The following is a 72,089-nucleotide window of genomic DNA, read 5'->3' as shown; positions in this document are numbered from 1 at the left end:
GATATCAGCCATAAAGGCAAAAGAGAAATTATTACACACGGAAACCAGGTTACTGAAGGATAGATGGTGTATATATACAATGGCTAATGGCAACTGCAAGATGAAACTTAGCTTATATAAAGACAACTCTCTTTATTGATGTTTAGAAAATCTCTCAAAACTAAACACAAGCTCTAATCTTGCTCATATGATCAACCACAACTTTGGTGATCATATATATATATAGAACTATGAATTCCTTTTCCTAGTCCTATTACCTTATTACATGTCTTTCCTTTTCTTAGAACTAGATGACTTCTAATTCCCTTAGGATTACATCAATTTCTTAATCTTTTCCTAACCAGCTTGTTAGTGACTTCTATGTTGAAGTTAATCCAACATTCTCCCCGTTAAGCTTCAACCTTAACCGTGACATATCTTGTACTCCAATCAGTTGTCTCATTTCTTCAAACTTGATCCGAGCTAATGCCTTTGTCAATATATCTGCTTTCTGCTCAGTTCCTGGTATGTGTTCAACGCTGATGATCTCCTTCTCGATACATTATCATATGAAATGATACCTTTTGTGAATGTGTTTCGTCTTCCCATGAAACCCTGGATTATTAGTGAGTGCAATTGCAGACTTATTATCAATCTTGATGAGAACTTTTCAGGTTCTCTTCCTTTGATTTCACCCAACAGTTCTTGAAGCCATGTTGATTGTTTAGCTGCTTCTGTTGCAGCCATAAACTCAGCTTCACAGGATGACAGAGCTACTGTGTCTTGCTTCTGTGAACACCATGTAATAGGTGCTTCTCCTAGATAAAATATATGACCAGTTGTACCTTTTCCATCATCTTGGTCAATATTATGATTGTTGTCACTATACCCAACAATTCCTTTTGATCCTCCTCGACCATACTTCAATCCACAGCTGATTGTTCCTCTTAGATATCTTAATATCTGCTTTATTACATCACCATGAGACTTGCGTGGACTCTGCATATAACGGCTTGCTACTCCCACAGAGAAATCCAAATCTGGTCTTGTGTGTAATAAGTATCTAAGGCATCCAACATTTCTTATATAACTCGTTGAATCAATCTCTGCTTCTTCTTGTGCCTTTGAAACTTTAAGTACAAACTCCATTGGTATCTTCGTTGGATTACAAGTTTCAAGTCCTGCTTCTTTCAGAATTTTCCTTGCATAAGCTTCTTGTTTAATCTGAATCCCATCTACTCCTTGATGGACTTCTATGCCAAGGTAATAAGTGAGTTTTCCGAGGTCTGACATCTCAAACTTTAATGACATTTTTCTCTTGAACTCATTGATCACCTTAAGGGAGTTGCCAGTCAAAAATAGATCATCTACATAGACTGCAATCACAAGAAGCGTTCCCTTTTCTTCTCTTCTGTATACTGATGTTTCTTTAGAGCACTTAACAAATCTGATTTCTCTTAAGATTTGATCTAACTTTGTATTCCAGGCTCGAGGAGCTTCTCTTAGACCATATAGAGCTTTTGATAACTTATAAACCTTATGCTCTTGTCCTTTTACTTCAAAACCTTCTGGTTGTTCAACATACACATCTTCTCGCAATTCACCATGTAAGAATGTTGTCTTAACGTCTAAGTGGTGAATTTCCCATGAGTTTGATGCAGCTTCTACTATTAAGAGACGAATTGTCTCTAGTCTAGCAACTGGTGCAAAAAATTCATCAAAGTCTATGCCTGATTCTTGAATGTATCCCTTAGCTACAAGTCTTGCATTATATTTGTTAATAGTTCCATCGGCATTTCTTTTAACCTTGAAGATCCACTTAAGACCAATCACTTTTACCCCACCTGGATTATCAACTAGAAACCAAGTCTTTTTTTTTTTGATTGAAATAATTTCTTCTCTACATGCTTGTGTCCATTTAGTCGAGACCTTTGCTTCCTGAAAATTCCTTGGTTCATCATTAATAGAAAGTAGCATAATCTCACATTCTTCTGCAACTTGAAGAACATAATCCTTCAGATACTGTGGCTTTTGTATCTGTCTTGTTGATTTTCGCAGTGGAATGGGTTGAGTTATTTCATCGATCTCTTCTTCTTCTTCTTCTACTTCTTCGTTATTCTCAGTGTTTTCATTATTCTCTTCTTCTTCTTGATTAACATCATTGTTTCCATTGGTATTGATGATTATGGGTCCTTCTCCTTCATCAATTACTTGACCCCATCTCATGTGAAACATTCCTGGATCCCTACTTGGTTCATCATTAGTTTCTTTCCAGTTCCAGTTTGCTTTTTCATCGAATACCACATCTCGACTCACTATCACTCTTTTCGTTGTTGGATTGAATAATCTGTAAGCTTTGGATCCAGGCTCAATTCCTAGATTCACAAGAGTCTGAGATCGATCATCCAGTTTCTTAAGAGTTGCAGAATCAACTTTTGCGTATGCTTTGTAACCAAACACTCTTAAATGATCTATGTTTGGTTTTCTCTTTCGCAAAGTTTCATATGGAGTCATGTCTTTCAGAGCTTTCGTAGGTATCCTGTTTATTAGGTATGTGGAGTGTCGTACAGCTTCTCCCCATAGATAATTAGGTACCTGCATAGCCTTTAAAGAACTTCTTGTCATCTCCATTAGAGTCCTGTTTCTCCTCTCCACCACTCCGTTTTGTTGTGGTATCCCTCGAACCATCTTGTTCTGAGACATAGTTTTTAAGGTTCTGAAACTTATGTGTCCTAATATTGCATGCCACTTCCATGTCTGATCTTCCAGTCTCATGTTCAGACATAATGGCCTTCCAATCATGAGACTTATCTTGTAGAGTCTATTCTGTGAGCGTGAGACTCTAACTAAAAGTCTTCCACTTGGGTCATGAACTGTTAGATAATCTTGTCACATTCTAACATCACATCCAACTTCTGTAGCTTGTCCTAAACTTAGAATGTTGCTTTGTAAGTTTGGGATGAAGTAGATGTTTGTGACAAGCTTTTGTTCTCCGGTATTGCTCTGAAATAGAATTGATCCTTTCCCTTCAATTTCTACAGAAGATCCATCCCCAAACTTCACTTGTCCTTTGATTTTCTCATTGAGTTCAGAAAAGTAGTGCCTCTTACCAGTCATGTGATTGCTGGCTCCATTATATAAATACCAGATTCCTTCTTCTCCATCCTTTAATTCGTAGTTCTTCGGTATTAGTTTCCCTTCGTTTAAGAATACAACTTCGTGCATGAAAAGAGCTGCATATGCTTCCCTTGTTTCATTCTTGTTGGCTTCTTCCATCTTTTGTATTCTTTCAGGGCATACAGAGGAGAAGTGTCCTGGTTTATCACATCTGTAACAAATAATGTTTGATCTATCCTTCTTTTCTTTCCCTAGGTTTTGATCATTCTGACTTGTTGTTCTATCTTGTGAGTTAAACCTTCCTCCCCTTCCTCGGCCTCTGTTTACTCTACCACCTCTTCCACGACCTCTTCCTCTTGTCGCAGAGTTTTGTTGGTAAGAGTTTGTGTACAAGAGTTTTCCTTGAGTTTCTCCATTGTTTTCTTCATCAAGGATTCTCTATTCATATGCTTTCAATCTTCCAATTATTTCTTCATAGCTAGTCTTCTTTAAATCTAAGACTTGTTCGAGAGAAGCTATGATATGAATATACTTGGATCTTGGTAAACTATTGAGAAACTTCTTTACCAGTTTATCTTCATCAATGGATTGTCCAAGTGACGCAGCTTTTGAGGCTATCTCTGATAGCTTTCCTGCAAAGCTATCAATAGTATCAGTGTCTTTCATCTTCATTCTTTCAAATTCAGACATTAAGGTTTGCAGACGGGCTTCTTTAACTCGATCAACTCCGAGATTACGTGCCTTTATTGCATCCCAAATTTTCTTTGAAGTTTCCTGTTCACCAACTTGTAGAACAAGACATTCTGGTATTGCTTGAAAGAGTAATCCAATGGCAACATTGTTTTTGTCTGGGTCCAATGTACCAGGATCAATTGTTTCCCAAACTTTGTAGATTTTCATCAGTACCTTCATTCTCATTGCCCATACTGTGTAGTTTGTGGCGTTGAGGATTGAAACTTGTATTGATGGTGGCGTGAACTGTTTTGCACCCACAATGGTGGTTTCGTTTTCCATGGCTCAGAAACAAGCTCTGATACCAATTAATGGAAACTGCAAGATGAAACTTAGCTTATATAAAGACAACTCTCTTTATTGATGTTTAGAAAATCTCTCAAAACTAAACACAAGCTCTAATCTTGCTCATATGATCAACCACAACTTTGGTGATCATATATATATAGAACTATGAATTCCTTTTCCTAGTCCTATTACCTTATTACATGTCTTTCCTTTTCTTATAACTAGATGACTTCTAATTCCCTTAGGATTACATCAATTTCCTAATCTTGTCCTAACCAGGTTGTTAGTGACTTCTATGTTGAAGTTAATCCAAAAATGGCTATAGGGACAGTGGAGTGAAGAATAGCCACGGATGTGAACAGCAGCGAACAAGCATGTTCCTGAACATCCGTGAAAACAACACATATATATCTCATGAAAGGAAATCAGAGTTCCCGGAACCAACAAACCTATAAGCAGTTAAAACTGTTTATACTGGAACATTACCGTGGGAGTGACAAAATTGCCCAAGGCATGTGAAGTGCGTACAATGGAAAACGGAAAACGATAACTTGGGGATAGCCGAGAGGTAACTTGGATTAGATATACTACTGGTCCACGACTCTAGCTCCTAGTGAAAATGTTGTATGGGAGGGGCTTGAACAGTTTTATACACGGGAAGCCTTGACATTAATTTAGTATGTAAAATTTGGGCCCAATAAAAGTAGGTAGAAAAATACCTTGTTGGGATTTTAGGGGAGCTTCAGCCAACAGGAAGCCTGGTTTTGCTTCACTCCTGCCTAGGTGTTACTGTCCAAGTCAGTGAAGCGCAGTGATCGCGCGTTATTGAAGTCAGTAGCCTGGCCAAAGAAGATACATTGTCCGACGATGAAGCGCAATGATGGCCGAGACAAGAAAGGCTACTTGACACATGCAAGATTATGTGATAGTGTTGCATATCCTTGATTCATAGTTAGGCCATCTCAAGGAAGGAAATAGGGATGCAATGCAAGTCAATGAATGAATTAGGCCCTGGGCGAAGCATTGGTCAAGGCTTGGACAATGTATATGGAACAGTGGCGTTTCCAAATGCAACATTGTTGTCTATTGCTCAGCAAAAAATAATGCAAGTGATGTACTTAAAGTATGAAGTTGAGCCAAGCAGCAGATCAAGGCATGATTGGCATGACTTTACTCGGGTGTTGGCATCAATATGAGTAAAGTGCACGACCAGGATAATTATAACGCTACGATTGATGCACATTGGATCAAGCCAAGTTGAGTACTATAGCTCCATGATAGATATGCATTGGCTCAGGCCAAAACGTGTACAGCGCTACGATAGTCGGATGTTGGCTCATGCTGTCAGTTACAAGATGTGTGCGCATCACATGCATGCCGGAGCAAAGATTTGGTTTGAGATGGTTATAAAGTGGTTTTATAACCGAGTTTGGCATTCCTTAACCACCGAGGACAAGGGAAGCATCAATTGGCTTGACAACACAAAAGTTAGCAGTTAAAAAACATTGCAGGCTTTAAGGAAACTACCCCTTGGACACTTGGTTTTCCAAGGATTGTGTATTCGGTTATGCACGGTTTGGGCTATGTAACTACTGTATAAACAGTGTGAGATGCATTATAAATCAGTTGGGGGGTGAAATTTTGTCAAAGGTTATGCCTTGAGAGAGTTAAGTCCTCGGTGGTTAGGAAATTGTAGTCAAGTATGGACAAGTTTTGTTTATCTTCCTTTGATGCAATAAAATATGTTTATTGAATTATATCTTTTTTTCATTGTGTCGCTGATTTTGTTGAGATTATTTAAGTACATTGATGCATGGCAAACCTCTTATGTTTATTGGGCATAAATAGTTAGAGAGAAAAGAAAAAATACTTGTGTTGCATAATTCCTTAAGAGTGAAGGCATATGCATACTTTGATGCAAGTGAGCAAGGCTGAATACTTATGGGTAAAGTTGATTTACTGAACCACAAAGTATTACCAGTCATGTCCCAGAAAAATGAAAGCCACAAAATGGACATGTGACACTAGGGGTAAGCATGGGGGTCCTAACTTGCCAATCCAACCCAGTACAATCGCAATTTGGCAGGTGGACACCCAACTTGTTTATGGGTGGATTGGACATGGATCCGTTCTTGAAAATCCATGAAATATTGGATGGGGTGCGGATGCATGTCTAGAAATTCATTGGGCACCTGCATCCGCTAGGTCAAGGTATTATTTTTACAAGTTGATAATAGAGAGGCGGAGAGGTTTAGTCAAACATATAAGGATGATTTAAGATGCTATAAATGATTACCTAAATTATATATTTATAAGTTATGATTTCATATTTCTTAGGTAGAATTTTAATATAAATCCGCAAATTTACCCATATTCAATTATCCACACACCCATCCACAGATTTTAGACCCGTGGGCGATGAATCAGGCGCGAATAAAAATATAGCCCCTACCATTTAGATGGATCGGATGTGGATGGAACCAAACCACACATTTTACCTATTGCTCACCCTTACCCCTGCTAACTCCACCCAAAACTACCGATCGGCATATGCCACAAACAATAAATAAAAAACTCTTATTTTCTACTTTTACCTACATATCCTAATTTTTTTAATAACAAAAATGATTTTATAAAACTTATGCTTAAGCCCAACCTAGAAAAATTATCAAGCCTTTCCCACTTGATTCCCAACTAGCTTATCGTGCTTCTCCCACTCGATTCCTGGTCCGTTTTTTCCCAAAAAGTTTTAGATGGTTCAAACTGTTATAACTAGTGACAGAATTAAAAAGACGAGAGTATCCAAATACACAATTTTTCGAATATCAACCTATAAGTCTTTTACCAAGTGTGATCGTCTATGGACAAAGTCGAGAAAATACAACAACTTCGGTACACACTTCGTGTGATCGTCTATGGATACGAGATCGAGATAACACAACAACAAGATCACTTGCATGATTGACTATGGATTCAATATAGAGACGATACAGCAACAAAGTGTTCACTTGATAATAGATTCGCTAATGACCCGAAACTCTATGGGATCAATATCAAGTTACTAAGATTAACGTACGTATGTAATTTACTTAATTATAATAAGACAATTATAATGCGGAATATAAAGTAAATGACACAACAATATTTTGTTAACGAGGAAACTGAAAATGAAGAAAAACCTCGGGACCTTGTCCAGTTTTGAATACTCTCAAAATTAAGCCGTTATACAAATTTAATACCAACTTTTTATAATTGAGACCAAGTAGACTACCCCTAGATACTTAGTTTCCTCATTATCCTTGCACCTTCGACTTCTAGAGTCACGCACGTGAATAGCAAGTCCTTTGGATCGTATTCCAAACAACAAAGGAAGAATACGTTTGGTAACCACTCTAATCAATCTTGCTAGAAGATATGTGATTTGTTCAAAAGGCTCTTCCGCTTAAACTAATAAACTCCTTTGGTTGGTTAAATTAGTCTAAACTTTGATTACCAAAATAATCAATTTTTAGATTCACATTCAATCAATATAAAAATCAAAGAGTAACTATAAGGCGATGCCAATCTTACACAACTAATCAAGTCTATCAAAGATAAACACGATTATAGTTGGATTCCATCTGATCAAGGTTTATGCACTAAATCCACAAGATACGAAAACTAATAAGAAATATTTGTCGCCTTCAAATCTTTATTCGCCTTCAATAACCTATTGCTTGTTTGTTTTCTCTTGTTCCATCTCTTGTTTTTCCTTTTTGACTTGTGATGAAGAGTGTTATTATCACAACGTTCACTAGTACAGGAGATTTCAGGCATGATGTCTTTCTTTAGTCTTTCGAGAATACTCTTGTAATTATTGTCACCAATAATTAACAGCTGAGAGTCATTCTTGTGACTAAATTTTGGTCCCTTCTTGGATATGGAGGACTTCGGGACCCGTATAGAGTTGGATTTCGCAGAAGCAGCTTTCTCCTTCATATCATTAGGATGATTGTCCTTTTGAATACTTTGCGAAACATCCTTTGTCCAATTTGGAACGTCATATCTTGTTTTTGCATTTAAAAAGTCATCTCTCTTTATATGATCGGGTGTTTTACGAGATGACCTTGTCGAGCGATACACAAAATTTGAACTATCATTATAATAATTATTTTGCCTAAACTTTGGAAAATATTGATCTGAGTTCCTTTGGGGAGTAATCTTAGCCAATTAATTTGATACAAAGGAAAGTGTGTCTTTTAATTTATGAATATTGCATTTATTACCACAATAACTACAATGCTTAGTAACATACGAAGTGTGAGTTTTAATGTTACCTTTTTGTGGATCCTCTTGCACTGGAGCTCGACGATTTTTATTCCTCCTCTTCTTATTCTTATCTTTGTTCAACTTTTTTGCTTCCTTGATATTAGCAGAAGTGCTCTCTTTGATTGTCGTACTTGAAGAAAATAATTGAACATGATTTTTAGGCTTGGCTAGTTTTACTTCTTTACAAGAAATACGAGCATCTTTTACATCAGTGGAAGCCTCTGGTTTAGGAGAATTTTAGCTTTAACAAATTTTACCTCTTTTCTAATATTTGAAGCATTTATTCCCTTATAGCCCAATCCTCGTGTATCACGATGATTTCTACTTGCTTCTAACATTGAGGTTAAATTGTTTGAGCTAGCATTGAACTTTTTAAGGTCCAAATTTTCTTCTTCTAACGTCTTGATTTTATCAAAAGGACTAGCTAGATCAGTCTCAAGACGTATTTCTCGTGAGAGATATTCTCCTTCTTTCTCTTCAAAGTTCTTTTGTTGAGAGTTAATCCTTGCATCAGATTAAACAAGTTTCTCTTCCAACAAACGTACTTTTTCAAGAACCGTATTACGATCTTTCTCATCTTGAGAAAGACTAGCACATACTTTGTCATTAAGACTCTATATTTGTTGTGAAAATTTTTCTTTCAACAACTTATGCTCTTTATCGAGATTTTCATACTTTAAAGCTAAATCTCGTTCTCTTTCAAGTGCTGAAAGAAGTTCATTAGAACAAGTAAGAAATTGTTTGCTCAATTCCTTTAGTTCAGAAGTTTTTACACTTGATCTTTCATCATAAATATCAAGCATATAACTCAAAAAATTCTCTTCATCAAAAAGAGATTTTTCAAAATCTTAATCATTGATTGCGAATACATGGCTTAACTTAATCTCCTCTAGAGAACCTTCAGACGTATTCTCAGAAGAGCAAGTAGAACTTGATGAAGAAGCCCCTTTTAAGCATTTATAAAATCAAAACTTCAAATGTATTGTGATATGTTAACTGAGTTTTTCTTTAGTTTTCGCTCTCGCTTAACTTTCTTTTGACTCATGTCTTATAGGTTGGATCGCATCAAACACATATTGTTAGATCTTTTCGTGTTTGCCTGCTCTGATACCAATTCAAAAGACGAGGGTACCCAAATATACCTCAATCTAAAACTTTTCCACCTATAAGTTCTTTCTCTTAAAGTGATTGTCTATGGACTGAGTCGAGACAATACAACAAATCGGTTCACACTTCGTGTGATTGTCTATGGATACGAGATTGAGACAATACAACAACGAAGTATGTTTACTTGATAAAAGGTTCGGACTTAACCAAACAAAATAGGATTTCTTATCAAGTAAATAGGAATTTACGTTTGTGTAATTTACTTTAAATTATAATAACAACAATTATAATATTGGAAAATAAAAGTAAATGACACAACAAGATTTTGTTAACGAGGAAACCGCAAATGCAGAAAAACCCGGGACCTTGTCAAGAATTGAATACTCTCAGGATTAAGCCGCTATACGAAATCAAACCAACTTCGTATAGTTGAGACCAAGCAACTAAACCTATAGTTCACCTAGTTCCGTATGTATTCCCACGCCTCTGACCTGTAATAATTCACGTACTTTGAACAATTCCTTTGGTTCGTATTCCAAACAGTAAAGGAATAACAAATCTGTTTGGTATCAACTCTCTTCAACCAAGTGATGTGAGTTCGACAAAGGCTCTTCTGTTTATCTCAATAAACTCCTTCGTCGGGTTCTTAGATCTATCTTATTATCAACTACCGAAGTAATTGTTAATATTTTGCAATCAATACTCTTAATCACAAAGAATTGTGTTAATACCGGTCTACAAAACTAATCAATCTAATCTACCACAAGAATAAACCGATTATATTTGGATCCTCTTTTACCGAAACAAGTATTTTTCACACCAAAGATTATGAATCCCAAATCAGAAATCTTCAAAGTCTTCTTTGTCTTCAAATCTTCTTAGATCTTCAATAAACACCTGCACACAATCAACTTGAATCTATTGTAATCAATCACACATAGAATAGAGTCTGTTAATAATGGATTATCACAAGACGTCTTTAGATCTATCAACAGTCTAAAGATCCCCGTCGAAACTTCGATCTAGTTTGAGTGGATCTTATATCAGAAGAGAAGATTCTCAAGCATAAACAAATCAATCGAAAACAAAAGATAAACTCAATTATCTAGTTTCCCACCAACGGTACTAATAGAGCTTCTCAATCCCAAAGAAGACTTTAAATTAAGCGGTCGTAAGATATTTCTCCTAATTAGGTTACTCTCCTCTCCCAATAGGCGGCTTCACCAGTAGCAGCACAACTAAGATAGTTCTTGCTCTACGAGGATTAGTTTGCTCGAAATGAAAACTTTCATATTTATAAACCAAGGAAGTTTGGACACCAAGGAATTTCCAAAAACGAAAATATTCTCAAGATATACAATATATTCCAGATTCGGTTACCATAATTCTTGGAAATGCTTTGTCCAAATAATGACCGAAAATCTCTTGGAAAATCTCCAACTAGTAAATGCACATTACTAATTTTCATTTTCCTAAAATAAAATTAAAAACCTTAAATAAAAGATTCTCAATTTATTTTATTCGATTTTGGAATTTCTTCCTTTAGCTAATAAGGGATAACTTTGAACAATTAAAGATAAGCGTTACTGCACATGTTCAAAGTATGTCGACATCCTTACTTTGTAAGTCCTCTTTCATACTTACAATCTTGAAACCGATTTTCCAAATTTCCAAACAAGTTTAGAATTTGTTCATATGAATTTCAAGAACTATGTGATTGATCAAGAACACTCAATCACAAATCATGGGTTTAACGGTTCTACCAAAACAAGTTTCGGTTCTACCTTCATGTGAGTATTGTGCATAGTCACACTAGCTTTCCAAAATTCGATTGACTAGGTATTAGGATCGATTCCCCACATATATATGGTATCTAACTTGTACTTGTTGCACATGTCCATAGGATCGGTTCCCCTTTTCCTAAAAACGTGTTGCACATGTCTGTAGGATCGGTTCCCATTTTTACTAAAAACTTGATGCACCACATACAAGGATCGATTCCCCTTTGTTATAGGTTTCATCTCTTACTAGGATCGGTTCCTCTTTACCCAGAGTCGGTCATACCTATAACACAAAATTGATCATACCATCTCAGGTGACTGCTTAAGATCGGTTTCACTAATAAAAATCATACCAATACAAAATTCAGGCCTTTGTGAATAGTTTTACCAAGAACATAAACAAGTCATGAGCGGTTATACTAATCACACATATTGGTAGTTCAAAATATATGCAATGAATAACAATAGCAATAATGCCTGGCGATTTCTCTTTCGATTCATAAAACAAGTTCATGAATTTACTTCCTTAAAAAAATGTAAAACATTGTTTCCTAGGATGAAAGCTTCACCTTATACCCATACATAATCACAATAGTATTCAAACGATTATGTTGATGTCTTATATACAAAGTTTAATGGTTAAGCAATAAACCTCATATTGTATTCCTTAATACTATGTCTAACTAGAGTATAATCATTCATGCTTCACAGTTTTGTTCTCAATATGCACGACTTGAAAGATACGTTATGGAATGAAATAGTTCAAGTGAAATATCACTAACCTCAAGTGGAAGGATGATGTTGTTGTCGTAGCTCCTTGCTGCTTCACTTTTTCAAGTCTTCGGAATACTTGTAATGTCTCATATCCTAATACTTTCAAGCTAACCTATACGAAGTTGACTCTAGAACATAATCAAGCGACTCTTAAATGAGTTTTGGCTCACTAAAATATGAGAACCAAACTTGACATACCAACGCTTGCTGGGTTCAACTGATCTATGCTTTAACAAACACTCCTAGAAGAATAGTTGGATGAAATTTCTGATGAAGGTGATTCAGATATTGATAGAGAAATTGATGAGGAAGTCTCAGAGTATGTTAAGGTTTTGAATTCGTTGGAAAAGAAGAAGATGACAACTTCTCATGTTACACCTCTTCTGACTCCTCTCTGTCGGAAAAAAAAGCAGTTGAGAAGATGTTACGCAGGTGTTTATGTTTCGAATAGTTCTAACGAATCGATCCTCAAGGATTCTGAGGAAAAACTACGTATGAACTCACTTGAATGTGATAATCTTTATCAAAAGTACTTTTCGTTGGAAGAGAAACTTGCAGAATCTAAAGCAAGGATTAACTCTCAACAAGTTAGTTTTGATGACAGAGAAAGCGCTTTTCTCGCTCGAGAAAAACTTCTTGAGGATGATTTAGCTGCTGCTCTTGATAAAATCAAGATTTTGGAATATGACTTGACAAATTTCAATACTAGTTCAAGCAAGTTAACCACTATGCTAGGAGAAAGTAAAAATCATCGTGATACACGAGGATTGGGCTATAAGGGAATAAAATGCTCCAAGTATTAGCAAAGAGGTAAAATTTGTCAAGGCTAGTGATTCTTCTCAACAAAAGGTTTCCTCTGATGACAAAAGTGAAATACCTTCACCTGCAGTTAAGGTTCGAAAGAGCAATGTATATCAACCTCCAAAGTCGGCACACACAGATCGAGGTAAGAACATTCTGTATGTTTGCCACTATTGAGGAAACAAAGGTCACCTGGAAAGGAGATGTCGTTTCCGTATAAGGAATGAGAAACTTCATGATGTTCTTGTTTGGTCATCACAAGAAGTTGTGAAACCAAGATCATACGTTAAGACTAATCCTCTTAACATTACAGGTTGTAACTTTCCAACCTTTAGGCAAAGGAATCATTGTTGTGATAAACCTAGTTTTTCCTATAAATGTCATACGAATCCCTTTCACAATCGTAATGGTTATCAAAAGGATAACTTCGTAAAGACGAAGACAAGATCCGATGCTCCCAATTGGAGAAAAACTAACTTGCAAAAGAATAGTCAATCCAATTCTCTTTCGAGAAATATCAAAGGGAGTAACGGGAAGAAGGTTCCGGTTGTTTCTAAAAGCACTCATAAGTGGGTTCCAAATAAAGTCAATGACACTTTGAGTGTGAAAAGTAATGATCTCCTAGAAAATTCCATGACTATGGAGAAGGCAGTATCCATGATGTTGGAACTTAAAGAGTTCTTTGGAAAGATGGACTTGGATGTGAAAGGCTCTAAAACCAATCTCTTTCATGATAATCCAAAAGTCACTTGTGGTGAGAAATATATTGTTCACCTCAGCACAACTTGAGTGTGTTGTAAGTGTATCCTCACCAAGGAATGTCATGTTATGTATATGGTGACGGAAGCACGAAAATTGGGGTGCAAAGATTATGTTCGGTAAGGCTGTAGAATTCAACTAGATTATTCTAAAAAGGTATGTCTATAAACTTGAGAAAGATTTGTGTTTTTATTTGCTTAGAGAACTTATAATGATCCACGTACCTTTCTTATCGTTCATTTCTACCTAACTTGATATGTGTTTAAGGTTCTTAAATGTTTAGGTTTGAAAATAATAGTTAGGAATGTTTGGACTACATAGTACTCATACCATGCATGCATAACATCATTGAAAATCAAAATCCATGGGTTTAAGTACGCATACCCGTTTGCATACTGCTCCAGGATACGGAAATTCGTTTGCAAACCCGTATGCATACTTGACATCGATATTCGGTAAATTTGTTTTGGTCGTAACTTCCTCGTACGAACTCAGAATGACCTCATTATTTTTTAATTATTTTTTTCTTTGAATTATCTTCAAAATGGTGATGAGAAATTTTAAATTTTAAGGGGTTGAGGTTGGTCTTTGTCCCGTATCTTGTTTTTGAGTAATTTGCTCCGTTTTGTCGCACTTGTTCTACTTCTGTTGGACTTGGGCACTTGGATTCTTGGAGTAATTCTCTTATAAGATCATTTGTAGATTTTACAAGAACGATGTTGGTGAATCACAAAGAAGGAAGTTCAAGAATAGGCAGTAGTACGCACTGCTATGGGATTCTTGAATGTTGACAATTGTCTCATGTGAACTATGGTGCATGGATGTTAATGACTTTGTATATTCTTGTTTGTTAAGAAAATATTTTTATACTCCTTTGGTAAATATTGTTGTTGTAAATCCGTGCGAAAAAGATTGATTCTACCTTACAAGACAAATCATCTTGTATGTGCATTACGAGTTTGTCTTGATTTTGTCTAGGAAACTTCTTATGAGAATTTATTTCTTGTGTTTTTAGAAGGATTACTAGGGTTTGGAATAGCCATTATTGTGAGTACACATAGCTATGTCAAACGATTTTCATCTTCAGTGTTTTTAGATTTATTTATTTGAATTTTTATTTGGAAGATGATTTTTGTAATTTTAATCTTTATGATTTTATGTATTGCAAATTGTTACGGGATATGTTGTTTAAGTCCGTGAACCTGTGACTGTCCCATACTTGTTCAAAAGTTATCACTATTATGTCAGTATGAAAGTATTGATAAAAGATATAATGAACTTTTGACATTACAAAAGTTAAAGCCTTTTATGTCATTGTTTTGGTGGAAGAAAGGATAAACTTTTATTTACAAGAATTAAGTCTATTGTATGTCATTGTGCAAATAGTGATGGAAAATAGAATGAATCCTTGTTTATTCTGCAGTATTGGTCGATCCCCGATCCACATATTTATGCACATATTGTGTTGCTCCGTAAGGTTCCTTATGTTTGAGCATGACCAAATAAATTGATCATTCTCTTTTGGTTATTTTAGTTGTTGCTCCGTAAGTTCTCTTATGTCGAGCATGACAAATTGAATTGATCACTTTTTGTGGTTAATTTAGTTGTGTAATTCTGACTGAATTAATTATGAGTTTTCTTGTGATTAATTTAATTGTGCACTTCGATTGGATTAATCATGAATTCTTTTGTGAATAATTCAATCGAATACTTTGGATTCAAATTCATGATTTCATGTGATTTGGTTATGTCCAAAGAAATACTTCATTTCTTGTGAAAGTAAGTTCGTCTTTGTTGTTTTTTCGGAAATGACATTTTATGGGGGAGAGTTCATTTTGAACTTGTGCTTAATTGCCTAATCTTTGTGGAGAGTGCGGCTGTGGAATATTATGGGCTATCTTGTATCTTTATAAACTCCTTGATGAATGCATTTATCTTCGGCTTTATGATGGCATCTAAATAATTTGATATGGTATTCTCTATTGGTCATGAACTCTCTGTGAAAATTTCATGAGGATCCCACTAGTTTTCGTACCTTTGCCAATTTATATTGACAAAAAGGGGAGAATTAATGTGTAGTGTGATACTACAAATACATATGGTTTACGGATCATTATGCAAGGGTGAGTGGTTTTCATGTTGATATGAAGTATTGACTAAGGGGGAGTGATACATATCACCATAGTATTGTTGTCAAAGTTGTGATACAATTGAACTTTGATGCTGTGTAATAATACTATGACACCGTATAAAAATGATTGAGAGCACTTTGTTTTCTCATTGTTATCGCTACGGATCTTTAACAAATGTGATGCTGAACTTACAACCTTTAGGATCATGGAGTACTTGGAAGTGACGAAGATTTCGAGTCGCGTTGAAGATGCCAAGGAGATCAAGCATTTGGATGAGAAGCTACAATTTCTATATATTTTGTAATCCATATGTATTGATAGTTTTGTCACTAAAATTGACAAAGAGGGAGATTGTTAGAGCACTGCTCGGTCGAACTCGCATGCGTTGCTATCTCAAGCATCTTTGTCAATGTTAGTGATCAAAACTATAAGTATTGATTTCTAGCCTATTTATAGATGTCTCGGACTAGGACATAGATAGTGTAGTTGAGCATAGATTTCACAGAGTTCACCATTTGAAGACGAAGAACTACTAAGGGGAGCTTGTGGAACTTCTTAGAAAAAAGGTATGTGGAGACTTGAACTCATATATCACTTGGAAAGTCTATTTATACTATCTCCTATATTAATACATAAGTCATGTTAAGATATAGTTTTCTCTATACACATTTTAGATTTCGAGCTGAGTATATCTCGCTTACATATTTCTCGAAATGTGTGTTGGTAAGCTTTCGATTTGACCAAGTTCATCTTATATCATGAGAAAATTTCCGAGTAACATCTTACATGGTTTGTGTGATACAATCATTTGATGTAGGCTTGAAATGTTTCGATAATGATTATTTCAATATGTTGGAAATTGCTTTTATGCTAATAGTGTGTGAAAACGGATATTGTCATTATAGAAGAATGTTTCAATGATTGAAATAAAGAGTTGAGAAAGTAACCATGTTTGTATATAAGCATATATAGTGTGTTCGCACATTATTGTATAAATCCACAAACCGGGAACCAAGTGTATGCATATTTGTGTATACCAAATTGGTGAAGGAGACAAGATAAGTATGCGTACCCGTACGCATACTGGCGGAAGTTTTCGAAAATATCTGTTGGGTTTGGAAATTACAAACTCCTAAACTAGTCACCTTAAGTATGCGTACCCGTACGCATACTGGCAGAAGTTTTCGAACCGAGAATTTTTGCTGAGTTTGGAAACTTAACAAACTCAAATCTGGTTGCTTAAGTACGCATAACCGTACGCATACTTAAGATGGTTACTTTGTCAAATCGGTCAGTTCATGAACTTAAACATTTAACTCATAAGGAATGCAATCTTTGCAAACCGTGGCTATAATGTTCATGATTGATTCAAGTGAATCAAACTGATTTGATTTCAATTGTGTTTTCCATAACAATTGAACAACTCTTTAAATAGTTTCATTTAAGTCATTTGAACTAGTTATGGTTGAGATGAACAAGGTTGATATGAGAGTAATCATATGGCTAACCTCGGTTAACTATTTGTGAACCAACATGGTGTAAACGTTTAGGTACGGTTACATAAACCTAAATGAGGGTACATTTCATTTGTGTGTAACAAGCTAAGTTCGATCTAACGATCGAAAGATATTAGCTTGGTTGAATCAAGTTTTTCATCTAACGGTGATTATTGAATGATTTGTTACCAAGGTAACTTGGATTGCAAACCCTGATTTGAAAACTATATAAAGGAGAACTCTGTCAACTGGGAAACGTAATCCCCACACCTCATGTGTGTTACTAGTTGCATAACTAGAGTCGATTCTCCTTTAACCTTAGGTTTTTTCTCGAGACCCTGTAGGTTAACGACTTGAAGTCTTCATTGGGATTGTGAAGCCAGACCGATACAACTTCTCTTATAGTTGTGTGATCTTATCTTGCTTTTTCTATCGTGTAGAGTACAATTGAAATAATTGGCTCGAGATTTTCTGTGTGAGACAGATTTGTTTATCAAGTCTTCGACTTTGGTTCGCAGCAACTCTTAGTTGTGGGTGAGATCAGCTAAGGGAATCAAATGCGCAGTATCCTGCTGGGATCAGAGACGTAAGGAGCGCAACTGTACGTTGAATCAGTGTGAGATTGATTAGGGTTCAACTACAGTCCAGTCCAAAGTTAATTGGTAGTAGGATAGTATCTGTAGCGGCTTAATATAGTATGGTGTTCAAACTAGACTAGGTCCCGGGGTTTTTCTGCATTTGCGGTTTCCTCGTTAACAAAATTCTGGTGTCTGTGTTATTTCTTTTCCGCGTTATATTTTGTTATATAATTGAAATATCACAGGTTGTGCGTTAAGATCAATCAAATAGAATATCCAACCTTTGGTTGTTGATTTACGTTGATTGACACTTGAACATTGGTCTTTGGTACCGTTCAAGTAATTCTTCTTATATTCAATCAGGCTCGTAGATTTCTATTTGTTGATTGCGTATTGAATTAAGAGTTAGAGATATTAATCTCTTTGATATACTTTATTCTAGATTGAGTCTGACTGTCTAGTTGATTATCTAGAAAGTGTATTGGAGTAAGTCCTCTCAGATTGCCAAACAAATTGTTGGGTGTGCTTGTTCGACCCCCGCATTTTCAAGAGAACTGCTCGGTCGAACTCGCAAGCATTGTTATCTCAAGCTTGTTTGTCAAGTTTAGTTGTCAAAACTATAATTCTTTATTTCTAGCCTACTTATAGCTAAGTCTCGGGTTAGGATAGTAAGTGTAGTTGAGCTTTAGACTTCATGGCATTCATCGAATGAAGACGAAGAACTACTCAAGGAAACTTGTGGAACTTCAACAACAAAAGGTATATGGAGACTTGAACTCATCTATCACTCAAAAGTCGTATTGCTATATAGACTTCAATTATACACATTTGGTATTTCTGGCCGAGTTTATCTCGCTTATCTATTTCTCGAAATATGTGTTGGTAAGCTTTCGCTTTAACCAAGTTCATCTTTTATTCTTGACGAAAGTCAAAATCTGATCATGTGAAAATCGCCTTGTGACATCTTACATGATTTGTGTGAGACGGTCATTTGATGTCGACTCTGAATGTTTCATATTGATCATTCGATCACTTGAAAATTTCTTTGAAGCTAATAGTTTGTGTAAGACAGCTATTGTCGTCTTCCAAGAATGTTTCAATGATTTAAATGAGGGTTTAGAACATGTAACCATGATTGGATATAAATATAATGTGTATTCATATTTGTGTAAAGCCCAAAACCGGTAACCATGGTATGCTTACCCGTACGCGTCTGGCGGAATTTCAAGTTCCGTGAATTTCTGCTGGAGTTTGGAAGTGTAATTTGGTATGCGTACCCATACGCGTACTGGCGTAACCAAACTCAGTCCGCCTACTTAGGTATGCGTACCCGTTTACATACTTAAGTAGCTTATGTTCTAAGATCGGTTTTTTCATGAACTAATACATGTATATATATATATATATATAATAAGGAATGCAATCTTTTGCAAACCGTGGCTATAATGTTCATGAAATGATTCGAGTGAATCAAAATCGATTTTGCTTCAATTGTGTCTTATATACTTCTATGAGAATATAAACAATTGAACAACTCTCTAACTAGTTTCATTTGAGTCATTTGAAATAGTTGTCATAAAGATGAATAAGGTTGATATGAAAATTCTCATATGGTTAACTATTGTTGAACCAACTAAGTGTACACGTTTAGGTACATTTCCTTTATCTAAATGATGGTACATTTCATTTGTGTATAACAATCTCAGTTCGATCTAACGGTTGAAAGATATTAGATTGAATCTAATCAGGTTTTCATCTAATGGTGAATATTCAAATCTTTGTTACCAAGGAAACATTGTTTGCAAACCCTGATTTGAAGACTATATAAAGGAGAACTTTAGAAACTGAGAAACCTAATCCCCACACCTCCTGTGTGATATTAGTTGCGACTAAAGTCGATTCTCCTTTAACCTTAGGTTTTTCAGAAACCCCATAGGTTAACGACTTAAAGACTTCATTGGGATTGTGAAGCCAGAACCAAATATTTTCTCTGTAGTTGCATGTTCTGATCTTGCTGTTTTCTATTGTGATTGAGTACTATCTTCTTTAAGATTTGATCGAGATTTATTCTCCGACAGGCAAAATTGAAAAGTAGTCACAAACATCTTCGTCTCATCGTTTGTGATTCCACAATATCTTGTTTCATTAATCGATTAAGATTATTGTGAGGTGATTGATAATAATAGGTTGTTTTTCGGGAATATAAGTTCAGTTTATCAATTGGTTCTTGTTCACCTTGATTTATCAAAATACGGAACAAAACTCGTAGGTATATATGTGAGAGACATATTTATCTATTCACTAGACTTTTCTGTGTGAGACAGATTTGTTTATCAAGTCTTCGACTTTGGGTCGTAGAAACTCTTAGTTGTGGGTGAGATCATATAAGGGAATCAAGTGCGCAGAATCCGGCATGGTTCAAGAGGCGTAAGGAACGCAAATGTACCTTGATTAGTGTGAGATTGGTTAGGGCTCAACTACACTCCTGTCTGAAGTTAATTGGTAGTAGGCTAGTGTCTGTAGCGTCTTAATACAGTGTGGTGTTCAAATCTGGACTAGGTCCCGGGGTTTTTCTGCATTTGTGGTTTCCTCGTTAACAAAATTTCTGGTATCTATGATAGTTCTTTTCCGCATTATATTTGTTTATATAATTGAAATATCACAGGTTGTGCGTAAGTTCAATCAATTGTGAATCCAACCTTTGGTTGTTGATTAAATTTGATTGACACTTGGATATTGGTTTTTGATACCGTCCAAGTTATTTCTTATATTCAATCGGGCTCGCAAATTCCTATTTGTTTGATTGAGGATTTAACTGAGATATAACTCTTTGATATACTTTTATTAAGATTGAGTCTGACTGTCTAGTTAATTCTCTTGAATGTATATTGGAGTCGGTCCATACATATTTCTAAGAGAAATATTGGGTGTGGTTGTTAGACCCTCGCTTTTTCACCTTACTTCCTAAGTTAGCTTGTGATAGGTTAAACCTTGCTTCCCAAAGTAGCTTGTGACCGGTTACAACTAACTCCTCAATGTAGCTTGTGACCGGTTACACCTTTCTTCACAAAGTATCTTGTGACCGATTACAATATGCTACACATCATAGGTACTTATGACCGATTATACCTCTAATCTCAACATAAGTTAAGATAAGTTCTACCTTGTCATCTTTCATTAGTCATCCAAAAGATATTCATTAAAGAACCGGACCAATCATGATTTCCCTTTCTATTATGAAACAATTTCATATATATCTACTTCCTTAAACCAATGTAATAATACAAGGTTTCCTATGATGAAATCAACACCTATTTATCATACATAATCAAGTAACTAAATACACAGATTATGTCGATGTCGTATGTACGAATTCTAATCATTAGAGTATTATATACGTATATGTATCTTGGCATGTTATGTTTTTAATATAGTGCGACCTGAAAGATACGTTAGAATTGGAAACAAGATCAAGTCAATATTACTAACCTCAACTGGAAGGATGGTGTCCTCGTTGTATTCGTTACTTCTTCTCATTCTTCAGGTCTTCAGAGTAATACTTGTATGTCTCAACATTCCTAGACTTTCTAGTCTAACCTAAACAAAGTTGACTCTAGTATTTAATCAAGCGACTCTAGATGAGTTTCGATACTAAGATATGACAACAAAACTTGACATACGAAAGCTTGGTGAATTCAATCGAGCTATGCTCTAACAAGAATCAGGTGAATTTTTTATTTAAGTCTTTTGAAGAACAGTTGAAGTATATTTTTTAAGAACTTGTCATTTGGACTATGTCTATCCATCCTTCCCAAGCCTATTACTTAAAGAGTGATTAATGTAGTTAAATATGTATTTCCAGAGATAGTAGAAGTAACTGGTGAGCAACGAGTAGAATGAACATAATAAAGATGCAATGAGAAAAGGGAGCATCAAGGCGAACCAATACGATGGAGAGGACGGAGACAACAAGGTGTCAAGTCGTAACAAATTTTATGGGCTCTAGCGAAAATACCAAAAATAGGAGCCCAAAATATTCTTTCTAGTTTCATTGGAATCGTAACACATATAATAATATATATTAATCAATAAAAAATGACTTTCATGTCTTTCTTGATGTAAATTTATCAACTATTGCATCGTCATCAATGTTATTTATCATATTAACCTCGATTTATAGATAATATTGAACGATCATTCAATATTTCTGATGACATTTTCGACCGACTGTTAGACTTGATCAACTTTAACTTTGAGAAATTAAGAACCACAATCATAAAATCAGGTGCGAGTTGTTAAAAGGATTATCTTTAAAGACTCCCGGGATTAGCTTTTTCAGCTCGTTGAGACTTGAACATTCACTTAGTCAATGCCTTCTTTAATTTTACAACTAAAGTGTATATTAAACTAAGGAGCTCTACTATAAACATCGAGCATAAAGGCGTTGATTCAATGTGCTTAGTGAGATACACAAAGGTGGTAGAAATGGGTGTCTCAAGGCAAGATCGTGAATCTGGTTTTCAAATTTTTTATATATCGAAACATATATGCTTACAATACCCCAGAGATTTGCATGTCTCTAGTTACTAATATTAAAATATTTGAAAGTATGCTAGCTATTATTAGTTGTCAACTATGAGTGGCATTGGTTTATTAGCTGGAATACATTTGGTATTTTTAAATTTAGAAACAATTTTATTTGTATATATTTAGGAATTTTTGGAATTGATTATACCTTGTTTTCCAAACAAACCTTTGTCATAATACTATGAATAGTGGAGCTTATATTCTTACTAAATCATCCATTGGATACACTACTTGAATAATTGTATGGGAAGCCAGCTCGTCGATAGAGGAGAGTAATCCAATTAGGTGAAATCTTTTGTGTTGCCTTAATTTAAAGTCTTCTTTGGGATCTAGAATTTTTTATTAGTAGTAACTGTGGGAAACTAAACTGTATTGTCATTTTATATTTCGATTATTGATTTGATTGACTAACAGTATAGTTATCCTTGGTAGATCAAACTTATTTACTCCATGTTCCTTCTCTTTTGGTAAAACGCCGATCAAGTTTTTTTAAGGATTGACTATTTCAAATCTATTTTGATTCGATATCTGAAGATAGAACTAGTAATCATCCAACGCTAACAGACTATGTTCTATGTGTGATAGATCATTAGTAAGAATCAAGTTGTTTGTGCAGGTGATACTTTGAAGATTGAAGACTTTTTGTTTTTAGTATTCTGATCTTTGTGATACTTTGTGCACACTTGATTCTCTGGGATCTAATATGCAGTTTATTTCGATAAACTTCATATTTGTGGAAAGATCAGGAAAATTTATTTTCCTTATAGAATTGTTTAATTACAGCTTGATGAATGAGACATTATTTATATAACATTTGTCTTGGTATTGATCTTTGACCAAAGGAGTTTATATAAACGGAAGATATCTGACCATTGTCGATATTGGGAGGTACACATTAAGGTGGTTACTAGAATAGGTTAGTCATTTAGTGTTTTGGGTTACATTCCAATGGAATTGGGAAGAAGAAGTCTTCAGAACATGTGAAGTGACTTGAGATACTGAGCTCAATATTGGGATTCATGTGCATAGACCAGATTGGTTGCAAGTGCATGTATAATGAAGAACTGAGTAACTAGAACTGGTTACTTGGTCTCAGTTATATAAAGTTGCAGTAGTCAGTTTATATAGCGGCTTAATTATGAGAGTAGTCAAAAAGAGACTAACAAAAAGTATTTTTACTATTTCCGAATAAAGGTTTTTTTAATTATAAAAGCATTGTTCCTCTACTCGTATGCTTGAAGGACGTTGGAATCGAAATATTTTTGGTGTACTTGGTACCCTCATCTTTTCGTGGAACTCTCCAATGTGTATTGTTTCATGAAACAAAGAGAAAAACCTTGTGACAGATCGGAAATTTACGCCTAATTGGACAGGATGCGATGTTCATAACTCCCTAATGCATCACTCTGACGCTCGTGACCGGGCCATAATATTTTAATTTATGTCAGGATAATGCACGTCTACTTGCATTTGTAAGTATGCTTAGAAAGAATTATCCCTTGTACTTAGATTCCACACCATTCCAAAATATCCTTGTTATGCGAAGGGTATAAATTCAAAAAGGATAATGGCGATGCATTCGTGCATGCATCACTAGCTTCTGAGTCCTGTCCAGGCATATGGTAATGCCTTAGACTTGCACATAGGTCATTGCAAGCCTATTTTCTCTTTAACACTTAGCTTATGCTTTGTTGAAAGCATGCAATGATCTTGATTGTGACCAGGGTGCATCATAAAGACTCATGTCGTACTTTCCTTGCATTATCCTTGTGATGCCAATGGATTATGCGTGGAATACACTAACTTATATAACGATATAGCTTACTTTCCTGTCCATGTCCAATGCGACATTGGTGCATTCCTACGTCGAACGAATTGATAGGAAGTAAGAGTATCCAAGGAATGGACTGCAACTTGCCTCATCAAGTACGGCAACAATCATCTATGGCATCGCAATGCATAGCCAGATGATATGAGTTTCCAAAGTGTCACAATCACCTCGCAATTATATGATATGAGCGACAAGGTGCTGGACCATCAATTTTACAACTCATTGTGGATGCCTACGTACCCTACGGATAATGGATCAAGCACATATCGTAGTCCATCAGTTTAACAACTAGCAACTTAAGCCAACTCGTTTGCAAGTTCGCGGCCAAGCAATGCCTAGTCCCTATAGACCAAAGGGCCCTTTGAAAATAATGTGCAAAAATATGCATGATTGGCCTTTCCTTCGTGTTGCACTATGGTGGTGCATTACTAGTTCGTAACGCCGCAACAATGATACCTAAACATCATAAAGATTTCTTGGCTAAACCACGCACCACAATGATGTCTCGACATCATACATGCTTTACTGGCTAAGCTATGAAGCTTAAGGCACATTCTTCTTAATGTACCTCCAACTAACTACCCTCCTTATATATGTATTATTAACGTTTCTACAAATAAAAGTTGGGAAAAACTTGACATGCTTGCTTCACTATTCATGATCGTTGACATGTATCATTGAAAAATGAGCCATGATGGATGTATTTTTGTCTATGGTACATAGGAAAACTTTGAGTGTTACACCATGATGGCGCAAATTTTCACTTGGACAGCCACCATTGGCTGGTGCACCATGATGGTGCAGTATTCCCTAAGGCCAATATAGCCTACGTAATGCGCCATAGTGGCGCGATATTGGCCTTGAGCCAATGTTCCTATTACCACGAAACGTAAGCTTGATATTAAGCTTTATCTCATGAAATGGAGAACCTTTGAGCATGTGCCATGCGAAAAGTATGGGTGTTACAAAATTTTATCAGATAAAGGTCAATCATGATCCTAGCCATCACCTGCCACAAGAAAAAGACTAAAACCGAAATTACTTATAGAAAATAAATCTATATTAGTATATGTAACTCACATATGAGTTAAATCACCATCATCTTCTTATGATTTTTGATATAGCAACTCAAAAGGTTAGATATGAAAATTTGTTACAAATCTAAGGTAATAAACATAAGAAAATAAGCCAAATATGAGACCGAAACTTAGATTGTTAAACCCTAAGTGTATCTCATACAATTTGAAAGCAACAAAAATAAATTTGTAAAATGGAACGAGCTTTGCAATTATAACTATTAAAAGAATAATACAAGAATTTACAAATAAAAACTTATCCTAAACTTTTATTGATAGTATCAAATAGACAAAAATATAGATATTAATCAATAATCTGACTATTCTATTTTGGTAAAGTTATTTCTTGAATTTCTTGAATCATGCTTGATCTTGAACGTCTTTCACCTTCCCATAATCTGATAATAATGTCAGATAATCCCTGAGCAGTTTTTGGATCTTTTCTGGCAACATATGCTAACTGTGATCGCGTTCAGTTTCGAAGCCGATTTGTCTAAACAAAAAGATTTTCTTTTTTTTCTTCTTCAAAAGTCAAAGAGGTCGAGTCAGAACTTACTTGATTCTTCTTATGCTTCTCAAGCATCTGCTGCTGGATAATTCCTTCTGAGACAGTCTTGAAAATTATCGGATCACGAAAATGATTTGCATTCCTACGTTTACAGAGTTTGGTAATGAGACATGGAAAAACTAGCTACATTTCTTTTCACAACAACAATCTTAATCATTTGACTAATGACAATACCACAAAAGTCCATTTTCTTGCCATTTTCCAATAGAAGGTAGAGATATCCAGCAAAATCCTTGTCCCAATATGACTTATCTCTTGCACTTGCGAATAATATGGCGTTGGCTAGTTTTTCAAAAACCCTTAATTCAAAAGCCAATTCATCTGTTGGTAATCGATTAATTTCCCAAGCAACAGTTTTTCCAATGAGACGAGTTAAAATAACAAGAGTTTCAATATATTTTCCAGTAATCAGATGATTATATTCCAAACTATAGTTGATGATTTTGGAAATTACATTATGATTGACACGAATAATACTATTACCAACAAGAGCCATAAAAGTAAGTTTCTCATGATTAATTTTGTAGATATTAGTATACAAAACCCTTACCACATCTCAGCATTGAAAAGTTTTCCCCATTCTCGATCTTGAACAAACTTCAGGTATTTTGAAACTGAAACGCATTTCTTTGAAATATTTATATTTTCATAACATGAACTATCCTAGAAGAGAGAATTTCATGTTTTTTTTTATCATGTTAGGAAAATGAATATTCTCAATATCTAAATGACCATTCTTCTTAGAGGAGAGATTCAAGATAAATTCTCCTGCAAGATTAGTAAAGTTAGGTTTTTTGGCTCTTGACTTTTTTTACCATTATTGGTAACAAAAAGCACAAAACAATAAACTATTTACTCCCTTTCGAACATAATTGAGAAAATAACTTTAGTATTAATCAAATAATAATATTAGTTGTCGAATTTGTTATTACTTTGCAATATTATGCCTTCTTTTATAGTCTTCAACGATTCTTACTATAACAAAAACTAATAAAAGAAAATCAAACTAGAACTTGGAAAATGAAATCCTAAATTAAGAAAGAAACTAAAACTAGGAAAAGGAAATCCCAATGAAAATAAAAATTGTAATAGGAAATGGAGAACTTATACTAGTGGAGCTAGGGCTAATGTAGTTGGATAACATGCCCCCTTCTTGAGGAGAACTCGAGCTCGAGTCCGGTATTGGAAAGAAGACCCCATCGCTAGGTAATAGGGTCGGAAACATCGATGGAGGTCATCACCTATCAGATACTTCGCATTACTAGTTTCTGGGAACTTTTGTATTGGCAATTGGACATTCCATTCGGCTTTGCTAGACCATAAGAAATATTATCCTTCCAATAACCAGTAATACGAGTAATGATAGTTTTGATACTTTCTTTGGAGTAAAAATATTTTTTCGTTGAAGTCAATTTTTGAACTATCGATTGATTCATAGGAGACGACCATAATACAAAATAAACATGTTTAGTTTTCCAATAAGAGGGATAATTCTCGTCATCTTTGGATAACTCTCTCTCGAGTTTAGAAAGTATTTTAGGTGTCCATCCCAACAAATAACGTACTTCGAGTACTTCCATAATCTCAATTGTTTAGGCCATAACATAAGAAAATCCAAAAACTTAACATAATTAATGTTATGAAAGTTTTACTTTGGCATAAAAAAATCTATTTGAATGGTAAAAACATTAACAACCTCAAAATAATGAACTGCATTCAAAACTATATTACCGAGTTTCTCTTGAGTATGGAGATTCTTAGCAATATAGGTAGAGCTACAGATTTTCTAGCTGGCTACATTTGGGAAGAGATTGGGTGGAAACCATACATGAAGATTTTACAACCGATTTCAGGGAAATCCTAGCTGCTGATAAGGTCCAAAAAGTCTACCAGAGAAGGAAGAAGAGAAGGAATTAGTGGGTTTGTTTAGTTTTGTTTTCTGGTTTTCTTTTCCCTGATTTTTCTTTTTTGGGCTTTTAGCCCGCAGATTGTGTCAAAAAAAAAGAAAAAAAAAACAATCTGTGATATATTTATTTTATTTATTCCTTGTAAAAATTCAGGAACATCGGAACTTTCCTCGAACACCAACAAAAAACTAGCTAAATGCATGCTACTCACTCTGTCAACAACTTGTTGGAAGCTGCTGCACCTTACCATGCTTCCATGTTAAGCAGCAACAACTTCTAGCCTTGCATAGTTGCATTGGCTCTTTCTGCCGCGACTAATATTTTCTACGGCGGCTGCTGCCCTTTATCATCACACCCAGTTGTTATATTACTTTCTATCACTTTCCAAATATTAACGTTTACGGTTTATAAAACAAACCTTGGCTCCTGCATGACTTACAAATCGATTTTTAGGTCAAAATTATTTTGTGTGCTTTTTTTGTCTTTTTTGTGATGGCAAAATATCAATATGAAATGGTTTTTATGGAAGACGACATCCAATTTTTTTTTTTGGTCAACGAGAAATAAAGCGATTGGTGAGTTGGTTAAAATCAAGTATTTGACCATCATCTATCAGATACTTCGTATTACTGGTTTCTGGAAAATTTTATGTCGGGAACTGGGAATTGGATTCGGATTTACTAGAGCAGACCACAAGAAACACTTATCCTTCTAGAAATTAGTAATAGGGGTAATAAGAGGTTTTGTACTTTCTTGGGAGTAATATTATAATTCCGTTTGAAGTCAATTCTGAACCATCCCAGTTGTGAAGACAACTGGATACCTAACACAGGCAGAATAAATAAACCAAACGATAGAGTAGACCTATTACCGCAAAGAGTACAAGAGTTGGATACCTAACATAGATAGAATAAAAAAACCAAACATCAGAGTAGACCTATTACCACAAGAAGTACAAGAGCTAATAAGTAATGAAGGGTCATGGAACATTGGGAAACTAGATGGATTCTTCTTGCCAGAAATAAAGGTAATTTTTTTAGCTATTACTCTGAATATGGAGAAGAGAGACAGAATTAGATGGAAACATAATAGATACGGGAATTTCACGACTAAAAACATCTATAATTTCCCCCTTCAGTCAAAATTCAGATAATTAGGAGATTATTGATTTTCCTTGGAATGAATTGTGGAAGTTGCAAGCAATCCCGCGGACTAGACTATTTATTTGGAAACTAGTTCAAAAAGAGCTTCCAACCACTAGCAGATTAGCAGCTCATAACTCTGAAATCTCAGATGAGTTCCCTCTATGTAATAACCAAGCGGCATGTATTCAGAAAATGCCTCTTTGCTAGATCGATTTGGTTTGGTTGCTCTATGGATGTCGTTAACTCGCAAATTAACGCAAACTCCATTATCAAGTGGGTGGAAAGTTGGCTAATAGATCCAAGATTTTCGCAATATTGTGTGCAGATTGCAACCATCCTATGGTTTATTTGGAAACACAGATGTGAAGTGGTGTTTAGGAAAACTTTTCCAGTTCCAACTTCTTTGATTCAACAAATCAAGAAGTTCATCCAATCCTCACCAGACAATACCCAGAAGAAAAAAAACAAAGATATTCAACAAAAGAGTTCGTCTAAACATTATTGGAATAACTTATAGATTGGATAATATTCACAGATGCGTCTTTCAGTAAAGAGAACTTATCCATGGGATCTGCTTTTATCCTATATTCGGTCGACCAAGAAGCTTTTATGCATTTATCCGCAGGTTCTGATTGGGCTTCTTCGGCTTTGCACGCAGAAGCAAAAGCTCTACTAAAACCACTATTTTGGCTAAAAGACAATCTTCTCTCTAGCGTTTTTATTTTTACAGATTGTAAAGTGCTAGCGGATTCCATCAACAAAAAAGGATTAGATATTTCTTGGACAGCAGAGAATACTATAGAAGAAATTTTATCTGATCTAGGAAAATTACCACAAGCTAAGGTAAGGTTTATAAACACAGTTCACAATGCATCAGCAGATTCGGTAGCTAAAGAAGCAAGGATCAGAATACTACAACACATGTCAAAGCATTTGCAACAACAAGTGTAATTGTAGACCTTCTGTATTATATTGCTTAGCTAATATAATTATTTTTTCTATACAAAAAAAAAATCGAACCATCAATTGATTCATAGGAACCCCGAATTTGTTTTTCCATAATAGGGATCATTCTCGTCATATTTTAAACTTGTCATGCACCCACTACTGTATTGGAGTGCCCATATCTTGTTAGTGTCAGTATCTAATATTAGTTGTTGGGGGTAGTATTTAACTTAAAGAGTGGGTGCGTGTATCAATTGTAAGGATGGCTTAGATGTAACAATCTGGTGGGATTGTAACCGATAGATGTTAGGTTAGATTGTTTCTAGCTTTATAAGCGGAAGAGTCTGTAATGAAGATTTTATCAAATTGAAATTAGAACTTTGTTTTTAGGCTGTGTTCTTCGTGAACCAGAGAGACTTGATTCACGAGAATCAAGAGAGATTCATCCTCAAATTATTTACCCAACCTTGTCATTGTACTTGGTACATGACAATTGGTATCTAGAGCCGTTTCGATCCATGTAGTTACCGAAAGCTACACCACTGCAGCTGAAAGCTTTGGAGAATGAAGATAAAGCAAGACAGGAATTATATAAGTTTTATGACTTATATCGGTTTCATTTTGAAGAGAATAATTCTCAAACTCGAGAATACTATCTTCAGAAGTTTGGAAAGCTCATGGATAGAGCAAGGCAGAAGTATATATTGATACTTTTCATTCGGGGTACTACATCGATTCCTCCTGCTGTCGGTGAAGAAGAAGATGATTCTCTAGACGAGTTGATTCCTTCGTTTTTATTCGATGAAGAAGGGGATGACTCAAATAATGAGTTGACTTCTCAAATTGCAGAGATTACAAAAACTAGAGTTCAATCAATTTCTTCTGCTGTTGACAAGGAAACCGATTATCAAAGTTGTCGTGATGATATAACAAGGAAAAATCAGATCGAATTTTGTGAGTATTTTAACATTATTCTCAATTCTTCTCATAATATATTTGTTCGTGGAAAATAGAAATTGCAAGTTAATTCTAAGTTGGATTTTTATTTTATCGGGGGTTTGAAATTTTTGGGTAGATTTTTTAAGAAATTTTTTCAAGAAGGGGTTAATAAGAATGGTACTTACCAGCTTCATTGTTTACTGCTTCAATTGCGGGTATAATAGCTAATAATGATGATGTTGATACTGTTAGAAGTTTGGATGTAGATGTTTATTTCTATCTTTATTTTGCTTCTACTTGTTCTGTATTTGATCCAGGAAAGAGGATCGGTGGGTTAGGGTTAATTGATGATTACAATGGGAGATTTTTTTTAATGAGATTGTTCTAAAACATGGGTATCGATTCAAATTATTATTTATGGATTCATTTGCATTTGTGTTACTTGGAAATGGTGATAGTGGTGTTGGTTTTGATCAATTTCTTACAGATTATATGCCAGCAAATCCGCTCTTTCACCAACTGACTGGGGACACGACTTCAACTGGTAATTTTATATTATTCCATTACCATCCTCTTATGATGCCTCCTTCGTTAATCAGAAGTGATTTCAGACTTTTAAGAAGGGCGTTATGTTTGCATTATTGAAAACTTGCACATGTTCTCTATGGAGTTCTTACTATTCTAGAGGAAGTTGAAATGAATACAGATCTAAATGAGCTAATGCTGTTAGTTTCCTTGTGGTGGAAATATGCACATATCATATTTCCACCATATGAGCGGAGATGTAAGATATATATTCGAATGTTGTTTGATCGAGGTAACAGGTATGTTCCTGGATTATTAGCGAGCTACTTGGCAAGTTATAGCAGGGCAAAAGTTCTCTTAAGAATGAGAGCAGATCATCTCAAAACTGTTGAATCCGATTTCCCAATTGCACTATTGTTGGTGGTCTTACTGAAATGGAAGGGTGCAACAAATGGTGATGCTCATCTCAGTGGAATGCTTATGTGTAATTATGGTCATGTTGAGACCTTTGATGGCACGACAACAAGATCAATTTTCATGGAATTCGTTACTTCCGTTTTTCTCCTAGTAATCACAGGTGTAGTGAGAATATGTATCCAAGTTCTTGAGCAATTAAAGGGTAAATTGTGGTTTACCGTCAAGTATGTTTCTCCTGGTGAACTTTTGGAAGCTAGACCAGTAGCGGAGAGGCTACATCATCTCTATATATAAGATTAAGGCTGAGAAGGCACGAGGTATTTCTTTGGGTGCCTACCAGAAGGGAAATGATGAAGATAGAACACTTGTCGACCTCAGGGAAATGAGCAAACAAATGTCAGGTCCCCATGTTATTTATACAGCAGGAGCTGCTACCTGGTGTTGTCACGTTCCTGTTCCTTGGCAGTTAGTTGGTCAGTTGATGACTGGACTGGTGTTGACATGCTTAAGTATACCACAAAGCATCCAACAGTAATGTGGCAAGTTATATATCCATGTGTTGTCAGTGTTAACTCTCTTATCACTCAAGATGATTCAATTGACTTTCATCCTTGAGGACAAGGATGTTTTCAAGAGGAGTGGAACATCATGTACCCGCTATTGTATTGGAGTGACCATATCCTATTAGTGTCAGTATCTAGTATAAGTTGTTGGTGGTAGTATTTAACTCAAAGAGTGAGTGCGTTTATCAATTGTAAGGATGAATTAGATGTAACCATCTGGTGGGATTATTACCGTAAGATGTTATCTAGGTTAGACTGTTTCTAGATTTATAAGCGAAAGACTCTGTAATGAAGAGTTTATCAAATTATTAATCAAATTGGAACTTTGTTCTTAGATTGTGTTCTTCGTGAACCAGAGAGGCTTGATTCGCGGTAACCAAGAGAGGTTTATCCTCAAATTATTTACCCAACCTTATCATTTTACTTGCTACATGACAAAACTCGCCCTCGAGTTTAGCAATATTGCAAGCGTCCATCTCAACGAACAGTATACTTCGAGTGCTTTTGTAACTTCAGTTGTTTAGGCCTTAAAATAAGAAAATCCAAAAACTTAACATAACTAATCATATGAAAGTTTGACTTTGGCATGACAAAATTGATTTGAGTAGTAGAAACGTCAAAAAATCTCAAATTAATGAACTAGATTCAAACTACATTATCGAGTTTCTCTTAAGTTCTTAGCAATATAGGTAAAGGTGACAAGAGTTGCAGAATAAGGGGATTGTGGACGTTTGAATTTAGCAACACTATAAATCTCTTCATTGCCCTTATCATATTCTTCATCCAAGATAAGTACTTGGGAAGTTAGCGTTGTTGTAGGATCTTCAAAACATGGATCAGTATCAATATACTTTCTTTTATATTTCTCTATAACGCGATCCAATATCTCATTGAGCTTTTTTCGTGAACCATGCAATTTTTTTCTCATCCTATGTTTTAATGGTATTTGTTGGATATGATATTGAACATAAGAATTACGTGATCTCATTAAACGATGCAATGCCTTGACGAAAATTCAACCTATGCATACTTTCATTATAAACAACACCTAAACTCGAAAACCATGATTCACCCAATAACACATGAAAATTATCCATAAAAGATATATCACGGTTGTTAAATCATAACTCGGTTGAACCCACCAAACGTTGGTATGTCAAGTTTGGTTGTCATATTTTAGTGAATCAAAACTCAGTTTAAGAGTCGTTTGATTATTGTTGATGGTGGTTTTTAGCTTAGGATTAAAATCGTAAAACCTTACATCTGACATGATGTCACTACAACCACTAGCGCATTTATTGAATCATTCAACATACCTGCGTAAGAATTACCAGGGTACCTTTTTTTTTATATACATGTGTCATGTTCCACGGCAGAACCCTTAGTATTGACCGACATCATCTTCGTATATACCAAACCCTAATTCGCATGCTACCGCGCCAAGGCATGCGAACCATGCCAGCCGCACCACTGTTCCAATGGCAAACCATGCCAGCTACATCTCCGCGCCAAGGCATGCCAACCATGCCAGCCGCACCACTGTGCCAATGGCAAACCATGCCATCCACATCTCTGCGCCAAGGCATGCCAACCATGCCAGCCGCACCACTGTGCCAATGCAAACCATGCAAGCCACGTCTACCGCGCCAAGGAGTGCCAACCATGCTAGCCGCACCATGCGCCAATGGCATGCCAAACCCTTGGCCCCACCATGCCATGCCAACCGCACCTTGCCTTGGCCCCAACCATGCTAGCCGCATCATGCGCCAATGGCATACCAAACCCTTGGCCCCACCATGCCAAGCCAACCGCGCTTTGCCTTGGACCCAACCATGCTAGACGCACCATGATCCAATGGCATGCCAAATCCTTGGCCCCACCATGCCAAGCCAAACGCACCTTGCCTTGGACCCAACCATGCTAGCCGCACCATGCGCCAATGGCATGCCAAACCCTTGGCCCCACCATGCCAAGTGAACCGCGTCTTTCCTTGGCCCCAACCATGCTAGCCGCACCATGCCAAGCCAACCGAACCTTGCCTTGTCCCCACCATGCCAAGCCGTCCGTACCAAACCCTTGGCCCCACTATGCCAAGCCATATGCGACATTGGCCTTGGCCCCACCATTCCGGCCTTCCCTAGGCAACTACCAAAACGAAGGCGTGCGACGATCAACGACCACCCTTCCATCTTAGATGCAAATCCTAACCGTCCAAGGTCGCCAAACAACGCATGGTAATCTTTGGCCCAAAACTCTAGTTTTGGCCACGCCATACCGCGCCAAGGCATGCCATGCCACATGTGCCAATGGCATGCCAACCACCTTGTCGCGCCATACCATGCCGGCCTTCCCCATGCGGCTACCAAAACGAAGGCGTGCGACGATCAACGACCACCCTTCCATCCTGGATGCAAATCCTAGCCGTCCAAGGTCGCCAAACAACGCATGGTAACCTTTGGCCCAAAACCCTAGTTTTGGCCACGCCAAACCCTGCCAAGGCATGCCATGCCACATGTGCCTATGGCATGCCAACCACCTTGTCGCGCCACACCGTGCCGGCCTTCCCCATGCGGCTACCAAAACGAAGGCGTGCGAAGATCAACGGCTACCCTTCCATCCTAGATGCAAATCCTAGCCATCCAAGGTCGCTAAACAACGCATGGTAACCTTTGGCCCAAAACCCTAGTTTTGGCCACGCCAAACCGCGCCAAGGTATGCCATGCCACATGTGCCAATGGCATTCCAACAACCTTGTCGCGTCATACCATGCCGGCCTTCCCTATGCGGCTACTAAAACGAAGGCGTGCGACGATCAACGTACACCCTTCCATCCTACATGTGAATCCTAGCCGTCCAAGGTTGCCAAACAACTTATGGTAACCTTTGGCCCAAAACCCTAATTTTGTCCATGCCATTCCGGCCTTCCCTATGCGGCTACCAAAACGATGGACTGCAACAATCAACGACCACTTTTTCATCTAAGGTGCAGATCTTAGTCGTCCAAGGTTACCAACTAACGCATGGAAACCTTTGGCCCTAGTTTGGTCGCGCCTAAACAATGCCAAAATCCTAACTTTCGGCCGCGCCTAAACTAGGCCATATTAAAGCCATACTGATCATGCTTTCATGCCACTGGCTACCAAACGAAGGGTTGCAATAATCAACGGCTACCTTTCCTCTTAAGATGCAAAATCTCGACCGTTGAAGGTCACCACCGAGCCGGCAATTCTCCTAAGATCAACTTTCCAGAAAACAACAACGTGCTACATGCTTTCCACGAAAACACTCGAGACATCAATGCATGTCACAAACTGAGGGATGCTCATTGGGTATTGGTTTGGCGGTTTACAGCGTGAGGCGTACACTACACCCGTTATAAGAAAGTGTCATAAGGATGAGGCGATTATTAAATACAGGGAGTAATGGTGAAACGCTTTCTTTTATGGAACATCAATTCCAGGAGTTACCGGTTACCACCTCCTCCCATTTACTCACCCGTTTTCCATTTCTTAATGAGACCAGAGTACGTTTCACTTCGACTTGTATAAATAGGCATTACCTATTTCCACCGAAAACAAGTTCTGGTCAGGATCATACAACAATCATAAAACGTTTGCTAGCTTTCCCATCTGTTAGCTTCCCACTTTCTGATACAAGTCACAAAACAACTACTCTACCAGAATCAAGTATTCTGGTCTCAACACTCTCTTCGCTTCCCTCCCCAAAACCAACCCTTCTCCTCCATTTTGTGACCGAAGCAAGTCTGGAACGGCCATTTATTGGTTTAGGCCAGACTTATACAGATTGATCTCTCGAATCTAAAGTACTCCCTTGCAGTACATTGTTTAGGGTTTAGATTTGTTTCTCACCCATATCACACGAAATTACCAAAACCAGCAGAAACTGTTTTCACCCTCAAACAATTGGCGACCACAGTGGGAGATTGGTCTTTCGGTTACAATGTCAATTTTCAATCCTCGATCTCATACTTCGACCCGGACGTCAGGACGTTAAAAGCAAACAATCCACCCAGGGATTGACGACTCGATTATCAAGTGACTCAGGGACGACTGGGGACTTTTCACAATTGTGGTGCTTCTCACAAAACTCGGACTTGCACCTGACTCATTTTTCGTTAGCAGATCCAAAAAATCGAGTAAGTCTTGCCTAGACAAAATACATGGTTTACTATTTCAAGTTTTCACGGGAATGATAAAACTGATATCCATGTTATGTTTCATCCCATATCATCTACCGACACACAACTTTCACGGTTCCGTATCTTCCCTGGGATGTTTGTGTCACTTACAATCATAACCAAAAACGGCATCATCCTAAAACAGTTCATCCCGAATAATAATCCAAAACCCTTATATGTAACACATGTCTATCAACCCAAAAATCCAGAAAATCAAAACCATAAAGCCAGGTGTTTCATTTACCTTTCAAAAAATAAAACGAAACAAAAGAATTTCAGAAGACAGAAGTGCATTCAAAGGAATCCATTCAACGGTGTTTTGCTCTTCTCGAAGAAGGCGTCCTTCGTCATTTGGAGGACCGCCTGTTTCAGCTCCAACCCTTTGGACAGCTTTTCGACCTCCGCTTCTTGTTGTTTGACCACGTCCTCAGAAGTACCTTCGGTTACCTTGGCCTGCAACTTTTGGATCTCAGAAAAAACCCTAACGCCCAGTTCCTCGTGGAATCAGTCACCTACCCGTACGTACCTACTTTGCATTATAATGATTATCAGTCACTATTCATGAGGTAGTTGATGCTACTACAGTGATATTCAAAGAGAAGAAAAACATTTCTACAGATTCATGGAAGGCATACCTATGGCTAGGATTTTACCCAAAACAAGAAAACAAATTGAAACAGAAACGCTGGAGTACATAGCTGGAATACGCTTGCCCACTTTATTGCTACCGCGCTACCGCTAACACCAGGACGTGAGAACAAAGATATGAGATAAAAAGGAGAGCCAACCCCTTTCATACACATAACACTTTTGAAATTTGAATAAGGAAACGATTTCCTATTTGAGATACGTATGGAAAGAGGAAACTGGTCCCGCAATAACAAGTATGCGCCACGCCAAGCTAGCGTCGTGCCAAGCCAACGTCGTACCAAGCCAACAGTCCGTGTCATGCCCAGCCAACAGTACGCACCATAACAAATCCAAGCCAGCGTCCACGCCAAGCCAGCGCCCATTCCAAGACGATCCAGCGCTATCAGCTTGCATCTTTCCAGCGCCAGCAGCTTGCATCCTTCCAGCGCTAACAACTTGCATCTTTCCAGCGCCAGCAGCTTGCATCCTTCCAGCGTTGCCTTTTGAACTCCCAGTAGAAGGGAATCAGCAATCTAATTTCATCACACGTAAAGATCAGGAACGACTTCTCCAAAATCGAAGCAAAGAAAATCAGCAACCCCCCTGAGTTCACAAAGACTCTTCCTGTCAGGAGCCGCATGATTTCCGGGGACTTCGCCCACAAAATCATGCAGTCTATGATGAAACACTTATGTGAGATTCTGTAGGCATAGCGTCAAGACATATTCGCATCCCTCAACCGCACTGCATCAAGGAAGCAGCTTTTTCCAACCATAGAAGCCGTTCCCAAACCCCAACCTCTCCTGGAAAGCACGATTGATAGATGGAACTGGGGACTCCTAACCATTGTTCGCTTGAAGGGTGTCCGGTTTGACAGCACACTGATTAACGTAGCCGCTCCGCTTTAACGTTTGCTCCAACAGCCGCTTCACTTCAACGTCCTCCTGCAGCGGCTCCGCTTCAACGTTCGCTCCGACAACCACTCCGCGTCAACGCTCTCTTAATAAGCCGCTCCGCTTCAGCGTTGTCTCCATAAGATGCTCCAGAAACCGAAGCTGAAGCTTCAGAGTTTGGCTCCTTAAGTTTCAACATCCTTTCCAAGAGCCAAAGCTGCTTCAACGCCGTTTCTTCCTGCAAAGGGTCGTACCACCATGCTCCCCATGTCAAGGATCATGATCACAGCCAGACAACCTTCGTAGTTATGACCACCTTTTGATCCATCTCGCCAAAACTCGTGATCATGGACAGTTTGCTAGCTTATGCGTCCAGCCAATCCTTTTACTTCCATGGATTCCCATGCAATTCCAGCCAACCTACTTTGTTACCACGACAATGTAGTCTCTTCTGATTACATATGCTACCAAGAACTGTTGCCGCTCATTTGTTGATACCAGCCAGAGCTTCACCACAGCAGTAATCACTACAAAAGTAACATGTACTCCTCCATATTTTAAGTTCCACGTGGAAGAAGTAACAAAATCACCAGTACGAACGCACGATGGTGATGTCTTTATCATGGTCAACCCACTGACCATACAAGATGGAAACATGTAAAACATACTTGGGGACTGAGGATATACACGGAATCCCTTCACTGTCAAAGCTCAGAAGACACGTTCAACCAAAAGGTTATAGCCACAACAAGGTCATCTACTCTTCAAGGGTGCAGCGCAAGAAAATCATCACCTATCTGTCCAAAAGACGCCTTCAACACTTTACAAGGCCGCGGAGGATCCCAAGCCTGCTCAGAGGAAAACAACTTCAGAAACTGAAGAAAAATGTGACTAGGGACTGGTCATCGCAGTCCATCCCGACGACCATCAAAGACTCATGAGATAACTCCATAGACGCGGTTGAAACATTTTCTTGAATAAACATAGGGAGCCATGATAAACAACATAAGTCTCTCATTCCTACCACTTTACTATCCAGGATATTTCATCATGTGATATTCTGATCACCCCAAAGTCATATCCAGAAGAGTATGATAAGCTTATATCAAATCCCGTGGACGTGGGTTCAAGGTGATGCAATGAAAGTAGGCTACACATGGGGACTACCAACATGGGACGCCTTCACTCCCCTCAACCAGGTTATTTCTGATTTCAACATCATCACTGTCAAAGTTTTACGAGCCGCAGGAATTTCTCAACATGAAGCCGTACAAGTGCACCGAAGACTCCAAATGCACGCCACAAAGATATATTCACATATTTGGCCAATCCATCGGATCTAACAAAATCATAACTGGGGACTACTCACCACATCCCATTCCACACGATAGTCCAAGATTCGGAAGATGGTTCGAAGGATGCCACTTGGAACCAATTACTTGAAGACTTGATAATAGCACATCGCCAACGAAACGTCTCCAAACTCATCTATTTCATCTAGTGTCTCCGGAAGATTTCGACCAATACAAGCACCCACAATATATTGTCATCGCGATCAGAGGGTCCAGGCACTGAACAACCTAAAATCAAGGATGGACCAAAAACTCAACCACATCCATCCGTCCCAAGAATGCAATGGAGTTTGATAAATTTTGGAATCCACTGGAGAGACACTGCAGACAAAAGCACGGATCCGGACGAGCAACAGAAAACAGAAGAAGGTCAATATCTCTTTTCATGCGGACGGAGTTTCTAAAGTTTGAAAAAAAATAAATATTCCTTCTTGCTCCATGAAACGGATGACTGGGCGCGACTATGCCACCTCGGGCCCGCAACATCCCTCCTAGGTTCTTCCTGAATTTTACTGTCGAGCTATTTTCACCTCTCGAACAAGCTCAAACCCTAAATATCCCAAGTAGGGAGATAGGAAATTCTTTTCCGTTCAGAATGGAGGGGAGGACCGTCACAATTCGAGTTCGTACGAGAATTCTACAGCGATTCTAGTAAAGGGCGCTAATTAGGGTTTCGGCATGCCAAACCCTAATTCAGACAAAGTTGCCATCATCCCATGAAAATGAAGCCAGTCGTCATCCTTCCACGGAACTGAAGCCAGTCGTCATCCTTACAAGGAACTCAAGCTAGCTCCACTCCAAGCCGAGAAACGCAAGCAGCTCCATTTCAAGATGACCAATGCTGACGGCTCCCATTCCAAGCCGACCAACGCCTGCGGCTCCTATTCCAAGCCGACCAATGCCTGTGGCTCCCATTCCAAGCCGACCAACGCCTGCGGCTCCCATTCCAAGCCGACCAACGCCTGCGGCTCCCATTCCAAGCCGAGCAATGCATGCGGCTCCAATTCCAAGACGACCAATGCCAGCGGCTCCGCTCAAGCCGCACCAACACCGACAACTCGCTAATCTAGCACCTCCGCATTCCCTAGCCCAGCCAAGATGACGCGTGACCAAGCCAAGCCGACAGTCTGCATCTCAACCAGCAACCGCCTCTACCATTTCAAGGTCTAGCCAGCAACACCACGAGTAGAATTTACGCAAGGCCGCCAATACAAGAATCACGAATTCTTCTTACCTCTCGAAAAAGTTTAGTCGGGTCTTCCTGACCATCTTTTCGTGACTTGCCATATCGATTTTGTCCTGTCCTGTCACCATCTTATGCTTATTTCGCAACAATGCTCATGTTCCGAGCTAAGTAGGGGACTTAATATTGATGGTGGTTTTTAGCTTAGGGTTAAAATCGTAAAACCTTACATATGACTTGACGTCAATACAAGCACTAGCGAATTTATTGAATCATTCAACATACTTACATAAGAATTACCAGGGTACCTTTTTTTTTATATACATGTGTCATGTTCCACGGCAGAACCCTTAGTATTGACCGACATCATCTTCGTACATACCAAACCCTAATTCTCATGCTACCGCGCCAAGTCATGCCAACCATGCCAGCCGCACCACTGTGCCAATGGCGAACCATGCCAGCCACATCTCCGCGCTAAGGCATGCCAGCCGCACCATTGTGCCAATGGTAAACCATGCCAGCCACATCTCCGCGCCAAGGCATGCCAACCATGCCAACCGAACCACTGTGCCAATGGAAAACCATGTCAGCCACATCTCCGTGCCAAGGCATGCCAACCATGCCAGCCGCACCAATGTGCCAATGGAAAACCATGCCAGCCACATATCCGCGCCAAGGCATGCCAACCATGCCAGCCGCACCACTGTGCCAATAGCAAACCATGTCAGCCACGTCTCCGCGCCAAGGCATGCCAACCAAGCCAGCCGCACCACTGTGCCAATGGCAAACCATGTCAGCCACGTCTACCGCGCCAAGGCATCCCAACCATGGTAGACGCACCATGCGCCAATGGCATGCCAAACCCTTGGCCCCACCATGCCAAGCCAACCGCACCTTGCCTTGGCCCCAACCATGCTAGCCGCACCCTGCGCCAATGGAAGGCCAAACCCTTGGCCCCACCATGCCAAGCCAACCGCGCCTTGCCTTGGCCCCAACCATGCTAGCCGCACCATGCGCCAATGGCATGCCAAACCCTTGTACCCAACATGCGAAGCCAACTGCACCTTGCCTTGGCCCCAACCATGCTAGCCGCACCATGCGCCAATGGCATGCCAAACCCTTGGCCCCACCATGCCAAGCCAATCGCGCCTTGCCTTGGCCCCAACTAGAGCTGGTAAACATGCGGGACGGGGCTGGCTTTTTACGGATTACACGGTACGGGTTAACACGGTCCAAAGCTTGCGGGTTGATATTCTTCACGGGTCGTCATTTCTACAACCCGCACCCGTAACGGGTAAAGCTTGTGGGCTCACGGGTTACCCGACTTGTTTAACTAAAGTTAAAATTAAAGCCTAATTAAGTTAATTCGTGGACATGTTTAAGCTTTGACCATCTTCAATCTCTATTCAACACAAAAATCAAATACAAATCATTCATTTTCAACACAAAAATCAAATACAGATGAAAGATCTATTACAACTCTTAACAGATTTCCTCATAAGCAGCTTCATTACCAGCATCTCAAGCTGTCTAACCAAATCAGATAAACATCAAAACCCCTTGCCATAGCTCAACCACATACGAATATAAATTATCCTCCCTTCCGCCACTATCAACCTGAACTCAAGACTACCAGTAACCATAACCATTCTCTATCAGTAAATTGGCTAGCTTTGGCAATGGCTCATACTGAAATCAACAATCAAGTAAAATGGTCACCTCGTATTCGACTGCCAATGGTTGGAAATACCACAAATCAACACTCAAGTACCTGAAAACAGACAACATCAGGGGAAAACATGATTTTGGAAACAACAAATGATATAGAACTCAAACCTGATTTTCGAAACAACAAATGAAATTGAACGCATATGTTTGCTGAAATTGCTCGAATTCATTAACAACAACAGCAACAATAGCAGTTGTAATTCTTAAAAACCCTAATCTCTTCATGAATCGATCAAACCCTGAATTCTTGATTCAAAACAGTTCAAACCCCTTAAATCATATAAAACCCATCTCCAATTTTATCCCAGAACTTCATTTTCTCTGATTTATCCACCTTCTTCAGTTCATCTCGATTTCATCAGACTCAACCAAATTCGCCTTTTCTTCATTGCTTTATTTCACTTAACAGTGTAATTAAATTTAACCTTAACTCTCTGTATAGGGGAAAAGAATAAGATTAGAAGAAGAGGAAGGAAAAAGAGGTGGTGATTGCGTGGTTCTGATGGCTGTCGCGGCCGCTGATTTCACTTCACAGGGTAATTAAATTAAAACCCTAACTCTCTGTATGGAGAAGAACAAAAAGATTAGAAGAAGAAGAAGAAGAAAAAAAGAAGGAGAAAGAGGTGGTGATTGTGGTGGCTCCAATGGATGCCGCTGTGCGTGAAGAAGAAGCCCGGAAATTTTAGATTTTAGGGTTAAGAAATGGGTAAATTTCTTTATATATGAATTCACACGGGCATACGGGTATAACCCGCGAATTTACGGTCCGGGACGGGTTAGCCCGCTTTCCTACAAGCCGACATTTCTCCAACCCTAACCCGGCTTGTTTAGACACCAGCCGAACCGGGTGCGGGTTTTTTACGGGCCGGGCAAACCTGCGGGTTTTGGATTGTTTGCCAGCTCTATCCCCAACCATGCTAGCCGCACCATGCGCCAATGGCATGCCAAACCCTTGGCCCCACCATGCCAAGCCAACTGCACCTTTCCTTGGACCCACCATGCCTAGCCGTCCGTACCAAACCCTTGTCCCCACTATGCCAAGCCATCCGCGCCATTGGCCTTGGCCACACCATTCCGGCCTTCCCTATGCGGCTACCAAAACGAAGGCGTGCGACGATCAACGACCATCCTTCCATCCTAGATGCAAATCGCCGTCCAAGTTCACCAAACAATACATGGTAACCTTTAGCCAAAAACCCTAGTTTTGGCCACGCCAAACCGCGCCAAGGCATGCCATGCCACATGTGCCAATGGCATGCCAACCACCTTGTCGCGTCATACCATGTCGTCCTTCCCCTTGCGGCTACCAAAACGAAGGCGTGCGACGATCAACGGTCACCCTTCCATCCTGGATGCAAATCCTATCCGTCCAAGGTCGCCAAACAACTAATGGTAACCTTTGGCCCAAAACCCTAGTTTTGGCCACGCCAAACCGCGCCAAGGCATGCCAATGGCATGCCAACCACCTTGCCGCACCATACCATACCGACCTTCCCCATGCGGCTACCAAAACGAAGGCGTGCGACGATCAACGACAACCCTTCCATCCTAGATGCAAATCCTAGCCGTCCAAGGTCGCCAAACAATGCATGGTAACCTTTGGCCCAAAACCCTAGTTTTGGCTACGCCAAACCGCGCAAACGCATGTCATGCCACATGTGTCAATGGCATGCCAACCACCTTGCCGCGCCATACCATGCCGGACTTCCCTATGTGGCTACCAAAACTAAGGCGTGCGACGATCACCGTCCATCTTTCCATCTTATATGCGAATCCTGGCCGTCCAAGGTTGCCAAACAACGCATGGTAACCTTTGGCCCAAAACCCTAGTTTTGTCCATTCCATACCGGCCTTCCCTATGCGGCTACCAAAACGAATGCCTGCAACAATCAACGGCCACTTTTTCATCCAAGGTGCAGATCTTAGCCGTCCAAGGTTACCAGCTAACGCATGGAAACCTTCGGCCCTAGTTTGGTCGCGCCTAAACAAAGCAAAAACCCTAACTTTTGGCCGCGCCTAAACTAGGCCATATTAAAGCCATATTGATCATGCTTTCATGCCACTGGCTACCAAACGAAGGGTTGCAATAATCAACGGCTACCTTTCCTATTAAGATGCAAAATCTCGACCGTCGAAGGTCACCACCGAGCCGGCAAGTCTCCCAAGCTCAACTTGCCAGACAACAACAACGTGCTACATGTTTTCCACGAAAACACTCGATACATCAACGCATGTCACAAACTGGGGGATGCTCATTGGGTATTGGTTTGGAGGTTTACAGCGTGCGGCATACACTACGCCCGTTATAAGAAAGTGTCATAAGTATGAGGCGGTTAGTAAATACAGGGAGTAATGGTGAAACACTTTCTTTTATGGAACATCAATTCCAGGCGTTAAGGGGGTAACCACCTCCTCCCATTTTCTCACTCGTTTTCCATTTCTTAATGAGACCAGAGTACGTTTCACTTCGACTTGTATAAATAGGTGATGAGTGCTAAATAGTGCATATTTATATATATTTTTGTTGGCATTTAACTCATCTTTTGTGCATTAATTCTACATTTTATCCCATATTCTGTATTTTCATTGTTTTCAAGAATAAATATTTTTCTTACTTAATTTTGCATTTTTAGGTAACAAATAAAATCTGGATGAAGTGCGGAGCAAAAAGAGCAGAAAAGTAGTGAAAAGCCGGGAGGAATTACGCAAGGAAGCCGCGAAGAATGTTGCGCACAAGACCAAAAAGCTAGGAATGGGCTCAAGAAGGAAGAATTGTTCTTAAAGAAGATATGGGCTTGGCATACCCAAGGCCCAAAACCCTTACCCAAATCCATTTCCTTTATCCATACCCATTTCCATGAGAGCCGTCAGATTGGATCCATCTTGTCATCCAACGGTCACCTCATCATTGTGCATCAAATCCCGATGATTCCGCCCAACACTACAGCACCTAACCTAATCTAGCACCGTTGACTTCGTTGTGTTCCACATCCAACGGTCGCTACAAACTGCTTCTCTCTTAGCCGTCCGATCTACCTACCATCTCCATATCCAGCGGCTCATCTCGCCAAACATCGAACCAGATGCTCCCGCTTCACACCCTAGCACCGAATCCTATTATCCACCCAAACAACCCATCGCCCCAAAACTTCATCTCCTTCACCCGACAGTTGCAGAGCTCTGCAACTCCAGCACCTCCCCTCTCTGCCATGCCGCTGTCGCTTACACCACCATCACCTCCACAGTTCTGTCACCTCCACAGTTCTGCCACCACCACCAGTTCCATCACTGCCACTACCATCCCCAACACCCTAGCCTAGCTATTTTCTTCATCTCACAACCTCTGAAACCCTAGGTTTTGGGGTGAGTAAAATAGCTAGAAATTAGGGGACAATAGGAGAAGGAAAAGCATCAGAGAAACATCAAGAAGCATGGGTCGAGCAAATTTTGGAGTTTGGAAGCTAAATTTTGGGTAATAATTTAAACCCTAATTGTACTGTTGAGTGAGGACATTTGGGGAAAATGGGTGTAAACCCTAATTTGCTAATTTAGGTATAAATAGAACTGATGTATGAGATGTAAAACTTGTACTTGGACTAGCCAAGTTTCCCCCTGTTTGGGTTAGGATAATTGTTCCTGCACTTGTTCAATGTATGATATCCCTGTAATGCTTGTGTTCTTGTTGTATGTGTATCCTGTTAGTATGTTAGTATGTTAGATGTTTGTGTCACATGTTAATTTCAGTTCAATGTTTGTTTGTGTGTGTTCATGTTAGACCTTCTATTCACTGTTAAATGCTCAACTGTTATGCTGTTTGTCATGTTCTAAATCACCCTGCTAGGGACTTGATGAATATCTAATGTCTTATTGTGTAGTATATTGATCACACTGCTCTAGAAGGCTAAACAAGTTTAGGAAAAACTTGAACTTAGCTCATCATCACCTCACTTTCACAATGTATGCCAAGTATGCTTTGTAGTTAGGTTCATGAGCTGCTGATAAGCTGCAACTCAAGCTGAATTCATAATCCCTTGACTAGTTGTGTTGTAGAAAGACAATTAGTGCTTTGGAAATAATACCATAGTTGTGTTTAACTTCCTATAGGAGAATACACAGTAAAAGTTGGAATGAACTCAACCCCTAGTTCCATAATCAACCTTCCCTGTCATCCATAAATCCATCTTCAACTGTTTAGTTTTGTTTTTTTCACTTGTTTGTTTTACCTGCATTTCCTGTTTTAATTTTCTTTACTACTTGCTCCCCTTCAATCCACTTCTGTTGCATTCTTCTACTGTTGCAATTGCTGCTGCAGCACTTGTGCTGCTGTAGCTTCCCTTGCTGCTGCTGCCTTTCTGCAGCTGCTGCTGCCACTCCTTGCCTGCTGCTGCCACTCCTGCACCTGGTGCCTTCTGCAGCTGCTGCTGCCTTCCTTTTGCTGCACTGCTACTTGCCTCTCTGCAGCTGCTGCTGCCAATCCACTTCTGTGGCTGTTGCATTGCTGCTGATTGCTTTGCTCTCCAAAGCTCACTTCCAAAAGCCCAGGGCACAATTTGAGCCCACCTGTAAAGACCAAAACCAAAGCCCAGTTCATTAAGGCCCAAGTCAAATTCATTGTTAAGGCCCAATCCAACAAATTGTGGGCTTAATCAAAAGCTTAAGTTTAAGGCCAAAGCCCATTTGCATTTCAAAGACAAACTGAGCCCAAGCTCAGTTCATTCTATTTTTAACAAACCCACTAAGCCCAATTCATTCAAAGGGCATTCAAACCCATTAGTACTCAAAGCCCAATTTAAGCCAAAAGGCTTCTAAGCCCAAAGCAAATCTAGGAACCCAATTAGCTAAAACACTTCCGAAACACACCCAATCTCTGTGGATCGACCCGTACTTGCACGAGCTACAACTGACGACCGTGCACTTGCGGTATTACTGTAGGCCCGTTTCCATCGCATCATTTCTATACACGTTTCCGGGCCCATCAAGTTTTTGGCGCCGCTGCCGGGGATTGGTGCTGTGTTTTATCTGTGTTTTTCTTTAGCTATTTTGTATTTCATTTCATAGCATTTGCATCTGCATCTGCTTCATTTCATTTGCGGTTGGACCTGCTGATTCTGAACCTGTTTTTCCTCTGCTGGGACGCCACCAAGGAAAAGAACCAAAACCCAACTGGGTTTTTGCAACAATATCAGAGCAGCTGGGCTGTGCTAAAAAGGTAAGCCTAAACCCATTCAATTGAGAGAACCCAACCTGTGGGCTTCCAAATTTATTTAATTGTGGGCTTGTAATAATTAACCCAATTTTTTTGGGCTTTTTATTTTTCTATTTGGGTTTGTAATAATTATTTTGGGCTTGTTGTTTAATTTGTGGGCTTGTATTTATTTTGTGTGGGCTTGTTTAAATTCTTCCATTGGACTTGTATTTTGGGACTCTGGGTTTAGACCCAGCTGATAACCGATTGTGGGCCGCAGCCTTCCTTCCATTTCATTAGAGGCTGCACAGTGGGCTTGCTCCCATTTAAAAAAACCAAATGATCGGAAGGTTATGGCGGAAAAAAAAAAAAAAAAATGGCCTAAGCAAAAACCAAAACTTCTCCCATTCAAAACCAAATTTTACTTGCTCCGATTTGACAACCAAATTTTTTCTAAAATATCCCATTAAAACCAAACTTGCCAAAAAAAAAAAAAAAATGTCTCCACCAAAACCAAATTTTTCCCAAAAATCCAAACCCTTTAAAAACCAAATTCTGAGCTTTGTAACATAGTTACTTAGCTTTTGAGCCAATCATGTCTGGATATTGGTCTGCTCCTGGGGATGGAAATAAAACTCTTAGAGAACTTGCTTATGGGCATCTGCCACGTTATGAACCTTCCACGGACCATGATGTCAATAGTCATAGGAATTATTATGGACATTTTCAAAGTCCCGAGCCGCAATACATGAACCCTAATGACTATTCATACATGCATCATTCGCCACAACGTGAAAATGAACACTTTGCTAGTGCCTCACTCACCAATCATCACTTATGGATCAAATAGAAGCTCGAATCACAGCTTTAGAAATGCAATCACATGAGGAATCTGTCACATCTAATTTTCTTAGGCAACCTGAAATCTATGCATGTCCCGCATGTGTAGTAGTTTAGACCACCCTGTTGAGAATTGTCATATTTTGCATAATTTTAGGCAATCTAGAGAATACCCAAGGTATGAAATGCCCATAAATTGTGAGAATGGTAGTCATTGGGACCATAATCAATCCTTTGAGGGTTGTGATCAATCTTTTATAAACCCTAATGACCATGCACACATGTACCAATCACCACAATTTGAACATGAAGAATTTTGTACTCCCATGAATTTAGACTCCACCACAGAAGCTTTCAGACTCAGTGAGCAAAACTTCGATAGATCTACATCACGAATTAAGGCATATTTAGATCAGATTTTGCTTCACCTACAAAAGGAGGAAATTCATGAGGAAATGTATGTTGTCCCTAATGAAGTGTCTAGTCCCATTCATGTAAATGATGATTATGAACCTAATTTAGAGGAACATGAATCGACTAATGACACCACCACTTTTAATGAGGACCAATATGCATGCTACCATGATGATGATTATGATGATTATGATGATATGTTAGAAGAACATGAAAATATTGTGGAACCTGTTGGTTCAATAACATACGGCTTCTCGCCCTCGACCTTCATGAATATTGTTTTTCTAATACTCATTGTAATTCATATGATTTTGATATTGACATGGGATTCGTACAATTATTCTGTGAAGATGAGCATGACATAGGAATAGTTGAATCTTCTGTAGACACTAATATGCATGAAAATATATTTGATGTGTCTGATTCTCTACCTAGGTCACATTGTGATATTTCTCCTGATTTGCCGATGCATGAGAATAAATTTGTTGATGATGTTGATGATTCTAAGTGTGAACCTGCCAATGTGATTGATGATTGTGAGCATGATGTGACATGTGTAGATGAGTTAGAAGATTTTGATTTGATTGATAATGATATGCCTATTCTTCTACCTAAGTCACAATCTGATGGCCTTCCACCCAACCTAGATTTGGTTTGTACCAATATTGTAAAACCAATTTTTCTGAAAATTCCTAACCTAGGTTTGGAACTGTGTGCTTCCCAAGTCCTCTTGGACTATTTGCTTCCAAATATAATACATTTGAGGAACCACAGTTGGAATTAGCATGTTTGCCCGTCCCTAGCACAGTTCATTTCGGGCTAGACCTTTTGCATGATGAACCCCCGAAACTGCGCGATTTTGTTTTCAAAACTATATCTTCTGTAAAATCCAGGTTTGGGGGTAGCTCATTTTGTTTCACAGTTTCACTTGCGTTTCTTTCCTATTATTATTGTGTGAAGCTGTTGAAATGTCTACACTTCGTCTTTTGGGTTGATCCTCAACTCTTTAGATTGTTAGTGTATGGTGAAGCATAAAGTAGTAGATAAAATTTTAAAAACCTTTTTGTTCCTTTTGTATATATTTTGATAATCCAATATGATCTCGGCTGAAATATGTTGGATTTTTGCCTTGAATAACGGAGTTTTAATTCTGCTTTCGCCGAAATCGGGTATTCTCTCCTTTTACTCTACTCAGCATGTTCCTCTTCATATATTGTTTTATAATTCTTTCCATATTTTGAAACATTGAGGACAATGTTAGTTTAGGTTTGGGGGTATAGAGTAGATACCATGATAATTGCTATAATTAAAAACGAACTCCTTCTTTTTGAAAAAATTGAAAAAGTCCAAAAAAAAAAAATCAAAATTCAAAAAATCAAAATTCAAAAAAAAAAAAAAAAAAAAAAAAAAAAAAAAAAAAATGAAAAATCATAAAAAAAAAAAAAAAACGGAGCTCATTTACCTTGAAATGTTGACTCTTGTGCAAATATGTATTTTTATTAGGAGTCTTAGTCTAGATATTTAGGCACCCTGATTCTAGCACAATTCACATAGTGATAAGAAATTTGCACGCGCGCACGATCTACCAATACATGTATGGCCTCGATCTTCAAGGTGTTGGATAGGAAGTTACGATTGCCAATCACTTTAGAATACTGAACGAAACTGACTAGCTTGTTCTTTGGTTGGTTGGGATAGAAGGTGGAGGTTACATTAAGAAAGACAACCATCGAATTTAACTGGGTGCAAAAAAGGGCTACCTCTTGCAAAGTGTCATGTAATCTTTTGTTTCCTTTTGTAATTATATCAAAAGTGTTCCTTGTTCCAAAAAAAAAAAAAAAAAAAAAAAAAAAAAAAAAAAAAAAAAAAAACGATGTATATTTCAGAAAAAAAAAAGAGAAAAAAAAAAAAAGAAAAATACAAAAAAAAAAAAAAATCAAGTATTTATCAATTCCATCATCTCTTGTTCCAAAAATAAAAGAGAATAGTAAATGTAAATAAGAGTCATGTAAATAGTCTTTTGTTGTTTTTTGTAATAAGCAAGGAGGGTGTATGCCATTGATGTACAACGCGAGTAATTGTGAAATACCTCCAACTCATTCACAATTCTCGTAAAGTCCGGACAGCTAGCTAGATTTCGACTCAGTTCTTAGCATGAGAAACATCTCTTGGTGATTAGTAGTCATAACTTCAGATCTTTCTTTACAATGTGTAGATACACTTTACACTCTTATCACATGTCTTTTTTGTTATCAGTGCTAGGATTGTGCCTTCGATAGCTAGATTGACATCTCCATTTTGCTGTGAGCTTAACTGTTTGCACATGTCACATTTGATGGAATCTGAGCTATATTTTGTCCTTAGGTTTTGTAGGTACACCTCTGGTAAACCTTCACGAGACTTCAACTCGTCCACTAGGGACACTTAGTGGTTTAAAAGGCTTAGTGCATACGCTAAATGCATTCGAGAGACCAGCGACAGTGGTATAGTAGGATTTCCTTAGTTTTGTTTTACTTGAGGACAAGTAAAATTCAGGTTTGGGGGTATTTGATGAGTGCTAAATAGTGCATATTATATATTTTTGTTGGCATTTAACTCATCTTTTGTGCATTAATTCTACATTTTATCCCATATTCTGTATTTTCATTGTTTTCAAGAATAAATATTTTTCTTACTTAATTTTGCATTTTTAGGTAACAAATAAAATCTGGATGAAGTGCGGAGCAAAAAGAGCAGAAAAGTAGTGAAAAGCCGGGAGGAATTACGCAAGGAAGCCGCGAAGAATGTTGCGCACAAGACCAAAAAGCTAGGAATGGGCTCAAGAAGGAAGAATTGTTCTTAAAGAAGATATGGGCTTGGCATACCCAAGGCCCAAAACCCTTACCCAAATCCATTTCCTTTATCCATACCCATTTCCATGAGAGCCGTCAGATTGGATCCATCTTGTCATCCAACGGTCACCTCATCATTGTGCATCAAATCCCGATGATTCCGCCCAACACTACAGCACCTAACCTAATCTAGCACCGTTGACTTCGTTGTGTTCCACATCCAACGGTCGCTACAAACTGCTTCTCTCTTAGCCGTCCGATCTACCTACCATCTCCATATCCAGCGGCTCATCTCGCCAAACATCGAACCAGATGCTCCCGCTTCACACCCTAGCACCGAATCCTATTATCCACCCAAACAACCCATCGCCCCAAAACTTCATCTCCTTCACCCGACAGTTGCAGAGCTCTGCAACTCCAGCACCTCCCCTCTCTGCCATGCCGCTGTCGCTTACACCACCATCACCTCCACAGTTCTGTCACCTCCACAGTTCTGCCACCACCACCAGTTCCATCACTCCACACTACCATCCCCAACACCCTAGCCTAGCTATTTTCTTCATCTCACAACCTCTGAAACCCTAGGTTTTGGGGTGAGTAAAATAGCTAGAAATTAGGGGACAATAGGAGAAGGAAAAGCATCAGAGAAACATCAAGAAGCATGGGTCGAGCAAATTTTGGAGTTTGGAAGCTAAATTTTGGGTAATAATTTAAACCCTAATTGTACTGTTGAGTGAGGACATTTGGGGAAAATGGGTGTAAACCCTAATTTGCTAATTTAGGTATAAATAGAACTGATGTATGAGATGTAAAACTTGTACTTGGACTAGCCAAGTTTCCCCCTGTTTGGGTTAGGATAATTGTTCCTGCACTTGTTCAATGTATGATATCCCTGTAATGCTTGTGTTCTTGTTGTATGTGTATCCTGTTAGTATGTTAGTATGTTAGATGTTTGTGTCACATGTTAATTTCAGTTCAATGTTTGTTTGTGTGTGTTCATGTTAGACCTTCTATTCACTGTTAAATGCTCAACTGTTATGCTGCTTGTCATGTTCTAAATCACCCTGCTAGGGACTTGATGAATCTCTAATGTCTTGTTGTGTAGTATATTGTTCACACTGCTCTAGAAGGCTAAACAAGTTTAGGAAAAACTTGAACTTAGCTCATCATCACCTCACTTTCACAATGTATGCCAAGTATGCTTTGTAGTTAGGTTCATGAGCTGCTGATAAGCTGCAACTCAAGCTGAATTCATAATCCCTTGACTAGTTGTGCTGTAGAAAGACAATTAGTGCTTTGGAAATAATACCATAGTTGTGTTTAACTTCCTATAGGAGAATACACAGTAAAAGTTGGAATGAACTCAACCCCTAGTTCCATAATCAACCTTCCCTGTCATCCATAAATCCATCTTCAACTGTTTAGTTTTGTTTTTTTCACTTGTTTGTTTTACCTGCATTTCCTGTTTTATATTTTCTTTACTACTTGCTCCCCTTCAATCCACTTCTGTTGCATTTCTTCTACTGTTGCAATTGCTGCTGCAGCACTTGTGCTGCTGTAGCTTCCCTTGCTGCTGCTGCCTTTCTGCAGCTGCTGCTGCCACTCCTTGCCTGCTGCTGCCACTCCTGCACCTGGTGCCTTCTGCAGCTGCTGCTGCCTTCCTTTTGCTGCACTGCTACTTGCCTCTCTGCAGCTGCTGCTGCCAATCCACTTATGTGGCTGTTGCATTGCTGCTGATTGCTTTGCTCTCCAAAGCTCACTTCCAAAAGCCCAGGGCACAATTTGAGCCCACCTGTAAAGACCAAAACCAAAGCCCAGTTCATTAAGGCCCAAGTCAAATTCATTGTTAAGGCCCAATCCAACAAATTGTGGGCTTAATCAAAAGCTTAAGTTTAAGGCCAAAGCCCATTTGCATTTCAAAGACAAACTGAGCCCAAGCTCAGTTCATTCTATTTTTAACAAACCCACTAAGCCCAATTCATTCAAAGGGCATTCAAACCCATTAGTACTCAAAGCCCAATTTAAGCCAAAAGGCTTCTAAGCCCAAAGCAAATCTAGGAACCCAATTAGCTAAAACACTTCCGAAACACACCCAATCTCTGTGGATCGACCCGTACTTGCACGAGCTACAACTGACGACCGTGCACTTGCGGTATTACTGTAGGCCCGTTTCCATCGCATCATTTCTATACACGTTTCCGGGCCCATCAATAGGCATTACCTATTTCCACCAAAAACAAGTTCTGGTCAGCAGCATACAACAATCAGAAAACGTTTGCTAGCTTTCCCATCTGTTAGCTTCCCACTTTCTGATACAAGTCACAAAACAACTACTCTTCCAGAATCAACTATTCTGGTCTCAACACTCTTCGCTTCCCTCCCCAAAACCAACCCTTCTCCTCAACTTTGTGACCGAAGAAAGTCTTGAACGGCCATTTCTTGGTTTAGGACGGACTTGTACAGATTGATATCTCGAATCTAAAGTACTCTCTTGCAGTACATTGTTTAGGGTTTAGATTTGTTTCTCACTCACATCACACGAAATTACCAAAACCAGCAGAAACTGTTTTCACCCTCAAACAATTATGTACTAGAGTCAACTTCGTATAGGTTAGCTTGAAAGTATTAGGATATTTGACATTACAAGTATTGCGAAGACTTGAAGAAGTGAATAAGTAAGAAGCTACAACGACAACATCATCCTTCCACTTGAGTTTAGTGATATTTGACTTGAACTGTTTCATTTCCTAATGTATCTTTCAAGTCGTGCATATTGAAAACAAAATTGTGAAGCATGAACACTCTAAATAGACATAGTATTAAGGAATACAATACGAGGTTTATTGCTTAACCATTAAACTTTATAGATAAGGCATCGACATAATCGTTTGAATGCTATTGTGATTATGTATGGGTATGAGGTGAGGATTTCATCTTAGGAAACAATGTTCAACATGTGTTTTAAGGAAGTAAGTTCATAAACTTGTTTATGAATCGAAAAGGAAATCGCCAGGCGTTATTGGTATTGTTATTCATCGCATATCTTGTGAACAACCAATATGTGTGATTTAGTATAACCGCTCATGACTTGTTCTTGGTAAAACTATTCACAGAGGCCTGACTTATGTATTGGTATAACTTTTACTAGTGAAAGCGATCTTAAGTAATCACCTGAGATGGTATGATCGAGTTTGTGATCTGTGTATGACCGACTTTGGGTAAAGGGAACCGATCCTAGTAAGAGGTGTAACACATCACAAATGGGAATCGATCCTTGTATGAGGTGCAACAAGTTTTAGCAGAAATGGGAACCGATCCTATGGATACGTGCAACAAGTTTTTAGGCAAAGGGGAACCGATCCTATGGACATGTGCAACACATATAAGTTAGATACCATATATATGTGGGGAACCGATCCTAGTACCTAGTCAAACGAATTTTGGAAAGCTAGTGTGACTATGCACAGTACTCACATGGAGGTAGAACCGAAACTTATTTTGGTAGAACCGTTAAACCCATGAATTGTGATTGAGTGTTCTTGATCAATCACATAGTTCTTGAAAGTCATATGAACCAATTCTAAACTTTTTTGAAAGTGTGAAAAATCGGTTTCAAGGTTGTAAGTATGAAAGAGGACTTACAAAGTAAGGATATCGACATACTTTGAACACGTACAATAATGTTTATCTTTTATTGTTCAAAGTTATTCCTTAATATCTAAAGGACGAAAATCCCAGGATCGAAAGATAAATAAGTTAAGAATCTTTTATTTAAGGTTTTTAATTTTAATTTAGGAAAAAGAGAATTAGTAATGTGCATTTACTAGTTGAAGATATTTCAAAGAGATTTTCGGTCATTATTTTGGACAGAGCATTTCCAGGAATTATTGAAACCGAATTTGGAATATATTGCATATCTTGAGAATATTTCCGGTTTTGGAAATTCCTTGGTGTCCAAATTTCCTTATCTATAAATACTTGAAGTTTGCATTTCTAGCAAACTAATCCTTCATGATAGCAAACTTCCTCGGTTGTGTTGTTACTGGTGAAGCCGCCTATTCCGAAAGGAGAGTAACCTAATAAGGCGAAATCTCTTACGGCCGCGCAGTTTAAATCCTTCTTTGGGATTGAGAAGCTCTATTAGTACCGTTGGTGGGAAACTAGATAATTGTGTTTTATCTTTTGGTTTCGATTGATTTGATTGACTAACGATGGTTGAATTTTGATTGCACCTAGTTTGTTTATTCTTGAGAATCTTCTCTTCTGATATAAGATTCACTCAAACTAGATCGAAGTTTCGACAGTGATCTTTAGACTGTTTGTAGTTCCAAAGACGATCTTGTGATAATCCATCGTTAACAGACTCCGTTCTGTGCGTGATTGATCACAAGAGATTCAAGTTGTTGTGTGCAGGTGTTTATTGAAGATCTAAGAAGATTTGAAGACAAATAAGATATTGAAGATTTATGATTTGGGGTTCATAATATTTGGTGTGCACAATACTTTTTCGGTATAGAGGATCCAACTATAGTCGGTTTATCCTTGTGGTAGATTGGATTGATTAGTTGTGTAGATCAACATCAATACAATTCTTTGAGATTAAAAGTATTGATTGCAAAATCTTAACAATTACCTTTGGTAATTGAGAATAAGACAGATCTAGGAACCTGACGAAGGAGTTTATTTAGATAAACAGAAGAGCCTTTGTCGAACTCACATCACTTGGTTGAAGAGAGTTGCTACCAAACATATATGTTGTTCCTTTACTGTTTGGAATACGAACCAAAGGAATTGTTCCAAGTACGTGACTTATTCATAAGTTGGAGGCGTGGGAATACAGACAGAACTAGGTGAACTATAGATTTAGTTGCTTGGTCTAAACTATACGAAGTTAGTTTAATTTTGTGTAGCGGCTTAATCCTGAGAGTATTCAATTCTGGACAAGGTCCCGGGGTTTTTCTTGCATTTGCGGTTTCCTCGTTAACAAAATCTTGTTGTGTCATTTACTTTTATTTTCTGCATTATAATTGTTTTATTATAATTAAAGTAAATTACACAACGTTAATTCCTATTTACTTGATAAGCAATACTATTGTGTTTGGTTAAGTCCGAACCTTTTTATCAAGTAAACATACTTCGTTGTTTTATTGTCTCGATCTCGTATCAATAAGACGATCACACGAAGTGTGAACCGATTAGTTGCATTGTCTCGACTCAGTCCATAGACAATCACTTTCGGAAAAATGACCTATAGGTAGGAAAAGTTTTAGCTTGAGGTATATTTAGGTACCCTCGCCTTGTCAACAGTAAAACTACGATGTTTACATTTATGGAAAGTAAACTCAAGAGTGCCTCCATTAAAATCTCATCCACCACAACTGATTTTCTAGAAGTAATTTTTCGTTGCAATGGCACATAGTTTTTTGGACGTGATGGATCGAGAATAAAATGAACTACCTTTCAACCTATTCCTTATGAAGAACTTGAAAGTCAAGGCACTCAATGGAGGCTCTCAGCCTCGGATAGAAACAAATTAAGAATACATTCAAATGCTTACATGAATTTCAAATTATGCACGGTTAAAGAACTCCAGACCATAGCACATATTCTTCTATGTAATTTCAAGGCGGACTTTTAAATGCTTACATGAATTTCTAATAATAATTTCATCTAAACTGAGAGAGTATTTGCTTGAATCTCAATCAACCTTAGCTTGAATTCAAATATATTTATAGTCTTGAAAATATATAAATTGAGAAACTCTTGTAACATGATTTCTTAATCCATGACACTTTTGTGTCGTAGTTGCAAAGCTAGAGTTATCCTTTATAACCTAGGTTTCTTTACGGAACTAATTATAGGTTATGACTCTGAAGACTTCACTTAGGGATTCGTGAAGTCCGGCTAGACTATGTTCTAACTGATAATTCTTGTATCAAGGATCTTATTTTATTAGTTTTGAAGTTTACGAACTTTAGATCAGGAACAAAATAGATATAAATAACAAAGTTCTCTTCTTCTCAGAATTTGTGATTCCTCAAAATATACATCTAAACTATTTTTTTTATTTGGTTGGATTGTTCTTGGGAGGTGGTTAATGATCTAGGCTTTTCTTTGATAAGAGTATAAGTATTCCTGATCAGTGAGGTTTGCTGAACTTTGTCTATTGTAAAATATTTCCCAACCTAGATTGAAACATATCAAAAGAGAAATCATATAGGATTATCTGTTAGAGGCAGATAGGTTGCAAAAGTCCTCACTGAGGTTGAATAAACTCTTAGGCTGCAAATGGCGTCAGTTAACGGAATCAAGTACGTAAAATCTTACGAAGTTCAAAAGACGTAAGGAACGCGATTGCCACTGAATTTCTTATAGGATTAATTTGCTCTCAACTACATTACAGTTCGAAGTCTGATAGTAGGATAGTGTCTATAGTGGTTTAATACAATGTGGTGTTCTAAGCCGGACGAGGCCACATGATTTTTCTACCAGTGTAATTTTTCTCGTTAACAAAATTCTGGTGTCCTGTATTTTTATTTTTCCACTTTATAGTTTTTATCTTTATAATAATAGGAATAACAGAAGTATTGCGTAAATGATCTTAGCTAGTTTAAGTCCTTATTCTCAAAAACAATACTTGTTCTTGTTAAATTCATATTTTTAAGGGTTTTTTACAAAAATAAACCTGTTTTTTTTTATGGTTTACAAAACTAGGCCAGTTTTTTTATTTCTTACAAAACTAGGTCTTATTTGACCAAAACCGTAGATAAAATGTTAGTCCAGTTAAGTGAAGCTAAAAAGACCTAGTGCCTTGAATCACTGATTCAAGTCTGTGTCACAAAGTTGACTCTGTACACGTGGAGTATGACATGACACGCCAACATTGTACACATCGTCATTACAGTTACATATACGTGGAAATACAACCCACATACCACACAAACTTGGCCTAGGCCATTTGCACAACCAAACTCAAAACATAACTTCCCAATGTAGCTTCTCTTGCAGTTCAATACCTACAAAACCAAAAGCATCACAACACCACTATCTTATGTTCCAATAACAAAACCAGACTCATAGCTTCAACTTGACAGTCAGCTTGAATCTCATTCTTCTGTCAGACAAATTCAATGAACCAGTTCAGTCACCCACTATCTCGGTCATACCAACAGTTGTTTCAATTTCAGTCCAAACCCATTATCTCACCATCAGCATTTCAATATCAGTACAAGCAATTCTTTGTAAGCCATGTTAAACAAAGCAATGCGTTCTTTCCTTCTTGACTTCAAATTTAAACAGAAAACCACCAACTCTTCTTGCAATAATGCCATCTCCTTCAACCGATTTCTCTTCTCAGCTCAAATTTAGACTTCATCATAACAACCGCCATCGGCCCCTGTATAAGAATCAACTATCCTTATCATTTGAAAAATTTTTATAGATTAAACCTTAGAAACACAAGAAAAAAAATCATAAAGAAATTTATTTACAAAAAACCCAATCCATCTAACAGGCTTACAATCAATAACAACCACGGGAAATCATCTAACGAGGGACGACAAGCATGACTTTTAGGTTTTTCACTAACCTTTCATCTGCAAATTGATGCATTTTTCGTCTCTCCATCAAAACAACGACTAAATCTTCAATCTCTGGTAAACTAGATTACTGGTGCAACAGTGAGGGCCGACCAAAGAAGAAAAAAAAACACGACATGTTGAAGCCTTTCCTTAAACTCAATCCCCTACATTGACGAATATGGGAAGCATTTCTGAGCCGACAATGGGTCCGGTGCTGAATGCAGGTTCCAACAGGTTCATCATTTTCGGAGGAGTGCTAGATGAGAGTCACATATTGGAAGAAAAAATTCGAAATGATTTTAGAGGACATGTAATACTTAAGCCAGCCTTAACAAATAATAATAATATCTACAAATATATGTAAAGTGTATTCTTATCGGCCGACTGAATGGAGGCCTTCTATACGATGAGAAAATGCTTCTTTATCCGTCACAACAAATGTCCAAAAAATTCAAAATCAGTTTTTTCAAAATTACAATTTCATGAAATTAAGATCCAAATCTAACATAATCAACCAAATTGATTACAGATTTCCTTCATTATCAATCTAACAAACAAATTAACAGTTCACAGTTCTTCAAAATCTCCATTGGATCGATTGGAATCGATCAATCAAATGATCATATTCATTCAAAATAGAAAAACATTCGATTCTAAATTTTGATTCAATCAAAACAGCTAATACTTCAACTTGATATAAGAAAAACAATACGAAGTTCAAAATTGCATGATTTAGGTCTCCTAATCAATTTTAAGTCAAAGAAATCAAATGTAGAAAAAACAGGATACTATATATTAAAAAACAAAAAAAAAACAGAGACTTCGAACCGAATTGGGTTGTCCGCGGGTGTAGAAGATAGATTAACGGGTCCGGATTAAACCTATTTGATCCATTAGCCCATAACAGAAGTTATTTCCACCCTAACATTAGGCACATTCCCACCCATTCAGCCAAGGTCAGTTACTGACTCAGTGAGTCAATCGAGTCACATACCCTATCCCATCCACCAGAACTCTCTATATTGCCGTTGTTGTGTCTTAATCTTCTTTATAACCAAATTCTAAATACAGATGATAAACCATCTTCATTCAAACAACAAACACTAATTTCTTGCCCAATTCTCAAATATCCCCAACACCCATACTTATTAATACCATGATAAAAATAAAAGCATCTAAACATCTCATATATATTCACACCTCCATCAAAAACTCAAAAGTACCAACAAAAATAAGTCGTACTAAAACAAAGAGAAAAACTCACTCATCGCCACACATCCGATAGGTCGAGTATCAGAAAACTAAATAGAAGAATTGAAAGAATTTTGGTTTACTAAAAAAGAAAGAAAACGTAAATACAAGTGAGGAAGATAGGAACGAACGAGAACTTCTCGTTTGATTTGATTAAAAACTAACTGATATACCCTTGAATTTTTGTTTAAGCATCTCCGAAGGCTTGAACAGGTGTTCACCATGCATTAGCATTAGCATGACCTCGTAACACGTGGAATGAGAAACCCAGCTGGGGATGGATTATACGATTTGACTGAGTCTGAGTCGCATTGGCTTGCTGTCTCATCTAGGACCAGATTTAGCTTACACATTGAGAACCTCTTAAGAGTCGTAACCTAACAAGCAAACCACTAAAAAGAGGACCCATGTTGTATATATTTACTTTATTTAAACTTTGCTTGACAGTTATTTGACTCAATTGCAAAAAAAAAAACAATGAATACACATAAAATATTTGATCCCTAGACATGAAAACAAATAGATATACCGTTTCATCAGGTCGCTTTGAAGAAAAGGAAAACCTTATCAATATTTGTTCTGCTTCCCTTTTTTCTACTTCTCCTTTGCTTAATCTACTTTTTAAGGATAATGTGATGCACATTGTCTACACGTTTTAAAGGTACCACTGCATGAGACACAGGTGTGATAATCTTTCACAAATGGTATAGATTTTCACATTGAAGTAAAAAACCAAAAAAAATGGGTTATTTGATTTTTGGTATTTAGGTTTTGACCGAAAACTGAGTTTGGTCTAACATTTGTCCAGCCTTTGTGTTTGGCCTAAATACCAACGTTGACTTACTTTGACTTGGTTAAGTCTAGTTTTAATTACTTAACAGAAGTCAAAGTTTAACGTGGTCAATACAGGTAAACGTTGGTCTTTAGACCAAAGATAAAGGCTGGACAAATGTTAGACCAAATTCAGGTTATGGTCAAAACCTGAGTACCAAAAACCAAATAACCCAAAAAAAAAAAAACATAAACTTAAACTCTGTTACCCTTGCTATCTGTTTTTTTTTTTTTTTGCTTCGCCTCACTATGTTAATTTTGGGATTGATGCCACCAATCTCTGATTTCATATTGCATCCCTTACTGACTCATATTCATCAATCAAATAGTAGCGTGTTATCGTGTTGGAAGTCCCGTTGTTTATATTCTTATGTTCATTTCATGATTCATGGATATTGAATTAAGAAGCCAGAATTTCCCAACTTTTGTTATTGAATTTGTGTACTAAGAAGGATCTTGAGTTTGAAGAATTGGGTACTTGTTACTGTGGTATTTTGAAAGAATAGTATACCACTGCTTTGATTTGGTAAATGTCTTTTTGATGGTAAATGCAATCGAATTTTTAATTTTAATTATCTTTCTCAGGTTTTCTACTTTCAATTTGCTTAGATTTAACTTAGCTAAATAGACGACGAATCCAACACCAATCTCATCCCAAGCTTCGGAAGCAGTATGTTTAAGTATGGATCAATAACCAATTTTTCGTCATCAGTATCACTCGGTATAGCTAGAGTTTTGAGAGTTTGGTTGATTTGGGAAGAAAAAGGGTGTGCGACTCAGTTAACTCGGTGAGTCAGTAAATGAGCTCAAGGGGGGCGCGTGTAAAGGTGGGTGGAAATAACTACAGTATACCATAATTCTGGTCTGCCGGATTCGTCTTCTCTACAATAGCTGAAGAACATCTCTATTTTTTGTTATTTGAATAAGTAACAGATAAAATTAGTTAATAGTTATATGATTGTACTCGTTATTGCTTGGAAATTGGGTTCTGATCAAAAACCCGCACCTAGAATAAATCATCTTCAACGTTTAACTGAAAAATTTTCGTTCAATTTTTTTGCTCTGGTTTTGTATTTTTAGTTGATTCTGATTGATGCAATTGAGTTTTCGAATAACTTTGAATTGTTAATTTGTTTGTTTGATTGTTGTTGGTTGAAATTGTCAAACAATTTGTTTAATTATCTCAAATTGCAACTCAATTTGGTTAAAAAAAATCAAATTTATTTTTTGTGCACATTTGTTGTGACTGACATGAATGAGCTTTTTTCATCACATAGGGATTCCCTTTGGTCGTCCAATAATCACGATTGACCTTGATTGCTGCAAAACCCTTAAGTTATCTCTCGATTTTTGAAGAAGAATTCCTTAGAAGAAGTAGAGAGAATAGACGAAGAAACAGTGACCTCCTAATGAATTCTTCACCACGACTAAAACTTCAATCAAATACCTTCAATTCTCTGATAAACAATCAATCCCAACTACGATTCACCTTAAACCCGTAACTTCTCGAATTTTGAAAAAGGAAACCATAATTTAGAAGAACATAGAGAAAAAGAAAGAAACAACGTATATGTGAATGATTGGAATCAGTTTATGCTTTTAGACGATTTTCCATGCGATCCCGATCGTCAAATTTCACCGAGATACTTAGATCTCAGATTATTAATTGTCCTATGAAAATCGTAGCCGTTGGAAATCATTGAGATTTCCAGATCTTAGATTAACACTCCAAAAGACTGCAGTGTGGTAGTATTATCTTTTTATCCATCACACGCACGAAAGGTCATAATAGTAATCTCTGACATTCCAAGAGATCTCCCTATACGAGATTTTGGCGAGTCAACACGAGACATTGACTGAGATAACAGATTTGGATGGAATCCATTTGATTGGCCTAGATTTGTAAGAAATAAAAAAAGTGGCTTAAATTTGAAAAGCAGATCTCAGAACAGACCTAAAATTGTATATATTCCTATTTTTAAAGAAAGATCACAAATTTTAAACTTTTAGAATTCGATACATCTAGATTGATCTGGGTATTGATTTTTGAGATTGTCCAAGAACTCTTCTACACAATCACGTACATGGACCTTTGATCTATACATATTAATTGTGGAATAAAAAGAGAAAAATTATATATTCAATATGTTTAAAGGATCTTTGCTTTGACCTGCTTGTGTTTGTACTAGATTTTTGCCATACAGTTTGCCAAATGAAAAAGTTGTTGTTCTACTTGATATCCTCTCATTTTCAATAATAATGGAAGTGACTAAATAAAACCCCTTTAAAATATCATAAACACTTATTAACGTGGGTAAATAAAACTCTATGCTCTCATCACCGTCTCTCACATTTCTGATTACTAAACCCTTTGGATTAACAAATGATGTTCATTTGAGTGATGAAGTTCAACTTGAACATATAATGGGCAGTCATTGATATTCTATGAGATAATGTACATGAATCATTAATCAATTATCTCCCCCTTAAAATATTATCAGTAATTAAGCCCTATTACAAACAAGGACAAAAATTTGGCTTCATGTCCAAGATCATCCGATTGTTATCTCCAGAAAATTAAAAATCTTTGCATGTGTTGATTATAACCTGATTGGCTTTCAAAAATTGATTTCTTTTGGTTGCACTAAAAACCAATATGGTAGATTGCTTATCCCCATAACCTGAAAGATCTAATATAGAGATAGGTGGGGAATTAGAGTACGTTTTTATATAATTGATTTGATTGAGTCGATTAAGTATATTAGAGCAAAGAGAACCAGATTATGGGGTTCCAGAATCTATGGAAAAACAAATTCAGAATGAAAAAGAGAAGATAATTGTAGGGTTTTGTTTACCCAAATTAATAAAGTTAAAAAAGTTTTTGAAAGGTTGTATTTAGCTTTAATGTGGGTTGCATTTAGTCACTACCATAATAATAAGAAAATAACTTTGATATTAATCAAATAGTTGTTGAATTTGTTCTTTCTCTACAATACAAGGCCTTTCTTGTGTAGACCACAACAATTATAAATATAATTAGGACTAGAAAAGGAAATCAAACTATAATGTGAAACAAACTAGAACTAGAAAATTGAAATCCTAAATTAAAAAAGAAACTAGAACTAGGAAAAGAAAATCCTAATAAAATTTATAATAGGAAATAGAGAACTTGTACTAGTGGAGTTAGGGCTAATGTAGTTGGATGTCATACAACATATTCCCTTAAGAAATCTCCACAATAATACCAATCGAAGTGGAATTAACAAAAATTTTGATTTGTTCCCTAAAATAAATCTTCTAAAACTCCAAAAACATATTCTTATGAAGTAAAAATATATAAGATGACGTTCTCTTTTTTCTCAATCTCAATTACATTAAGATTGACTATTTTTCAAAATCATCAATTATGTCACAAGTTTTACATAAATTTAATTATGAATATTAGGTAATCAACTTTTTTTTAGTTGTTAACTTAGGAATTTGATAATTTATTCAATTATTTTGGTTATATATGATATGATAATCGTATATAATTTTGTGGATTATGTTGAATAATTATAATATCTATTTATTTAGTTTAATCACTTTTTTCGTATGGGTTATATTTAATAAAAGCATCGTCTACATTTAGGAGAAGAAAAATCTAAGTGGACTACAAAGCTTCGTCTATAGTGAACCTACGGATGTTTCATTTGACAGAAGAAAGTAATGATAATGTAGGTTTCCTACTGATCTCATACCGATAAATCAACTTTTTCTCTTCGCTCCTTATTGTTCTTGTTTCTTTAAAACCCAACCATATCCATAAGGATAAACATTTTTCAATTCCCAATCGACTTTCAGGTTCCCATCATATTTGCAAACTTAGTGAACTTCAAATTATCCCGCTGTGACAAATTAACATAGAATTTTGGTTGTTCTTGAAGAAAGTCATTTATGGGTCGATTTTGAAAACTAATTTGACGATTAGTACTGATTTTGGAATATAAAAATTTCATGATCATATCAGTTCATCAAACCATGTAAAGGATTAAAACCAAAATCAACTTTAAGAAATAAGAAACTACCAATCAAAATTTCACAAATCATAAAGAAAAACCCTAATGGTTTGATAGACCAAATTATAAACTTCCATATGAACTTTAATAATCTTTTGAGGAAATTCAAAAACCAAGCAATAATATCATCCTTGAATTTCCCCGATCTTTCTGAGTAGAAACATCTGATTGCTTTCTCCAACTTCTCTAAAAGTAAAAAGATTTTTCAATTTTTCTTAAAATTAAAAGGTAATGTCTTAATTTCTTACATTTGAAGAGAGATGATTGAATATTTTAACGTATTGAGGATTTATAGATCTTTTTTTACAGATAGTGTATTAGTCGTGGCCGTTTGATTTTTCTACAAATTAACGGTAAATAATACTGATATGAGTCTTTCACGTTTATCCAATAAAGATAATATGACTTATTAGGGCATGTTTGGCTCGGTTCTCAAAGAGATGTTTTATAAGCTATTTTCAAAATAACCTTTTTCACTTCCTTTTTGTATTTTTATGGGATTGTCTTTTGAATTCAAAAATGTGTTGAATGAAAATGATTCAATATCGATATTATTATATATTTTATATAAAGAAAACTCACCTTGTTTATTTTGTTTCCACATTTTTTTCTTTTTTCTTTTAAATGAAAAACATTATATAAATAAACGAGGTAAGCTAAAAAAAAATTGTATTCTTATTTACCATTGTTTTTATATTTTCTTTCTTAAACGTGATTTAATTTTTCAGAGTTAGATTCTTGAGTTTTTCTTCAATAGCTTAGAGATTTATTAGGAATAATTTCTTCATTAAGAAGTTCATTGACTGGAAATTTCATGATATCAAGGTCAGCATATCACTTTTTCCAACACATATTTCAACAAGTTTTTATTTTCCACGGCAACAATAAGTTGAACTTTCACTACTTCAACGCCACTTGAGAGATTATAAATGTGTTTAAATAATATCATCATCTCTTCTTCAACATAATGATGATCATAAGAAAAGTAAGAAGGCATAGTAGGATGATATTCATCTAATCGGAGTAGATCCACTCCATCATTGAATAAATCCACTTTATTTTTCATTTCAAATACTACACCTTCGAAACTACTAACTCGTTGAGCTTCCACAATGTTTTCTCAACTAATACGACGAGCCATATGAGACATACTCTTTGAAAAAAAGAATAAATTGACTTGAAAAGAACGGAAGGATGATAAAACATTCCAAAAATAGTTGAGTAGGCCAACGGGAAGTACTGGAATTCTTGAATTAGGACCCATGTCGGGTTTATTAACAACTCTTGATTTGAGGAAAAATTTAATCTTTCTTCCAAAAATATTTTGAAAGGGTTAGCATATGCTTCGGGACCCATGGAATAATATGACTAGTAAAGGTGAATGAAGCATGTAAAAGATTTTCAAAAAAATAAAAATAAAAATATAATTTTAATTTGTCATAAAAACCGTCAAAGATACCTTAGTTTATTACATTTATCTATCTCGTGGTATCGTAAGTTTATCCAAATTGTTTGGATTTGGCTTGGTGGTATTTTCCATTGCTTGATCCCTATACCTTTTTTACTGTTGTTTTATGTTGTTGCAAATTTAAGAGCCCAATTATTAAGAAACCTTATATTGTTTCAGCCTTCATTTTGCTCGTGGAAATTTGGTTTGCCAGGAATAAACTTATGTTTGAAAATATTATTCTTTTCACTATTCAAAATGATAAACCAAGTTTTGCAGCTTACTAAAGATGGAAACAATCGAAGAGAGAGTTTGTTTCGAACGAGATTCTTGTATTATGTTAACTGAGTCTATTGATAATTTTCGCTTTCGCTTAATATATCCTTGACCCAAGTTTTATAAGTTGGATCGCACCAAACACATATTGTTAGATCTTTTCGTGTTTGCCCACTCTGATGCCAATTGAAATTACAAGAGTACCCAAATACACCACATTCTTTTATCGTTTCAACCTATAAGTCTGATACCAAGTTTATCGTCTATGGACAAAGTCGAGACAATACAACAACTTGATATTCACTTTATAATAGTTATGGTCCAAAACCGATTAGGAGTTAACGTACAAGTGTATTTACTTTTAATTATAATAAAATAATTATAATTGTGTAAAGTAAAAGTAAATCACACAACAAGATTTTGTTAACGAGGAAACTGCAAATGCAAAAAAAAAAACCGTGACCTAGTCCAGCTTTGAATACTCTAAGAATTAATCCTCTATACAAAGAGCAAATCCAACTTCGTATAGTTGAGTCCAAGTAATCTACTCCTAGTTACTTAGTTCCCTTAGTATCCCTGCGTCCACGACCTACTGGTCACGCACGTGAATCCCAAGACAGAAAATCACTATCTTGAGTTGCTTTACCGATGTAAAATCTTAAGCACTCAACTCCTTTTGATCGTCTTCTAAACAATAAAGGAAAAAAGTCGTTTGGTAACTACTCCAATAATCTCTTAGAAAAAAGTATGCTGAGTTTGACAAAGCCTATTCCATTTAAACTAGTAAACTCCTTTGTAGGGAAATATCAATCCAAATCAATAACTTAGATTCGGATTTACAACTATCATCTTCAGATATTGAAGAATACCACCAAATGATAGTTTCCGATCTAAATGATTATATGATTAAATCTATCAAAAGATAAATTGGATCTAAGTCGGATCCCAGTCGACCGATATGTGTGCAAAAATCACGATACACGAAAACCAATAAGAAAAATCTTCTTTCCTTCAAATCTTCAATTGCCTTCTTATATACCTGCACACCACAAATTTGAATCCACTTATGATAGATCAAACACATAACGGAGTCTGTTAACAATGGATGATCACAAGTTTTCTTTAGATCTAAAAACAGTTCTAAAGATCCCGTCAATGCTTTGATCTAGTTTGAGTGAACCTTATGTCAGAAGAGAAGGCCCTCAAGAATAATCTAACCAGGTGCAATTAAAATTTCAACGACAGTTAGTCAATCAAATCAATAATCGGAAACTACATTAACAATGCAATTATCTATTTTCCCATCAACAGTACTCGTAGAGCTTCTTGATCCCGCAGAAGTCTTTAAACGAGCGGTCGTAAGAGATTTCGCCTAATTAGGGTACTTTCCTCTCCGGATAGACGGCTCCACCAGAAACAACACGAATGAAGTTTTCCTGGCTCTTAGGATAGTTTGCAAGAAATGCAAAATCAGCTATTTATAGGACAAGTTTGTTTGGACAACTAGAAAATTTCAAAACCGAAAACATTGTCAAGATATGCAATAAGTACCTAATTTCGGTTTTCCTATTTCCAACTAATATCCAACCTGTAATTCTGAAATCTCTCATTATAAAATATCTAATATTAGTTTATCACTTGGCTAATATAACTTTCCAAGAGATGTGTATTTATTTGCTGAAAAATCAAAAGCATATAATCAAAAATCTTAATTAAAAGATTCACAATATTTCGGATCGGGATCACCTTGAGTATCAAGAAATATCTTTGGACAATAAAATATAAGAATTGTATTCATGTCCAAATTATATCGACATCCAAAATTTTTTTATTTAGCAAACCCTAATTCCAAACTCACACAAACCGTAAAGTAGTATGTGCATATGAAGGATCGGTTTTGCTCTTGGGACCGGTGTTACCATGACTCCAAACATAGGTTAAGATCGGTTCTACCAAGTCTCCAAATATAGGTAAGGATCGTTTCTACCATGACTCCCAACAATATCTAAGATTTGTTCTACCAAGTATCCAAATATAAGTAATGATCGGTTCTACCAAGATTCTCAACAATAGTAAAGATCGGTTCTACCATGTATCCCAAATAGGTAAGGATCGGTTCTACCAACGCTTTCAACATAAGTCAAGATCGGTTCTACTGCATATCCCAAACTAGGAAAATATCGGTTCTACCATAGATTTCAGCATAAGTTAAGATCGGTTCTACCAAAGATATTACCTAGGTTCGAATTGGTCATCTAATGGATCTTCAATGAAAACCGGACCAAAACGCCTATTTATTTCCTTTCGATTAAGAAACAAGTTTCGTATATGTACTTCCTTTAAACATATGTAATCAAACATAGTTTCGTAGGATGAAATTACACCTATATCCAATACACAATCAAGTAACGAGTTATATAGATCATGCCGATGTCACATTTACGAAGTTCAAAAGATAAACGTTATACTTCGTAATCAAATATTCTTCCTTGACACTGTGATCATAATAAAATGACCAAGTCTAATACTTGAGAATTAAATATAACCTCACATGTTATGTTTTCAATCTTAAACAACTTGAAAGAAACAAGAGGAATGGAAACAAGTCAAGTCAGTATCAAAATACCTCAAGTGGAAGGATGATGTCTTGGTTGTAGTCGATAAGTCTTCACAATATTCAGGTCTTCAAGGTAATACTTGTATGTCTCAACATTCCTATACTTTCTAGTATAAACGAAGTTGACTCTAGTACATTTAATCAAGCAACTCTAATTGAGTTTTCATACTAAAATATGACAACCAACCTTGACATACCAATGCTTGGTGGGTTCAACCGAGCAATGCTCTAACAATCCCTCCATGAATTGTTAATTTTGAAGATCTTTAACATTCAGCTAAAGAAAGTGAAAGTAATCAAGACTGTAGGTTGCTATATCAGTCTACTTGATGTCTTCATCACTCTTCTTTGTTGTGATGGTACCTTTAAAGGAAACCCTTAAATTGTAGGTTATGGGATTTTATGTAAACAATCTCGATACTTTTGTTTATGTTGAATCAGATAGTCTTGGAATAGTCACAAATTATATAACTGAAATTCTTGCAACTATCAAAATAATTGAATAGGTTGTGCCGAATGATTTATAAAGTTTTGCTCACCGTGTTTAATTCCAAGAATCTATCTTGGTATATTCAAGCAAGATGGGAAAAGCAGTCACTCAACTTCAGTCTCGGCATTAAAGAAAGGTTTGAATCTTCTTAGTAGGGGTAAGCAACACAATATCATTCTTGGCCAGATTCTTTGCCAAAAATGGAATGGCCAACTGACGCTTCGGATTTTGTTAGTTCGGTTTTTCTGAATTTTTTTTTTTTAATTTTTTTTTGAGCTTGTTACTCCCTAGTTTGTTGGGATTCTGATAAGCTTTTTTTGTTTGTCTATTTTGGGATTTTTCTTATTGTATTCCTTCTGGGCTCTGGCTTCTCTTTTCTTAAAAGTTCGGCTTTTAAAAAAGAAAATGTTGCTAAGGTCTCATTCGGTTATTATCCTCTAGTTTATTCGATAATATATAGGGTTAGACTTGGTAAGTCTAGACTCGTGGATTATATCTCATACATCCTCTAGTACTAGTATGCAACATGTTTATAAAACCTATATATGTGTGATGTATCACTTTGAAGATCAGAGATCTTTTTACTGCTGGTGTTTATAAATTGGAGACAGAGAATTTTTCAAGTGAATTAATGGCATTATTATTGCCCCAACCTTCATTGAGGCGACTAATTCACCCAATTTATCCGAATAACGCAACAACGCATTATCCCAAGAAAATACGGCGACGGAGAATTTCAGAGATCTTTTTGTTGTTAGTGTTCATAAATTGGAGACAAAGAATTTTTAAAAGTGAACTAATCGCACTATTAGTTAGTACCCCAACCTTCCTCGAGGCGCCCAATTCATCTGAATAATGCAACAAAGCATTGCGCGAAGAAAGTGAGGCGATACAAGCCTCCCATCCTATGAATCATGCACCTTTTGTTGGGAAAATGTTCGTTTCGGTTTCTCGAAATCATGGTCATGCAAAAAACAAAATACTAACAGATAAGAAAGTTAGAAAACTTATCGGATTTGGTTGATCGAAGCGAGGTGCTCCTCTTTCCTTAAATACAATTCATCCCCGCATATGGTGCTCATGGGTTTACGGATGTTGTATCCCAATATATATCGATCACACCTTGTAGTAAGTAGCACTACATTACTACATGACCGGATAATGACGATTTTTGCGCTTTTAGACTCTGGTCGTTGACTTCATAACTTGTTTTTAACTTATCTGAAAACTTGTAAGAATCTTTTTGTTATTTTTCTTAGAACCAAAACTAAGAAATGAGGTTATATAGAGTTAATGGTGACTTTACATGGTGTCACTTCATCCATAGGTTACTCACTGTATCTAATGGTGACTCTCCATAACACATATTCACTAAGTGTTTTATGGGTAAAAAGGCATGACCCTAAAAACACCTCTTGGATTTTAAAAATAGCAACAATATTTCACATGAGTGAAAATATTGACTCAACAAAATTTATAAACTTTTAAGAGCACAAGCAGAAAATTTAATGCATCGGTAAGTGGTAGCTTTTGGTTTTAAACCAAACCTAGCTAGTGATAATTCATCGGATTTACTAGCTAATTAGTGAACGCGATGTTTTGAACTGTCAATTGTTGATGTAAATTGATACAATAAATCTCACACATTATATTTTCTTATAATCGGCATATATTCGGTTGTGTTCATTTCGGCTAGATTAATCTAGCCTTATAGTTACCATAGAAGCTCCAGATTGACCTAGCCTTATAATTATCATAGAAGCGGCCCCACTTCTCGCTCATATAGGTGATCACCTAATTAAAAGTATTCTACCCCTAGTCTTCTTAGTTTGACTAAGCTTTAGAAATCAATAAGAGGAATTCTCATCTTCTTACTTGACTGACAACACTGACTCTTATCGTAGGAATGAGAAAGAGAAAATCTCTT

General features: G+C 37.2%; 1 long non-coding RNA gene across 1 annotated transcript; it reads left to right on the top strand.

Annotated features, from left to right (window-relative positions):
* Positions 1-30,268: 30,268 nt before the first annotated feature.
* LOC113288827 lies at positions 30,269-32,689 on the top strand. The gene is made up of 2 exons (XR_003330720.1): positions 30,269-30,865; positions 31,338-32,689. It is a non-coding gene; the product is annotated as an uncharacterized LOC113288827 (long non-coding RNA).
* The last annotated feature ends 39,400 nt before the right edge of the window (positions 32,690-72,089 follow it).

This window comes from Papaver somniferum, chromosome 6 (genome assembly GCF_003573695.1).
Source record: "Papaver somniferum cultivar HN1 chromosome 6, ASM357369v1, whole genome shotgun sequence".
Taxonomy (NCBI): Eukaryota; Viridiplantae; Streptophyta; class Magnoliopsida; order Ranunculales; family Papaveraceae; genus Papaver; species Papaver somniferum.
Note: the sequence above shows the minus strand (reverse complement) of the source record. Positions and strands in the feature narration are given on the sequence as shown.